Below are 71797 nucleotides of genomic sequence, written 5' to 3' on the forward strand. Positions count from 1 at the left end.
TTCATTTTCCATGTTGTAATTGTTCTTTGGTCTGTGGTTTGCCTTATTTAGACTACTAAAGTGACATTTTACTAGCTTCTCAATATAAGAATGTAATTTTGTACAAGTTAAACTGTATATTTTCCTTTACTTCTCTTTCTCGGCACAACAGACAGGCAGATACTCTCACAGTCTGATTCTCAAATCAAACTTGTATAAGGAACAACAAACTTTAGCCGACTTTTTCCAAAAAGGGTTGGATCAATAATTTAACAGAGCAGAAAGTAATTTTGAGACTTTCAAACTCTCTTTGAGAGACAAAGCAGGACAACTATTTAACTATTTGACTTGAGAAGGAATCCAAAAGAGAGGCAAAGAGTATAAGTTACAGTGACCACAAAAACAAGACTTATAGCTAAATCAGTCTCTCATATCAGGGTGAGTTTCTTCGAGTCGGTCTATACTCCATGAGGTAAACTGATAAACCGGTAATGAGTGGAGAGATGGTCAGAGTAGACTGAGTCACAGGTGTGCGAAGTAATGAACTGCAGCAGCAGGACAGCTGGCCACATCAAGATGCAGACACACACTGACAGTAGAGAGAGAGACAGACAAGAAAAAACACACACACAGAGGAAGGAGAAGGTAAGCAAGAGGAATGAAAGGAAAACTGCCAGACCATGACAATACCCCCCTCCTCCTCATTGGGTCAGGGTCACCAGGATGGGCTTGGTGTCACTCTCTAATCAGTCCTTCAGGGTGATTGCATGAGGATTCACACACAGTGAAGGCAGAACCAAGATCAATGAGTCGAGAGGGAGGATAAGTTTCCAAAGGTACACTCAGGTCACCTAAAACCACTGGTGTAAACAGGGAAAATGAAGAAAATGTGGGGTGTGTCCCCATAATCCTGTAGTTTTAATTGAACAGCTGTGAGCTTTATGATGCAATTATTCTTAAATGATCCAAATTACTGCGGCAAGAGTTTCTTGGAGTCTGTCTTGATGGATTTTTTTTTCTGCACAGAGAAGAAAGATGGGAAGTTATTTCAGTGTGAAGAAATTTAATGCAATTTCCTGATAATTAAATTACATCATTGCCCTGTAGTTGTGTGGGCAGCACTTAAAATACAACCAGCAAAAATAAAAACAGAACACAATGATTTGCAAGTCTTATAACACATTTTATCCACAACATTTGATGTTTGCTATGTTCCACTCTGAATATAATATGGGGCTGGGAGACTTGCAAATCATTGCTTTCAGTTTTTATTTACATTTTACACAACGTTCCAACGTTTCACAATTGTGATTGTGGAACAAGACAGAATGTAATTTGGTGGTGCTGAATCACAACAGGCAGGCAACCGGAGTGTGATTTTTGTTGATCGTCAAAGAGTTTACTGAAGCATAAGGACTGACTACTGCATTGTTTTTTCTGTCAAATAAAAGCAATTCAAAATCTTACAGATTATAAAATGACAGTGCAGTTAAAGTAAATGATCGCTAAAATTATTGAAATTTGTGTTTTGATTGGTTTTTTGTGAAAACTGCAGTCAAATCTGACAGCAAACTATTGCTTTTGATCTAGAGCTCACACTAAAATAGCATAAATTCAGAAGTTATAGTACCTTGCAGCAAGATCTACAGTAGGAGTTAATGGTGATGTATTAATGCCTCAGAAATGGTGTGTCATTCTGTGCTGAGCAGTTTGAGCCTGAGAGAGACAGAGTGACCTTGAGACTACAGACAGCTTCTTATTAATATTATTTTAAAAAGAAACTTAAGTTCTTTCTTGCAAGAGTGAATGTGCTGACATCAACAGCATTTAAACTATTCTTCTTCAGCTAGACATTTTTGCTCACCCATAACCTGCTTGCAGGACTACATAAATGTCTGATGCAGGGCTGCTAGTATTCTGAGTGAGCTCAAACTTGCTGTGGCTCTCCCTCGGTCTCTCTGAGCATGTGCAGAGAAGCACTGCAGTGCTGCACTGCCAAAGGAGAGAAAGACAGAGCGAGGAGAGTTCTCATTGTCATCCCGTGTGGGCAAAAAGCATTTAGGGACTAGGAGCATATATTTCTTTTACATGACCACTGCTGCAGCCCTGCCTGGTGAGGAATCCATTAGGCATGGAAAGGTTTGTGTCAATGTCAACAGCCCACAAGACACTGGATCACTTTCCATGGCTCATTTTCTAATTGCACAGCTCACTAATGCGCAAGAACATTTGTCATCTGAAGTTTTCTCTTGGCAAATACTGACTCAATTTGGTCCTGATATAATTGCATCAAGTGGAATCATTTACACCTTTCTCCTGACCAACTAAGCACTTATGCAGAGATCTCAACGAGCCCCTTAATCAAGAGAAACAGCCAACGTAAGCTCACAGACGGTTTACTCTTTCCACCAGCTTTTGTTTATTGCCACACAAAACGTCGGCCCGCTTGCATCCTTTCTGCTTTAATTGTTGTTTCTGCCTGATTTCATTTAGGAACATTTGCTGTCTTAATCGTGTAGATTATTTCTGTGCCTGTCTTGTTGAGAACGAGAACAATGAATTAGGGCCAGGAAAGCCCTAACTGTTTTAGTCACAGAGTGACAAATAGGTTGTAGGGCAACTCCATGACTTTGTCCAGATAACCACAGATAAGAATGAAACTAGCAGTTCTTTAAGGAATGCATGTTGCCCGCTGCCTTTCATGGCAGAGTTTCAAATGAAGGTCATCTAATGATGAAAAACAACTAAGTTATAACCATTTTGGTTAAACCTTGAAAACAACAATATGTACAATTGCATGTAATATTGCAATAATTTGCATGATCTGTTACCCCTTGATATATGTATTGTGAATGACTCTTAGCTACTACCACACCAAATTGTAGCTCAGTATATGTAAAGTTCTCTGAGGTATAGCCATTTTTTGTAGACTAAAGTCTATTAGCTGTGGCAGCCATTGAATTGGTTGGAATCTAAAAGTTAATCATTCGCAGATGTACAGTTAATATTTACTTTCTGAGAGTTTCATTGGTTCACAAGGTATTTTGCTAACAGACAAACTGGGTTGACACCAACAGTTAAGGTTTTAAGCAAAGATGTTGTTCAATCAGTTGTGCTCAAAATATGTGTTGGGGATGATGCTCAGCTACTTCCACACACAATTTCAGCTCATTATCTCTAAAACTGGCTAAGTTATTGTCATTTCTGTGGCAGCCATATTGAATGTGGTTAAGGCCAAAAGTTAATCAGTTGTAGATGTCAACCCAAGGATTACATGATCTTTCATGACATTGTGTGCAAAAAGTACTGATGAACATGCTTTTGATGTCACATATATAAATATAAATTTGAACACAGCTGTAAGGAACAACTTAGACTAACCTAAACGCTAGCTATTTTTGTGAAATAAGTGACAACTCTAGAGGTAAACCTTTAAAATCCTAAATATAAAAGTCTGGTGGTGCTTTTGTCCTGCAGTATGAGGGTCCAGCACTAACTGAGTACTTGTGCCAATGCAGGCACAATCTTTCTCTGCCTCTCAGGCTGCTGAGGTATCAAAACAGGTGGAACGTAAATGGCACAGCATGTGCACCTCACAGTCGTGACGCACGCTGGTATTTCTAAAAGCTGTCATCCATTTTGTGGGCAATGATGACGATAGTGGCAAGAAAAAAAGAAAAAAAAGAAAGAAAGGGTGAGGGGTGGGGGTTTAAATCTCTTGGCTGAAAGGGCCATCAAGTGGCCAGGAACTGAACTGCACCCTCTGACCTGAGCAGGAGCGTGCAGTACAGGACAGGTTTTGTTGTAATGAAGCCAGCAGAGCGATGAAACACTGCTTTCCCTTCCAACTGAAAGGGTCACGCCTGAGCACATCCCTTTGAAGCAGACTCAAGGTGTCATTTTCTGCTAAGCGATACTAGAAAGGGTACAATTCCCAGTGTTGAACAAAGACATATGAGGTAATTGGAAATATTTTATCACCTTTCTCCTGAATACACTCTGACTGATGTTGTGTCACTAATGTCCTGATTTAGGTTTAATCATACTTGACTGACCCCATAAGGGGAGAAAAGAGGGCCTCTGTAGATGTAAGGGACACCCTGGTCCTCCTGTTTCATGGGGTGGTATCTTTTACAGACTCTTATACGCTGCTCTGCAGTCCAACGTGCTGTAAAGTCACACTGCATTTCTGAGAAACTGAAGACCTCCTCACTTCTGCAGAAGCAGACTAACAGTGCAGGTGCTCGAGGTCGATGGGAATTCAAATCTAATGCAAGGCTTTTTAGATCACTTGACCCACTGAATGGGAGAGTAGGAAGGTGATTTGCCAGAGCAGGAAAACTAAAGTCTTCCTGAATCATAAAGAGAAAGAAGAAAAGTGGGTGTTGCTTTAATTCGTAAGATGAACCACATAATCAGTTGTTTGAACATGACATAATGAAACACATGGTGTGCTATCAAAGCCAAACTATAAATAGTTCATGTTTGTCCTGTAGGATTTTAATTTCTTCTTCTAGATGAATAGTTAAATCACAAACTTGGGTATTCTCTTTCAACTTGGTGTTTGGCTTTGTGATGACTGAGTTGATGTAAATCCCTGCTGTTCTGACACAGTAAGAAAGGCAGTCACTTGTTTCTGTACTTGTCAGGACATCTTCAGCTTTATTTCTCCTGGTTTATGCAGTTACTGTATATAAATGTGCTTTGAACTGTTTGAATTACGTTTATCCAGTCATCTGCTTGCTTCTTCAAATAGTCTACCACATTACTATTTTACCAACATGTGAAAACGTTAGTTTTTTTAGTAAACATAAAAACTTTTCAACTGAATCTTTTCAAATGTTTACAACAAATGGAGTATGTAAAACAATGCAGGAGTATGCAATGACTTTTAATATGCAAAAAATAGTTGGCAATTTTACTTTGAAACAAAATATGATTATTTCAGACAAAAATACACAGCATGTGAGTGAGTTGACCGTATTTCAATGACTGTGGCCTGCAAGTGTGAGCCAACTAAAATGCTGCAAAAAAGCCCCACTCCTCAACCCCCGACTAGAAAAGGCTCACGGGTCTCACAAAGTTATCAAAACTTTGACACTGAAGTTTCAGCTACAAGAGTTGAACTCATTATATTCTTTCCGATAAAGTATGAGAGAAAGTTTCCAACGTAGTGAGTGCACCTACTTAAAATTGATGAGGCTGAATGCAATAGTTGCAAGGATGGATTGCAGATCAATGGGCCCCTGTGAAAAGACAGCACTCATTTATCTCCTCAGCACAGAAATGCTCGGACTCAAAGAGACACAACAAGCAAACATAATTTATGCTTTCATGTGGGATTGTCATGAGATGCTTCTAACAGATGTGTAAAACTTTTGCACTTTTCACTTTGTAATACGTTTGTTCCTGAACCTTTGCTATTTGGCAAATATATGTGGTAATTTGTTGTCTTTTTAAGTTTGTGAGCTTGTTTTTGACCTATTTTCTGTAGTCATTTTGTTGTAATCTACTCATTTACCTGACTTTTGTGCCTCATTTTGTTAATTTTACACATCTGTGAGATAAAATTTGAAGCCTGGGACTTCTCCAAATCATCCATGAAAGCAACAAATCTCTCTTTAATATAGGTCTCAGTAAAACGTTTGACTGAGTACTATGCAAAAGTATTAAAGAACTCCCATGTATTTAAGTACAACTTATAAATTCAATAACCCACACTGAAATAATAGCTACTTTAAATACAAACAGAGAAATTGAAGGTTAAATCTCTCATTTGGTTTTACATTTCCAATTTTTAATAATAGTTGTATTTTGGTTTTATTACATGATGAAATTTTACAAAAAACATCAGTACATGCTGTGGGTTACTGACAACTTTTAAAAATGCTCTAAAATATTAAAGTTACAATGTTATTCTTAACTATATTAGTTCTTAAAGCACATGTTTTAATTTTTGCCCTGTTCCATCGCAGCATAAAGACACTTCTGTTGTCCTCCACATTTTTAAGCATCCACAATGTGTTGTCATGGTCATGTACAGAGACTGGACAAAAAAGCAAAAACAAAAAAATAACATCCATCCATCCATCTATCTATCCATCCATTTATCCATCCATGTTCTTCCACTTATCCGGAGTCAGGTCGCAGGGGCAGCAGCCTTAGCAGAGAGGCCCAGACTTCCCTCTCCCCAGCCACTTGGGCCAGCTCCTCTGAGGGAATCCTAAGGCGTTCCCAGGCCAGCCAAGAAACATAGTCCTTCCAGCGTGTCCTGGGTCTTCCCCTGGGTCTCCTCCTGGTGGGACATGCCTGGAACACCTCACCAGGAAGGCGTCCAGGAGGCATCCTCACCAGATGCCCGAGCCACCTCAATTGGCTCCTCTCGATGTGGAGGAGCAGCGGCTCTACTCTGAGTCCCTCCCGGATGACCGAGCTTCTCACCATATCTCTAAGGGAGAGCCCAGACACCCTGCGGAGAAAACTCATTTCAGCCGCTTGTATTCGCGATCTCGTTCTTTCAGAATAAGGGCCCCCAGTCACCTGGTGAAAAAAACAAAACTAAAATCAGCGGAACAGTAAGTAAAAGTTCAAATTATCTGAACAGTAGCTAAAACTTCAGATGAGCAAAACAGAAGCTTAAAGCTAAAGCCACAGAACCATACATAGCTACAGTTAAAATGAGCAAAACTGTAGCTAAAAGCTAAAAATGAATCACATATGCACAATGTTTTTCAAGGATTTGAAAAGGTCTTAATGTGTTTCTATGAAGGGAAAAATATGAAAATAAAATTAAATATATCAAAAAGCAAAATTCATAGTGCTAATGTGCCAAACAAGCTGAATGTTTTGCTGAAGTAGTTACAAAAAAGCGTTTTTTTTTTAGAAAACAATCTTTCTTGTATATTTGATCTCAAACTGCATTCCAGCGTTTGGAAGGTGTTGTTTCATTTTCCGCCGTACGGGGGCAGCAAAGCTCAAAAGGCGCTGAAAACACCCAGTGCGCATGCGTGCGTCAATATGGGAGCTCGCTTTATTAATGTTTAACGTCTCACCGGTAACTGACCGATAAGCTAAAAAGGTTTATTTGTTTCTGGAGAAATTTATCGCGTCAATAAAATAATTGAATGCATGTGGGAGTAAAATGTTATTATGTTTTTCTGACATAAGTGCTGAACGCATGAAAGCAGTAGAAGTTGAGTTGACAAGACAAGTGACAGCGTTTTTCTTCTTCTTCTTCTTCTTCTTCTTTGTCGGTGGATACTCAGCAGCTCTTAGAGAATGGGAGGGTCTGTTTGCCTGCTTCCTAACTTTTTTTTTTTTTATGCTGAAGTTGAAGCAGTGTGAAGTCGTCGCTCCAAGTGTGGACGGACTGTCGACTGGGGAGGAGGACCGACGTGATGCTGCTGAAAGCCAACAGGAGTCCCCTGCTGCTCACCGTCACCTGCATGTGCTTCTCCGGAGCTCTGCTTTGGTCCTACCAGCAAGAGGACGTCAGTGAAGGGTAATTTACCTCAAACATGTGGGAACGAAATGACGGCGAGAGATTTAAACTCCGAACGCGCCTCAGAATATCTTCCTTTTTTTTTTTTTTTTTTTGCAGAGAGAAGTGCTCTGAAAATAACATTTCCACCACAAAGTACCCCTGCGTTAAGTCGACTGGAGAAATTACAACATGTTACAGGTACAGCAGAGGGATTTATTCCTCCTTAATGTAGATCACATATAATATTAAAAGGGTTATAATTTTGTGAAACTGTAAAGCTGTTGTCTGAGTCCAGTACAATAGCTCCCAAATGATGCAAGAAATCAATAATTTGACAGAAATGGAAAGATAGTTCAAACTTACTTTTTACCGCAGCCTTAAAAAGCACATATATTGTATATGATTAGTAGCCTACTTCTAAATCTCTACCATAAAACACATATTTCTGTTTACTTTGCTTTCCAGGAATGATCACGTTCAGGGTGTTTAAATGAAGTCACAGCTCTACAGTGAGCTATTATCAACTAATGTGGGGATTTCTAACAACAAATAAGGATTTTTCATGATCCTTTGTGGCTTAAAGGTATTCTCACCATCTAGATATCTGTAAGCCCCCATGCTGGCCTGTTATTCTCTGACACCATCTGAAACGTTGACAGGTTTCAGATACAGTGGACACAGTGTTGCCTCGCCGCAGAGATCCTGTCAGACGCTTTGGATTAAGTTGTTAAAAGTTAATCCGTCCTCTGTACACGAGGCTGCCTCGCAAGCATATTGAAAAATGCCGTTAGAGACTTGACAATCCTCTGTGGAAAAAGGTAACGAGTTAGAAATTATCCCTGTGGGACAAAACAGTAAGGATTTTGTTTAATGCAGCAAAGTCAAACAAATGTTTTAGCTATTCATGACCGGAAATGAACTTTTCAGAACTTTGAATGATTTGACTAAAACCAGAGTGCTACTGAATCATTCCCATGCAGCTCTTTACTTTGATCATATACTCTTGGGGATGCTTTTATCCTTGTCTGGGACAGCTGATAAATGTTCAGATGCCACTTAAACGGACTGTGATGCTGTGTTTGCTGGCACATTGTGATTTATGTTGATGGGATGTGCGCTGTCGCTTGGGAAACAAAATCGCACGACTCATTCAGGGAGCTAATTTCAAACATGTGTCAAAGAATATAATTTATAGCCAGTCTGTTTCTGTTTCTTCTATTTGAGAGAAGGTATTGAAAACTAAACAGCATCTGTTTGCTGACCTCATCAAAGAATTCCTCCAAGTGTAGACCTTGAACGTTTTCTTTTTTTTGTTGTTTTTGCAAAAGCTTAGCAAACTTTTGGCCATGGTTCAGTGGCATCCTGTTTGATCTTCAAATCTCAGACACACTCTTAACATAATGATGTTGGTTTACGGTTATTGGCTGCAGCCACAATCGTTTCCCCACACTGTTTATTTAAAGAAAGAAAAACTGCTTCAGCTAAGAGCCGATGCGATGTCCCCTGGGTGCATTTCGGTTCATGGTGTGAGCAGATCAACCCCTCTATGGCCACTAAAGAGGTTTCATTAAAAGCACTCGAACTATAAAGGATGACTTTGATTGGATAAATGTGGAATTTGAATTCCTTTAAAAGCAGTTATATGCCTGGGCTAATATCCCCTGGCTGGAGTGAGAAGTTGTTCACAGGGAACCAAGCGAGATTTAAGCTGGCAAAGTTGTGTTGCTGAAATATAGAAACTTATGGCATCCATTAGCCTGTGAGAGTATCAGTGCACATCTTGAATTGTTACTGTAAAAACTGTTTTTCTTCACCATACTGAAAGAACAATTTGAGATGACGTTACTTCCCTATGGGTTTTAGTTTTTAAAGCTACTAAAGCATACCACTAACATGAAAAAAGGAGATATTTGGTATTAGTTTTTAACCATCTAGTGATTTATTCTATGTAATTATCCCAAATAATTAATTATGGCCCGCCACCAAACGCAAGAGTTGTGTGCGGGTTTGTTTGTTGGCAAAATAGCTCACGAACCATTTATTTAAAGTCTAAGAAACTAATCACTGGATGCACATCTACAACTGATTAACTTTTGGCGTCACCCTCGTTCAAGATGGCAGCCAGCAAAAATGTTTATGACCCAGCCCATTTCACAGATACTGACCAAAATTTAGTGTTGTAGTAGCTGAGAGTCTGAACACATTGTCTGAGCACGCTCACATCCCACAATATCACACAAGACATAGCATCAATTAAAAGGTTTAACTAAAAGAGTATGACTCCATCCTTCTCGTCATAAGATTATCTTTGTTTCAAACAATCGTAAAAGGCAGCAGGTGACATGCAATCCTTCGAGGAATTCTAGGCCTTTAATTTAAAAAAATTGTATTTGGGGCCTTAGTAAATTTGTCCAAGGATTTTTGAAACAGACAGTGTGTTCTGTGTTATGCAATTGTGTGAACAGCTTAGCGTTCGTTCTGGAGGCATTTATCATGTTGTGAAAGGCAGCAGAGGAGACATCAGAGACCAGTGCCAACTCAGGCATTAGCCTTCTCTCTCATCCCCTTTTTTTTTTTTTTAATCTAAATGTAGAAATGTTGTGTGTGTTTTCTCCTGTTTTTAATGCCAGGGTGTTCAGCATTTTCAGGCTTCAGAGTCTGTGCTGACATTGGCAGCTCCGCAGGTTGTAGAGTTTAATGTGCTTGGCTCAGAGGAAGAAGAAGGAAAAAAAAAATACATTGCAGGTTTTCCATTCCAAACGTACTTCAATCACAAATGCCTGTGATTGCAACATAATACTTTGCTTAAAACCAGTGACTGGTTTGATTAAAATGATAAGCTGTGAGCTGTTTGTCCCACTTTGGCAACGCTTTCTGCGCTGAGGCCCGTTGTGTTTTTTGCAGTGAATCACCCAGACATCAGTTTATGATCAGTAGTATGGCTTATCTACGTAAAGAGTTTGGTTTCTGTTCGCTTCGTCGGTCTGCTGATAATTGCTGGCTATGTTGACAGTGATATTTTTTTACTTTTTAATGTAGTTTTCCAAAACCACAACCCCTGTTCCATAAACTCATTATCTTTAATGTTCAGACACGTTTCTCATCGTGGTTTATGATATAAAGCAGGATTACTGAATAAGCTAGGTGGCTGCAGACAGAACACCACAGCAGAACCTATTTTTAACCTATGATTTAGATTTTTGGGTCTCCAAATTTAGCTTAGCATTCATTTATTTGACTTGATAACCCGGTTTTGTAGAAAGGACCCCCTGAGGAACATGTTTCATAGCAGCTGTTAGAGAAGTAAATTTTGTCTTTTTTAGGCTAAATCCACTGATGAATACCCATTAAACATTCTTTGTTTGTAACTTTTGTTAGATGTCAAAAAGAACATGAAACAGTGGCCTGATTTATTATCTATACTGTGTCAGCTTTACCTAACCTGTGAAGGAAAAGCTTCTCCGGAGAACAAGCAGAACATAGACAAAGTTCGTTTTTCCACTTCACAGCTGTAACAGTTACACATAGTTGATGGATGGTGTGTGTAATTGTTGCTTTGTTATTTTTCCAAACACTTCTGGTGGTACTAAGCATTTTGTTCTCCCCCATCTCTCTCTACTTTGCACGCAGCAACGTTGAAACCTGTGTGAACTAGAAAAACAATGAGCAGAGCATTTTTTCATCTTTCTGGAGAATCATAGTCATGACCCATCCTGTTGACTAATCCAGCCAGCATTGTTTGTGCCCTATGAATTCCTACAATTTCACTAATATTAACTACACAGATTTTTTTCCCCTCTTTGTGCCTCTTTGAGAATTACTTTAGAAAATTGTAAAATAAACTAAGTAGATTTCATTTAGTGCAAAAGCAGTCATTGATTTCTATAGTTAGTTTGGCATTAATTCAAAGTTGCTGCAGCGTTTCAGTGAGGCGATCACTTCTGCCTGATTATTCAACTTGGCTACAAGGGCCGACGTGTCACTTTGTTGTCAACACTGTTCCCCACATTACAATAAAACTGATTCCATACTTTGGAAAAAGTGTCTCAGTTGGACTTCTGCTCCCTGTCTCAATTCAACTATCTTTCAGCACAAGAAATACACATGGAGGTTCTTTGTTGCCATCATCGTCATACTTCCAGTAATCGTCTCCATGAAGATATACTGTGGCACATCTAAAGGAGTTCAGCAGAACCACGGTTAGATCATGTTTCTGTCTTTTGGTCTGCTACATGTCTCATGAAAATCTTTTGGGATTAAAAGCTAGAATTCGTCCAGATTTATGGACAAAATATGTCTTGCCTATCGGGAGATCTTCTTGTTGAAAAGATTCAGACAAGTTCACCTATTGCGCTCTTAATGAAACAAAACTAACATGTCAACAAAACAAACAAAACTCTATGTCACAGTTAAACATGTTAATCTAAACATTGTTTTACACTGTTCAATGTAAATTACCTCATGAATTATGCTTTTACGCTCATGCTCTTGTGTACTTTGAATTACTTAGAAATCCAGTTCAATTCAATTCAGTTTATTTATACAGTGCCAAGTCACAACAAAAGTCGCCTCAGGGCTCTGTACAAAAACATTTACATACATTATAAAGAGCCAATTAGTAAAAGTTATCTATCTAAGGAAGTGAATCTTCACTTCGTCGCAGTTCCCAATCCTGAGCAGCACGTTGGCAGCAGTGGAAAGAAAACACTCCCTTTTAACAGGAAGAAACCTCCAGCAGAACCAGAACCAGGCTCAGGACGAGCGGCCATCTGCTTTGACCGGCTGGGGTTAAAATCCAGCGAGTAACGAGTCTGTCGTCTTTATCCATGTCCTTTTTATCCACTGCTTCTACTTATGGTTCCTGAAAAATGCAAGCGCCATTCCAAACAAACTTTATTGTTCTATATCAGGGTTGGGCAATTATTTTTTCCATGGGACCACATGAGAAACAGAAAATATTGTGGAGGGCCGGCCAAAAGGCTGATCTCAATTCTGCATAATATTAACTGTACTTCTTTGTAAAAAGCAGCAAATAGCATTGTTTTGACAAGCTGGTAAGAGTATATGTTATAATTAAGCAATGAAAACATGAGGTTGCCTTCCAAAAAATGTAATTTATTCAAGCGAATTTCACAAAACAATGGGAAAGGCAATAAATCACTAAAACGGCATCATAAAAACACACTAAACATGCAAATAAAAATAACCACAATACAATTAAATTCATGCACAACTCAACCATTTAAAACTTTTTACATTTTTAAGTTATTTTTTCTTGTTCAGTGAGAGAAATCTAGTCTCTGCTGGGCTTTAACGAGTGCATCAAAATCAGGTTGAATGTCTGAGGTGGAGATGCGAAGCACAGCTGACAGATGATCGTCAGTGAGAGATGATCTGTACCTGGATTTCGTGAACTTCATCATTGAAAATGTTTGTTCACATATGTAGGTAGAGCCAAAGAGAACCAACATCTTCTGAGCATGTCTCTTCATGTTTGGAAAGTTCTCCTCCTTGAGAGAAGAGTAGAAATCCAGCAGAGATCCTGATTTAAAGAGCTCTGCCAGTACTGCATCAGACTGCAGGTCAATGAGTTCCAGCTGAACATCACTGGGTGCATTATCCACACCGCAGGTAAAGGGAGAGGAAATCATGTGCATTTCATCCTCGATTGTTCTGAGATCTTCAAATCTCCTTGAAAACTCACAATGCAATGCTCCTAACATGGATGAGTACCTGCGGAGGTGATCGGCTGATGGTGTGACTTCTTTCAGGGTTTGCATGTGAGTGAGATTGTTGCTCTCCAGTTGGCTTGAAAGAAACAGCATCTTTTTCATGAAAGCCTTCACCAGGGTGTGCATTTCATGAACAAAAAGGCCCCTGCCTTGCAGTTTGGTATTCAGGTCATTCATCAGTGCGGTCACATCAACAGCAAATGCAAAATCTGCCATCCAGTCCTCATCTGAGAGCTCTGGGATGTCTTTGCCTTTCATCTCACAAAACTCTCGAATCTCTGTTTTCAGGTCCCAAACTCTTTTTAGCACTTTGCCCAGGCTGAGCCATCTGACAGGTGTGTGGTAGCTGATGTCACTATGCTCAGACTCATGGTCCTCCAAAAGTGTGACAAACTGTCTGTGATTCAATGTCCGTGCCCTGATGAAGTTTACTATGTTAGTAACAACATTAATAACATGGTTCATTTTTAGCACTGACTTGCACAACACATGTTGGTGTATAATACAATGCAAAAAAATTAATTCCTGATCTGTGTCGATTTCAGCCACTTTATCTTGCATACGTTTTAAAAGTCCCACATTTTTCCCTGTAAGATTTGGACAACCGTCCGTTGTGACACCTGCCAGTCTGTCCCATTTCAGTCCCAGTGTGTCCATGCACGCATTCACCTCCATGAAGAGATCGCTCCCTGTAGTTGTCCCTTTCATCGACCGCATTGCTGCCAGCTCCTCCGTAATCTTGAAGTCCGGCGTTATCCCGCGGACAAATACAAGTAACTGGGCTGTGTCACGGACATCACAGCTTTCATCCAAAGCCAAGGAGAAAAAGTCAAAACTTGCCACTTCACGTTGCAGCTGAAGCTCCAGATTGCACGATATGTCCTCGACCCTTCTCGTCACGGTTCGCCTGGAGAGCGGGACTTTCTCAAATTCTTCTTTTTTTTCAGGGCATATTAAAACTGCAGAGTCCACCAAGCACTCTTTGATAAACTCCCCCTCCGAGAATGGCTTACTGGTTTTAGCGATTTTGTGAGCTATCACAAAGCTGGTCTTGGTTGCTGCATCCCTGGATGTGTGAAGCTTGGTAAAAAAGCCTTGCTGCTTTTGCAGTTTAGCTAGCAAAGCTTCCGATGTCCGCGCCCTTTCAGCATCAGTCACGTTCTTGAATTTCTCCCCGTGTTTCGTCTCGTAGTGCCGACTCAAATTGTAGTCCTTAAACACGGCGATCTGCTCCCCGCAAACTAAACACGGCTTTACCTCTCACTTCAGTAAATAAATACTTAGCAGTCCAATTTTTGTTGAAAACCCTGCATTCGGCATCTACCTTTCTTTTTTTAGCATGAGCAGACATTTCTGAGGGCTAAAGTCGTCTTGTGACTTGCTAGTGACAACGATCAAATCACGCCCATGCCTCAATATACGTTTTGCGTCATCATGTACGTAAATAAAAAACAACTTCAAAATAAAAGCAATGCAGCTTCAGTCCATGCATCAGGTAAAATAAGAAAATATATTTATTTTGTAATTTCCAATTAACATTACACGGGCCGGTCAGAGTCAATCAAAGGGCCGTATGCGGCCCTGGGGCCGTACAATGCCCAGGTTTGTTCTATATCAAAATCACATTTTAGATGAGGTTCAGATCTGTCAGGAACCGTGGAGACAGAGGCGAACCCAGAACGCAGACTCATAATTTAGACGAACAAAAAAACTAATTTATTAAACTAAAGAAACAAAATGAAAACAAACAGCTGACGAGGCAGCAACTGAAAAGAACAAAAACCAAACAACGGTGGGCAGAACAACAAGGAGACAAGGTACGGAGCATGGCAGCTAACGGCAAACAAAAACAATGAACCAGCGACTAGTGGAAGAAATGACCGGGTATTTAAAGTGCTGAGGATAATTAGGTAAGTGGAGACAGGTGACAAGATTAACAGGCTTTGACAGGTGTGAGTGGGCGTGACAGGAACGCAGAGGGAGAAATAGACTGAGGAGGAATGAGGAAGTGAAAACACACGAAAACAGAAACTAAACACAAACCAATAAACTAAAACAGAAGTAAAACAAAACACAGGAAAAAAAACAAATCGAAAACACTAAATAAAACCCCCAGAGAAACCATAAAGAAAACAAAACAGAAACAAAAAATCCAATTCCTCACAAGATCCAAAATGACCTTTAGGAACGACAGCAGTCTAAGCTTTTGTGGAATTGCATTTGAAAATCAAGAATGCATACTGATAAAGTCAATAAGCTGTTTGCAGAAAGAGCATAAAATTAGTCCAAGATGTTTCTTAACAATGCTTTGAATAAAACAGAGTTTACCAGAATTAACCTTGATAAATGCGCATTGCGATAACTGCTGCAAATCTTGCCAATCAAAAATACTTTAAATGATTTAAAGCATCTGGTGGAGTTTCACTGTGCGGTGCTACTATGGAGCAATCAGAGGAACAGAAGTGGACTGCAGGTTGTTGTTAAGATGCAATAAATCTTCACCTTTACAAGGAGTTGAATGTGTAAAATCACTTACCATGTCCATAAAATAATGCCTTATGTCCTGTCAACAAAAAAATATCAACATCTGGATTCTGTCAATGGTCAGAAAGTGGATATGAAGCCTGTTAAGTGGAGCAGACTGCTGCTGTGGAGATTGCAGTGTGAATTTTCAGAGTTGACATGAACATTTGGTTTCGCTCGTCAGTGACAGCTCCCACACGGTTAAACATTTTAAGGATGTAAAGTCACAAAGGAGGAGGTCAACTGCCACGTTAAGTGATCCTCGTCTGTGTGATTTAAATCCTGCTGTGCGTCAAGTGTGAAGATAAATATATTAAATTCCCCTCTTCAATAAAAATCATGTTGTCAGCCTTGTTCACTTGTCTATAAAATGTAGTTTATGTATTACAAGACCTTTTATCAGCAAAATCCGCCATCAACACTAAGGTAGCGGATTTCTGCTTTGAATCTCCAGAGCACCCTTCTAGTCTCAGGAAGGTGAAGTCAGAAAACTCGTTCGAAGGAGAGTGAAACCGGTTTTGACTACTCGCATGGTGGAGATTTGCAGCTGATTTGCATGCGCTGTGAGAAACCTGTAAACCGAGAAGCAAATAAAAGTAACAGTCAGCAGAGGTTGCAAGGCTGGTTAGTATCAAATGCTGGTGGATGGAGGTGATGGGGATGTGAGCTGACCGAGATGAGTGTATTTTAAATCACTGAATGACAAAAAATATGTTAAGTCATCCATTCATCCTTTCATCGAACTCTCTTCTACTGCTTATCCATGGTCAGGTCAAGTAGGCAACAAGTCCAAGAGAGAAACCCAGACATCCCTTTCTGTAGCCACACTCTTCAGCTCCTCCTGGGGGATCCCAAGGTGTTCCCAGGCCAGCGAGTCCTCGGTCTGTCTCTTCCCAGTGGGATGTGCCCAGAAGACCTCCAGTGTGAGGCTTCCTAATCAGATGCCCAAACCACCTCAAAAGATTCCTTTTGATGTGAAGTAGGAGAGGCTCCAGTCTGAGCTCCTTCTGATAGCCAAGTTCCTCACCCCGTCTCTTAGGCTGAGCCCGACCGTCCAGTGAAGGACGCTCATTTCAGCTGCTTATATCCGGTATCTCAAGTCAAGTCAAACAGCAAAATGAAAGCTAAGATAAGAAGAAAATCTAATCTTTGATTTTGGTTTTGGTTGCCAAAATTTATTGCAGTTTTATGCATGATATTGATCAAACAAGTTTACCCACTTTTGTCATTATTACTTTGAGATGGAAATGTTTTTATCAGACTTTAGGAAGTAAACAGAGGTATAGATTGGATTACTGATATGTGTGTTAACAGGTATGTTGGTGTGGGTTGACCTTTGTCATCAGAAAACCACTTGTTAAAAGTCTGGGATTAATCTTAGTTGTGGCTAAAATAAATCACTGCTGCCTGTGTGTGGAAAATGATGGTTGAACAGAGGTTTTTGTTTGGAAGAATCACTAATTTTGTTAACCTAGTATACAAGATTTATTGCTCCTACAGTTGCTAAAACAACTGTGACTGTACTATTTGTTTAAAGGACTGACTCCTGTCTTCTTTTTTCATGTTAACAACTGCACCACTGTGCAGCCCCGGCTTATTATCTTTCCTATAATCTCCTCTGAGGTCGTCTCTGAGCTGTGAAAAAGGCAACAGACTACACACATTATCACTGATTTTCAGTGGCTTCATCCACAAAACCAGAATGCAGTTTCAATTTTTATAGTTGGTCGTTTCAAAACCATTATCTCTCGTTTATGTATTTGATTGTAGAATAAAGCTTGATCCGTTGTTGCAAATATATAGCCTTTCTAGTGAGACATTATAGTTTGTGGTAGTTTTCACATGTGCTTAAAAACCACAAGTTTCTTTTTCAAGTATTTTACTGATATTATCACTCATCTTTTATGAAAAAACAAATAAATGTGGCAGTTATTGTCTTAGGAGCAAATGGTAACAACCAGGCTATTATGTGCTTTGGTTTCATGTCTGGTTGCTTTAGCTCATTGACAGTTATGATGAATTATCTCCTTGCCTGGCCTTGTGCATGTCCTATTTTTATAAATATTTTTGCACAAGTGGGGTTATTTGCACCTGCATGTGTAGTATTTGGCTTGTAGACTTTGTTGTAAGTACCCCATTTCTTTAAAAAAAAAAGGCCATGCACATTAAAACTGTAATAACATGATTTTTTTGTTGTTCTTTTTAAATTCTGATTGTTGTTATTTCACTATAAAATTGTTAAAGTAATCTAAATATACTCATTGGTGTATCAGCTGTGATTTAAAACAGGAGCTTCCAACTCTACACAAGAGCCAAGAACCAGTCAGTTGCATGCCCCTTAATTGTTCATATTTTCATATTTTAAATGATGTTTAGCTAAATTCTTGACAACAGTTCAGCTGATAGACTCTAATAGTGAAGGGATGAATCTTCAGTGCTGAGTTGGGGTTTAAATTAGCGTGTTCAGTGCAGGGGAGGACATGTTGGTGTTAAAATGCATTCTTTAGTGGCAGATGCAAAGCACTCATGAACATCCTGCCTCATTAGCCTTATTTCTTTGATTTATTACACCTGATGAATTTAAGTGAGTCAGAAATACAGGCTTTACAAACTTCCTCTTGTCTTATTTTTCACTCTTAATGTCCGGCACCTAGAGCATTAGTTAATTATGAGTCTTTTTTTCTATTCTTGCTGTAACTTTTCTTGCTTTGAATAATCATGAGCATGTTTTTTATTTGCAAATTTTGTGATTCTGACGAGACTCCTTTTGGCAACACTATGCAGAGGGAAATTTGATTTTGTTCCAATCTGTTTCCAATCTGTTTCCTGATTAAAAAAAGGTGAGGAAAACAAAATATGATGAGTTTAAAGGCTTTACATTATGTCTTTAAGCCTAGTATTATTTTATTTTATTTGTTTGCCAAGTCATTTTAAAATGCCTGCTGCTCAAAGTGCACAGACATTAACAATAAAGCTTCAAAAATTAGGTGTAAAGTTACGAGGGACCTATTTGAAATGCTAAAGATGGCATGAACATCTTCATGGTTAAGAATATGTTGCAGTACCAGCTGAATATCTACTCCCCCCAAACCTCTTGTCACCTATATGCTGTAAATAAGATCGTGGATTAAATTATTTTCTGTTTTTACTGCTGAATGTTAATTTTCACTGTTAAATGTTTCCTTTATAGGATTTTACAACATCCAGTGGTAGTACATCTTAGACTAAACGGTTATTTTAAGAGCTTGTGTGTTTTGTTCCACATTCTGTATAATCTTTTAACGTCACAAGCACTTCCACGTTCTCTAAATCATGGCTCATTGATTTTTTTTTTTTTGTGTGAGTATTTTGATTTCTTAAAAACTACGTTTGGCCACTGATCTTTAAACCATCTGTTTCTGTCCATGGAGAGCTATTGTGTGGCCACGTTTTGGTCACACTGTGGTTTTGCAGTGGTTAAGTGACGCAGCGATAATTACTCTACAGGCTGTGGCTTTTCTGCCTCTGTGCCTCTGCTCTGTGTATCCAAGGCTTGTTTCTAACGTGTTATTTCATATCGACCCAGAAATAAAACAAGTTGTAAAATTATAATTAAATTGCAGCAGAAATTGGTATGAAGTAATATCTTTATGCCCATTTCTAGGATATAAAAGCTTCTCAACAAGCTCATCTCCTAACTGTTCTTTTCATTTTGAATTTCTAATAGCTATTTAACACTGGGACATTTGAAACCCAAACTTCTTTTCCTATAATGATAATAATTAACAGTTACTTTATCGGTCCTGAAGGACAGCAGTTGTAGCCACAGGATATGTTTTGCTTTCACCAGTTAATGCACATTCATATATCAGCCATTTAAATTGTTAACAGATGTAACATTCACTTTTTATAGCAGATATTGGAAGAAGGGGGTTCAGGGTTTAGTCGTTTTAAGCAGCACAGATGTTTCTCCCTCCCTTGAGTATTTTGTTCATTCATAGCTGAATTTTAATATGTGAGTCAGATACAATTCATCTTAATGATATTCACCTCCACCAACGCCATCAGTGTTAGTCCACCTGTCAAGGCTGTATTATACTTTAATTTTAGAGCTGCATTATTCCAGTCTGCCTAAATTAGTCTGTCGTTTATCTTCCTCCTCCCCCACAAACTCTTTTCTGCATTAAAGATGTCTGTGTTTTGTTTGTAAAGAAACATGTACAGTAAAAGCTTTTTTTTTCCTTTTTTATTTTTGAATACCATGTGAGTTAATTATTGTTGTCATGTTTGTGTGGAGCTCCTGGAAGCAATATAAAATTTTCCTCTGGTACTAAAATAACAAGAAAACCACAAAACCCCAAGTGGGCTAATTTACCACACATCTCGGTTACCTCATTCACTGCATGTAATATGAACATATGAAACATATGGAAGCAGAAATTCAACATGTAATGGTCAATTACACAACTTGAGGTAAAAGGCCGTGTTATACACATCCAATTTTTTAGTGCAGGATATTGGCTCACTTGCTTAACATTTTGTAACCACTTCACCAAATAGCTGTAAACAACTCGACATTTCTTAAACCAAAACATACTATGTTTGTATTTTATTTGAAACTGGTATTAAATTGAAATGTAGGCTACCATGAGAATGCTCATATTCTCTAAGATAATCCCAACAGGCTCATGTGAACCATAATGTTTACAATATTGACAAACTAGTTAAAATGCAACTTACTGTACAGATATTTATTCAGAATACTCTGTTGAGTTTCTCAACATGTATGTTTATGTTTAATGTAATGTACTGTAAAAGAAGTATTAGTCATCCCTCACTTTTACTGACATTTAATTAGATTCTTAAAAGTGAGGTTGATAATAAGGGCTTGCAAGTCATTAAGTAGATGATCTGTGTTGCTTTTTGGTTTAAAACTGAAAAGGCTGAATGGTTAAACACTATTATTTCCATTTCAGCTGACTTTTTATATTTATTTTTCCAAGTTTCTTGTAAAATCATATGGGAAAATGGCAACAATTTGAACTAACTCTGACAGCTAAAAAGCTAAGCACTTTTCCTTTTTACATCAGAATGTTTATACAAGCATTGTCAACCTTGGAGAAGAGATTTTCCACTGCCAAAGCAATTAACTTCACAAGAAATTATGTTGATGTTAGTTCACTTTTCAGGAGGCCGATTATTCATTGACCAGTTTTCTTGAAATGCAGTATTTTCACACTAACCCTTAGCATTGTTTATGTAACATGGGTTGTTGTATTTATTTTTCTTGTAGATTTTTCTGCACTGATAACATGATGAGCTATTAAATATGTGACTTATAGCAAGGAATTTTAATTACTAATAATCCCTTCAAGATCTCTGTAGCTTTTCTTTGAAGTAGTAGTTCGGTGCCTTCACAGTAACCTCAGTTTTTTGACATGGATTGGTAATATTTGGCCCTCGTCCAGAAGAATGGTTTGCATTAGAATCACATGGAAGTGCTCATGATGGTTTACAGTAATAGCCCACAGACAGCCGTGCTCTGAATAATTTCCTGGGTCATCAGTTTCAGAGCCATCACACACAGCTTGCACTTGTCCTTAGCTTTGGAAATACAAGTTTTTTAGAAATTACAATGAGAGCTTCCTAGCTTAAACTGTGACATGAAGAAAGAAGGATTTCATTTTGAGGAGATTTAGGATATTTAATATTCTAGTGCAGGGGATCATAGTCAAATCTGATTTGTTTGAGATGGAAGCACCGACTGAAAAAGTAGCTGAGTCAGAAGGTTGGACTGATTCTGTTAGAGCGGGCTAGTGTTGGCTCAAGAGTCAGACTAAAATAATGGTTTTGTTGGATTTTTGCTGCAGGGGTTGATTATTTGCCACATAATGTATTTTTAATGACTAAATATTGTTAAGGTAAACAAAAAAATTTAACCGCTTTTGATTTGGTCTGTTAATGTCAGCTCGCTGTTGTAAATTTGTAGATGTGTGTAAGAAAATCTTAAAGGGCACATAATCTGTCAAAAAGGGATTCTTTTATATTTTTTTGCAGGACTTTAAGTTTCTTTAAAAGAGTTGATCAGCATATTAGAATATTTGTTAGATAAAAGTGAAAATGGGAGTAAACAACATGGCTTTGTTCATATTATAATTTTAACTTCCTTCTGTGGTCTGATTACAAATGCTAGACAGGTTGTTTACATATTTTTTGTAAACTAAACAATGGATGCCATTTTCTTAGTGCTTGTCTAGCTAGTAACCAAAATAGCAAACTTTTTTTGTTTTCATGAATGAATAATTTCATTGACTGGGTTTTTAAAGAACTCACAGCAATGAATTGTGTTGCTTCACATTCACACAGTAAAAAATCTCCCCCCATTTCCCCCCTTTTTTCTCAATTGCCAAGTCTTTCTGTTGTCATTGCGTCAGGGGAGAGGAAATGAAAACAAGAGGGCAAGAATAAATCGCTTTTAAATTAGTGACAATAAATTGAGCGACAAGTTTAAACAACTTCAAGCAAGACGTGAGTTATTTTATCAGGTCCGTGTGTGTGTCTTTAATAGGCAGAGTTCCCATCGCCATTAACCAGTAAGTTATGGTGATGTGCCATGTTAGTGATCAAACAGGACACACTTATTTCCCTGAACACAAAGATATGAACTCAGATAGAAACAGCACCACAAAGATCGGTTAATCTTGAATAAAAGGGAAAAGATTTTATTCAGGTCGCTGTTTGTCTGTTTTTGACTGATGTCCCGGTTCGGCCAAACTTTGAGACTTGCTCCTCTGTCATTTATCACACTTTCATCCAAATATGGATTAATTCTCCTGAGAAAGTCTGTGAAAATTAAACGTTGTTAAAGTTACAGTAAATTCGGTGTTGGTCTCTTGTGACTAGTTAGGAAAAATCCATCTCTTCCCAACAAATGCTTCCAATCGGAAATGAAGCAAGGTCAGACTGAAGCTAAAGACAGATGTAACATGTTGACATTTTTGTGTGTGGAGTTTTTAGCAAGATTCAGTCAAATGATTCATCCATTGGGAAAGAGACTATCACATTTTTATTAGTCTTTTAGTTTTACAGGCTCATAGTTTCTGTGGTATGGATTCCAGTTGGTCTGCAGCGTGTTAGACAGACCTGTTTTAGGAAGCTAAAAGTTCTTCTGCCCCTTGGTGGCCAAGATTGAACATTTAATTTAGAAGTTATTTGCTTTTTACAATAATTCCACAATTAATTACAGAATCGCCAAGCACATGTTAAAACACCATCTCTCTGTCAACTCCCTGTAAATCTAACTGCAGTGTTTTTTTTCTCTATTTTAAAAGGCAAATGTCTATTAAAACAGAGAAAAAGAGGTTTTGTCTAATAAACTGCTTTTGGTCTTTACAGCGTTTTGAGGTTAAAATATTACGTTAAGACACTACAAAGAGCTGTCCCTGCCAGAAAAATATTAAACTTTTATGGCATCTCATAGCAGTTATTTTGTGTTTGCTTTACATGATAATGAAGAGACCTGAAGTAACAATGTTAAAGTTACATCAACACGGGAGGTGGAGGAATGTTGTTGTGTAAGTGTGATAGTGCGGAAATCCGTACCAAAAATCTGACACTTCAGTAAATTATCTAGTATGTAGCAATATTTTTGTTATTCCTGTATTCTTAGTAAATAACCTATTGAGCCTGAAAGTTTTGGCCTTCAGAAGATGCACTCACAGCCCTTTTTGTTTTAAATCGGTAGATGTTTTTTTTTTCTAGATGCAGATTGATAGATGTTAGCTGAGTCTCTGAATGTACGGTAGTTGTGTAAATTTAGCAATATGGTTTGTCTTGACAACTAATTTGTTCAGAAATAATACCTTTTTAATATTGCAAAAGATTAATTCTAATTGTATGTTTTGTGTGTGTGTGTGTTTTTGTTGTTTTTTGGGGGGGTTATCGTTTGCATTTGTTTGTAATAAGAAATCAATGACAACTCAACTCAAATTATCAGTTATTCTGCTTCCCATTTAGTTATGTTACGTATTACTTGTTTGGATGTTATTTTCAAAGTCCTTAATGTCTTATTTAGTTTGAATACTTGTTCATGAACCAACCTTTTCTTTAGGATCAGGAAATCTTTCTTGTTTTAGATTCAGGATCACCGTTTGCAGATTAATTCGTGTCTCAGTTGTTTCTGTGCATTATAATACAACTCCCAGATGGTACCGGCACTGCGGAGCCCAGACAGCAGCTAAACTGTCACTTGAAATTTTAGCTGAAGAGAAAAGTTCAAGCACAAACTGTGAATGTCTTTGGCTCCGAGAAAATGTTTCCTGCTGCTTACCTTCCTCAAAGGACAAGATATTTATTCAGCTGAACAATAAATAACCTCTAAACATTTTCTAAAGGCCACACAGGACATCTTGTTGCTGATTAGACAAACCTACTATCACCTATCAATCATTTCCTGCTTTTCTGACCCTGAAGCATTCATCAGGACCACAGTCAGCAAGCGTTTGCTTCAGCAGCATTAATATTCTACATGTCGGCCATCTTTCATGTCGTTTTGCCTGACTGCTAACTTGCCAGATATATTTCTCCCTTCCTGACATAGTAGGCAAAATTTATCTGGCTCTGGTTTTTGTCAAGATAAGTGGTGCCCTTATGATGTCATATCAGTCCCAGCTGCACAATTTCTGCACAATATGTAGAATTGCGGCACTAATTACTGAGATGAGCTTATTAGGTAAAGATTTGAAGAGCGGTGCTTTTCAGCTGCAGAATCAGCTGAAATGCGTCTACTGCAATTTTCTGAAGACTGTGTTTGGAAATTTTAGTTCAAAGAGTTGGGGGTTAGAGTGACTTAAGCGTCGTGGGTTGTGTCGTGGCTTTAGGTTTGAAAATGGAGGAAGCCGCAGAGCTTTACCTCTGGATGTGCTGAAGAGATTAGAGGCTGGTGAGAGGAAACTGACGAAAACTGATAATTGATTTGGGCAGAGTTAATAATGTTGATAGAGCATCCAATTTGTGCAAACAGAATTAGTAAAGCATGCCCTGCAGGTTTTGCCGAACATTTAAATGAAGCTCATGTCAGACTCTTGGCAGTGAAAAGAGACGACGATGTCTCGGGGACATCCTGGACATGAATGGAAAACATGACACCTCTTCACGGTCATTTTGATGTGGTTCGAATGTTTGGTTCCGACAATGCAGATGGTGTTTATGAGTGGAAAAGAAATGTTTAATATTTTTGAAAGTAAGCCGTGGAATGTGATGAATACGGGTAACAAAGAGAAGAAATGAGATCACAGTTTAAACTCTGGAGGGTTTTGGTTCAGTCAGCCAATATTCGCAGGCCTTTGACACTGTTTAGTCAAATCTCTGGAGAAATTATATTCACATTAAGGAAAATATCACTTTTTCTTTGGCAGTAACTTATTTTGTCAGCGTCAAGTTATTAGTTATTTATTACCAGTCAAATATAGAAAGAGAGGCACGCAGTTAAAAAGAAAGAATGAGTGTATTTAAAGTTTCAAACTGTAAATTATCACTGATCCGTTCATCTTTTGTTACTCAAAAACTTTTTTACTTTTTTCCCCTCAGAAGATTGTTTAGAAGAAAGGAAGAGAACAAAAAAAGCAACAAACCTTCAAAGCTTTTAATATACTCTCTTTTTTTTCTAAGGTTTTTATTTGTTAGCTCTTTTCATTCAACAAACCATCACTACAAGCCTGTCAAGCTTTTCAACAAAAACATTAATGTTAGGTGTTACAGACTGCCTTTTGGGTTTATACTATTAGAACTATTTACTTTTGTTTACAAGTTTATTAATTCACTGCTAAGCTTCATTTTAATTTTAATATAGAGATCAAAGTTTTAAAAGTACTTTTGAAAGTGTTTTATTACAGTGAAAGGAGAAGCAATGCAAGCACCTACTGATTTACTTAGCTGTCATTCATGTTGAAGCCTGCCAACCCTACTGATCTATAGAGTTTCCAGTTATTTAGTGCAGCCAAAATAATAAAATGTAGCTGTAATTAACTGATGACTTTTATGTCTCTTTCTTTTCTGTCAAGCCGAGTAAATCTTAGCATCAAAGTCTTGTCCTCGCTGCTGCAAAATAACATCTTCTCAAGTGTGGAATGCAGACATGTTATTGTATATCGATGGCAGCAATGCTAGACAAATAAGCCTCCATGCAGGCTGCTTGTGTTGTCTCTCACAGCTGTGTGTGTGTGTGTATGTGTGTGTGTGTGATCCTTTAGCATTAGGATGCTTAGACAGAATAACATGCTTGGTCCTAATAAAAAAGAATGGCTACTATGAGGATGTTGGCATTCAGGTCCTTTCTGATTTTTTTTTATTTGTTTGTTTGTTTTAAATGAATTGTGCCAGCAGGATTTAGTGTGTTCTGTTTGAAGACAAAGCCAGACAAGGCTGGTTCACCATGTTGGTTTGGAGGAGGGCCTGTGTTTATAAGGTGATTAGAGTGCTTATGCTTCACCCCGGGTGACTGAGGTCAGACTAGTTTAGGTCTAGATTTCAAGGGGCCCTTGTAAAATGATACGGGTTACTGGCAAAATGAAATAACTTTTGTTCGGGGGAAGAAAAAAAAAAAAGGCACAGGTGGCAAAACAAGCCAATTTTCTGTGATGTTGTGATGACTGAACAAGTGCGGAGCGGCCTTTGTCTGACAGCAAATGTCAATCACAACATGCCGGTCTTGAATGTGCAGATCTGTGACCCTGCAAACTCCGCTCATTGATATTCTTGTGGAAAAGTGTCATGAACGCTTTTGGGAAATCTTTCCCCCTTTGTTCTTTCACTTGTGAATATAAATGAAATCCACATGTGTTTTGAATTTGTTCGAAGCTGACAACAAGCTTACAGATGATTGTACTTTTAGCTATTGTTAGTAAAGGTCCTGGGGGCTCTGTGTGACACTGGTTAGTGGGATTACGTGTTGTGTACTGACAGTCATGAAATGCTTCGTCTGTAATTGCTCAGGCACAATATTTGCCTTCTCAAAGTTGGTCACTGTGAAGAGAGATTTAGATTTGAGCAGTTTCTGCTGAACAGATTGTGTGAGAGCGTTGAACCCAGTAAACATTTGTCAAGTCTCTCTGACCTTCAACAATAGATACATTTTTTAACTCTAGCATAAATCTTGAAGGTGTTTGGGTGTTTTTATAGATTTAGTGCAATGAACTTCGTCTAGTTATAAATCAGCCCTTGTCTTTAACGGGCATGTTGTTTTAAGCATTAAATAGATCACCTTTTCCCATCTCATTACTTTTCAGGTTATCCCATCCACATATATATTTCTTTATTATAAAAGATAAACAAAAAATAATAGGAAATCAACCAGATAGTACTGTAAATGTACTTAAATAGTGCTTTAAAAAGGAACCAAGTATATTTAGGGTTCTTTGTGTAATACCATAATGAGAGACAGAACAATAGGAGTTTTATAGATTTAATAAGTATTTCCCTGACTGCTATTTTATTAAAGACACAGTCCAACAAAAACTAACTTTAACACAGATTTGGATCCAGTTTCCATGAGATGCTGTTGCCTCTTTCCTGATCTTTTCGAAACAGACAGACATGTTTGTTTTCCTCTGATTTTTCAGCTCGCTCTGTTTATCTTTGCTAAGTTGGTTATTTGCTGAGAGCGCTGTTCGTTCCTCGTGAAAGTATTACCGTGACAAATATTGGATCACACATCAAACCATGTGCAGATCAACTTTAGGTGGTCCACGTATACTGTAACATTCAAACATTAATCTTCGTCTTATCAAATTAGTCCAGCCACATATTCATGTCCATTCCTTTGAGTCTCAGCTTTCACTTTTAATGTTTGCACGCAGTTTTATATCATCTGTTGTTATCATTTGATATTTGTTACTTTCACTCAGAACAGATGTGTAAGTTTTCAAAAATGTAGCATACTTTTCTGACTACGATATTGCCTTATTTTAAAAAAAAATCTAATTTTGATATATTTTCTGAAAATACCAATGACTCATTCGCAGATCTTTCTTCTTGACATCCAAGTAATTTGTGTAATTCACAGTGTTAAAAAAATATATATATTTCTTTTTTGGCTGCTTATGAAACTTTTGTACAGCCAGCAGCAGATCTGTAAAGGTGGTGTACAAGTTTGAAATGTAAATTCTAAATTAATTAGGTGACATGTTAATTTTTTTCTTTAATTAACATGAAAGTTATAAACATTGTTTACAAGTAAAAGCAATGCAGAAGTTCTTTATTAAAACTTTAAGAATTGTAAAGTGTTGGCCCGAGACAATAAATCTGCATAACTAATAATCCAACTGTTTAAATTTACACAAGCGTAAGCAGTTTATAAGAACTCAGTGTCTGAAGCTCTCCTGAGAGGCGATCGCCCCTCTTTGATAGCCTCTCCAGTTGTGGTATCAAGTGACACTAAAATGGGATTGTTTGAGGGTGATTTTCTTTGGCAGGACACTTGAGCAATGAAGACGGTCCTTGTTGCTCCTCTTGGGATTGTCAGTTTTCTGTCAAGTGAGTGAATAAGTGCTTGATTTCAGAATATTTTGTAGTCATAAAAATGCATATAATACAGACTATGGAACTGCAGAGGTGCAGAGTCTTTGATCTACTTTGTTTTACTGGAAATATTGTTCTATGACAGTGACATTTCCAATTTTTTAGGTGATAATTTAGCTGGTAATTTCATGTAAGTGGAAGGAGCAAAGAAGAGAAATGTAATTGTAATAAAATGAAAAGATAAAGTCGGCATTAATCTCTTTGAAAAGTACTCTAATGTATGATCAATTAGGTCTTTTATGTGAGATCTTTTAAACGTCTATCCAAAGTTTGCCAGCTTAACTGCCTAGAAATAACATGTTCTGCTTCACTTATATTTCATTTAATTACTCCTATTATCCACTTATTGCCTTGTGTATCTTCTCTTTTACAAAGGTATAATAAATGCCTTAGACTTTTTCTGTAGAGCCACCATGTGGTTAACATGTGTTGCTGTGAGTGAAATATAGATTTTATTCCCCCTTAAGGTAAAAAAGTTACACCAAGTTTTTTTTTTAAGCACCAATGTCAGGTCAGCATTTTAAGTACAGCAGTCAAACGCTAACACAACTCCATGTGCTCAGCTAATACATTAAACTTACATGGTCTCCAAAGTGACAACCGAGAGTCATGTTTTCCGAAATTGTGGAAATAAAGCGTTTGAGTGCCGCTGAGCGTAGCAGGAAAAGACATAATGTGGAATGGACCTATCATCATAACCGCTGCAGAGTAAAAGCTGTGAAGCATTACAGTGTAATCAAACAGTGTGACTGCTTTATATTTTTATGACTTCACGGTGCGAGTGGACAGTTCCTGTGTGAAATCAACACCTGGTAGCACTTTTCTCCAAAGTGTGAGCACATAATTATTGATAATCTTAAAAAAGGCGTGATTCGTGATTATAAAATATTGCACAAATTGTTTTTATGAACATAGTGTACAGAAAACTAAATATATGGGTTAAATTAGAAAATAAGAAAATTGAAAAATATTACACCACACATTCAGAAAAAAGCATTTTACGTGTGATTACAGTTCACTTTTTGAAACTCTTCGGTGGATTCAAAGTCGACAACCAACATTAAAGAATAAAACTGTTTAAATGATAGAAAAATGCAACAAAAACAAAGTCGGCTTGGCGGAGGATTTGAACTGTAATTCAACAAGAATCATCAGACGTGATTCAGAAACAAGAACTCAGGCAACAAGTTGCGTCAGGACATGGTGTTAGGTCATGTTTGTTTTTATAATGTTTCCCAACGAAGGAAATTATGACTCAGTGTTTTTGTCAATTTGATGATTTACAGAAAGCAATGCTGCAGGGGCTTCAAGTTTGTGATGGGCCACTGCATTCCTGAAGGTAGGAGAAACGTTTGGATGTGACGCGTGTGTGTTTGGGAATATTTTGTGAGGCTCGCACTAAATGTCTCAGAGGTTTTTGGGGTTTAGCAACATGTGCTCATACTTAACTTCACTGAGATACTGTAGATATGACATTGTTTCCTGTTTTTCTTATTTTATAGACTACGACGTGTGTGCCGCCGCCCCCTGTGAGCAGCAGTGTACTGACCATTTTGGTCGAGTGGTGTGCACCTGTTACCCTGGTTACCGTTTTGACCGTGAGCGCCATAGAAACCGCGAGAAGCCTTACTGTCTGGGTGAGACCTGGTAGAAACATCAGCAAAATGAAACAACTATATATAATTTGTTTTATATCTGACTACTGCATACAATGTTTACATTAGTCTTTTTTCTTACAAAACAGAGAATGACATAAAGCCTTTGAAATTTCCAGTAAAACTGGACAGGTTTATTTTTTTGTTTGTTTATAAAACTGATGAGTCTTGACATAGATACTGTAAACGAAGGAGATTACACATGTTCTGGTTTCAATATAACATTTATTGCTGCTTCAGAATCAATATGGTTAATGTGTTGCTTGAATACTTGAGTGTTTACCCCTGTACTTGATGAGTAAACTCAACATTTATATATGAACAATTTTTAGACATCACATGTGTTTGAAATGTGAATTTCATAGGATGTTTTATGTCAAACATGTGCTCCAATAAGTGTTTTTTTTAGTTTATGCAGCAAAGTAAAAGTGGCCAAAATTGTAATAATTTAAGTTCTCCGAACACATAGTTTGTATGTATGTCTGAAAAAGCACCAGATTTCAAACTTGTAGAAAGGCTATATGTCAAGTATTTTTCATGTTTAGATTTTTTTTTATTTAAAAACATGAAGATCATAATTTCTTCCCTACATTCATCTATAAAAATCTACTTTAAAATCATTTTTGTCATGTTTTCTCTCTTCATCTTGTGTTTTTTTATTATTACATGCATGTTAAAGTGGACCTAATGTGCTGCAATAAAAGTAAGTTGTTTTATTTTTTTTCTGGTTGTCTTTCTATTTTTTTCTCTCCAACACTTAGACATTGACGAATGTGCAGATAAAAACGCGAGTGCGTGCTCTCAGATCTGCATCAACACTGCAGGGAGCTTTAGGTGTGAGTGTGAGAAAGGCTATTTCCTGGAAGAAGATGGAAAAACGTGCACCAAGGGGGAGAGAGGTGAGCTTAGACGTTTTCTTTTAAGGGGCGCATGGAAAAGTGACGTGGTGATGACTATACTGTGTGAATGGTGTGTTAGAAAGAACAAATAAAAATGATTGGAGCGGCACTACGAACAGAGTCACCTGGTTATCATTAGACAGTCCTGTCTCTTGTGCATGTCAGAACAGTTCAAACATAGTGCTGCCACTGCGACTCCTCGTCTTCTCTGGTTTGCTGGACTCATGTGAAGAAAACACAAATGGGCCGGCCGATAAAAACATCTTTCTGACCCAGATTGAGTTGCTAGTGAAGCAGTGAGGGGTTGCAGATTTGTTACTTCCTCCCATGAGAGCATCTTCCGTTGCTATAAGATTTCATATGGAGACTGGAGAGTGAGAAACTGCTGTGTTTTTTGTGATTTTCCGTTTGAATGACAAATTTGAGATTCTTGAGTTCAGGTCTGATTAGTAAGCCTGATTGGAAGACAGCTGCCTCTCCGATTTTTTCTTTGATTTCAGGAAAATCAGAATTCAAATAGCTACAAGGATTAGAGTCAGTAATACTCACATGAACATGCTGCTGCAATCAAGTTTATTTATACCAAATCACTTATTAACAGATACTTGGATGAGAGAACTCTTAATATTCAGTGACACACATTTATTGGTCTGATTGTTTTGTTCTGTTTGAGATGTCTTTTATTTTTATGATTGTCCTCCTTTTGCTTTCTCTTTTGCTGTATTTAATTTGAGTGGTTTGACGTTTTTGCAGAGTTGCAGCAATGAAGAAGCTGCAGGCATTAGTGCAAAACTGAAACTCTGCCTCTTATTCTTAACCCAGGATTGTCACAGTTTAGATGACTATTAAATTTGTCCATAGATATAAGAGCAGCTCCATCCAAAGTGGGACGGATGCCATCGCTTCTATTCAGACCACATTTTCTCAGATCGGTTTCCCATTATCTAAGTTAACCTCATGTCAATTTTCTGAACATTTTCCAGTAATTTGTGTGACATAAGCATTTTTCCATTTCCCAGCAGTCCATCTCCACGAGAAGTGTGATAATTTAATGAATGCTGGAACTTGCTCAGCCACATGCGAAGATTTCCTCCAGATCAAGAAGACAGTCCTGCAGCTAAAGCAGAAGGTATGACAATTCAGAAAAGCCAAACTTTCTTTTTGCCCTATAAAAAGAAATTGAAACCTCTGTCTTCTCTGAACCGCTTTCATATGAAACCTGTACTTTTTCTTATATGATTTGTTACATAAGAACCAAGCCAAAAAGCCCTTTTAAGTACAAGACTTGCCTTTTTGATTTAGTTGAATCCACAAAACTATTACTTTTCTTTATCACTTCCTATTGCTCAAGCTTTATGTTCAGGAGCCCATGCCTGACAGTATTTCAGAAACAAGAGCAGGTACATTTTTACAACTATCAAGGGGTATATTAATGTAGTTTAAAACCTAATAAAAAAGAAGACGAAAAAAATTCCCCCCATCTCACAGGCAGATTGTTTTATTCCTCATACATGTGAATTGGAGGGAAGTTAATGTAACGTTCAGCATTAGAGTTTCATGTCCACCTGTGGAATCACCACCTATCTGTCAGTATTGCCACTCAGCACCCTCCACTGCAACATTTGATCTATTGCTTCCAGCTGTGTGGCATCAGGGCTCCCAGACGCCACACGATGTGTATACATAGTTCAGCATATATGAAGAAAACAACATGAAAATGTCATGTTTGCTAATTATTACACAATTTTACAGTATTACTGAAAGTATTTGTTCATGTATTAACTATCAGTGGGAAGTTAAAATGAATTTTAGAACATTTAGTTCAATCACTGATTCAAAGGTCACAGTGTTGCCTTTTTTTTTTACTAATCAGCAGGTGAACCAGAACTTTACTCAGACTGTATGAAGTGAGTGAATAAAATGTCTTAATCAGGAAAGCTGTACAAGTATGTGTGAATTTAAGTGTCTGTCCATGTCCTAATCATAAACACATCTAAGCATTTTACATATTTCCCACTTGGACTGCAAAATCTACAAGGTGTTACACAGATCGGAGATAACTAAATCCATTTGGCACACAGAGTAGAAGCTCTCCAGGTCACACTCAATATTGCACATGGGTTTCCTGGCTTCCATCTGGTGTGGTTATGGTTTGTTATGTGGTGCAGCAATGAGGTCAGCTTTCATCTTTGGCAGGGTATATAATTTTAGCATAATTTTACATGATGTTAGCTCTCTGGTGTGTAATTTTCCTGTCATGTTTGACAGTGCAGACTTTTATGAATCATTTTATGTAAAACATTTTAAGAACCAATTGATAAAATTCCACAGTTACATATTTTTTGTTTTACATCAGTTCAAAGGGACAAAAAAATAAAGCACCTTATTCAGTTCTTTTTGGGTGGGCTATTATACATCCATTTATTCAACCATTGCTGTTTTTCATAGTCTTCTTTATTGTTCTGTGTTTTTTTGAAGATGGCCTTACTGTCAAATAGTGCTGACGTCCCTGTGCAAATGACCAGTGAGAAAACCTTGACATCATCTGTATTTTTACCAGGGCCTCCAGGTTCCCCTGGACTTCCAGGTAAGACGTGTAAACTAAGAAATAATAGAGTTATACCGTATTCTTTATGAGGAACCTTCATGCAGGATTTCGGTATGAAGCAACACTGATCAACAACCATGAAGGGATGTGTTAAGATTTAGCTGTATTGTGAATGTCAAGCATTAAAATGCATCATGTTCCTACTGCAGGGCATCTGAAGTAGCCAGATCATAAAGGTTATCGCAGTTTATTATAAAAGGAACATTGATATCTGAACCAAATGATAGATATCGAGACATATTTCTAAAATCACAAATTCCCCACTTTTAGGAACACTGCTGGAAATCAAGAAGTCTACCTTACCAGTCAAATTTATGTAGTCATGACTCTTTATAAATGTTAAAATGTTACCATTTACACTATGCTTCTAAAAAGCACTGTTCTGCTAAATGTGTTTTATTTCTGTCCTTTCTGTAAAGTTGTTACTTATATTAGACTGTCTTTGTTTTAGGAGAAACAGGACCTGTGGGCCCTCAAGGAGTAATAGGACCCCCTGGTACGCCTGGTCCCAGGGGTTTGATGGGACCCATTGGACCCACACCAGACCTGCACCACATCAAGCGAGGCCCCCGAGGACCTGTGGTCAGTAATATATGCTTTCTTTTACACAGAGTTAATCACTGAGCTTAATCAAAACTGCTATTTTGACAGTAAAAGCCCTGGTTGCTTGTTCATGCTAAATGTAATAGATATTTCTTCTTAGTATTTACAGTACATATGGTTTCATTTGTTATATTTATTGTCTATTAACACAGGCTTGCAGTTGGAAAATTGCATACATTTATCATGGACATGATTGTTATGTTAGGTTCAATGTTAGGTTTTTATTAGGTTGTTTTTTTTCAAAGACTTGTTTAACTTTAGAACCAGTTCTGGACTGGATTGTTTTTGCACAGTCAGAGAGCCACCACAGAAATATGTCAATACTTCACTTTAAACATCTTTGATGTATTTTGAAGTTTTGTAGAGGACAGCAACACAGGGACATAGTTTATCTTCAAAGACTGCAGCATCTATGGGATTTTTCCTGCAACCCACTGTCCTACTATCACTATTCTTACTATCCCTTGCTTTGTCTAGTAGCATTGTCGTGGGTCTCTTCACTTCATCTTCCATGTTTGTTGTGGGAAAATTGTCTTTTTATTTTCTTCTTCAAATTTTATTTATACCTTTATAAATGCTTCAAAAGTAAACAAGACATCTAAAAAGCATTTAATCTGATTGTAGGGGTGGTACTATAAAGCAGAATTTGGTCCTGGTGAGATGTCTCTGGGCTGGAAACAAGTGCAGTTCATAATGTCATTGTTGCATCAAGACAAGTCAAATTTCCAGTTTTAAAGTCACACTATCGGTCTTTTGAAACATTACGTTGTTGGAAAGTAAGAGGAAAACAAGCACATGTTCTTCCATTTTTGCTTTGACATTAGTTTTAAAAAAATGTTTTAATTGTTTTCTTTTGGGTTAAGCAGACTAAAAGAAGGACTGGCTTTAGCATATCCTCCTTAACCATCTCCTGATAAAAACAGCTCATTGTTCAGCAGATGAGTAGCTGCTGCTGTAGCACAAGTTGTCCTCCCCCAAAGTGAGTGTGGTGGTCAAATTAAAAGTATTTCTAATTGAGGCTTCCGACCACAGGAACCACGTTGGTGGAAAAGGCCTCTCTTTGACGGAGTTGTCCATTCAATTACATTTACGGGTTTCCTGGCACAAGCCAAACTTCTGAGCACAGTTCACTTATTTTAGATGCAGTTAAAGTCAAAAACATCATGTTTAGTCTGTTTAGTCCATTCAACAACTGGTTCTCTTGTGTGTTTGAGGTCATTGTCCTGTTGGGACCTTCTGGTTGTGTTTTATCTGTCTAGCTTGTGGTTTGAGGTTATACTGGAAAGTTTTGAGGTGGTCTTCACTGGGCAATATGACTCCAGAACATGATGCTACCTCTGCTACATTTAGGTATTCAGTGCAATGTTCTTGGTGTTAAATGGTTCAGTTGTACCTCTCCATACACACTTCTAATCATTGTGGCTAGACAGCTACATTTTTGGCTCATCTAGCCATAAAACATTCCCCCGTTGGTCGGCTGGAGACTGTAGTTGAGGTTAAAGGTGTTGATTTTGGAGCAGAGGCTTCTCTGTTTTATAGCATATGGTAATATAAAACTTATTGGTCTATAGACGACACCAGTGTTCCAGCAGCTTCCAGTTCACACCATGATGTTTATAGGTTGTTCCTGATCATTCAAGCCTATTTCCTCTCAGCTGAGGGTGCACTTTTGGTCTTCTTCTAGACTGTGACAAAGCGGTTACACATCTTTAATAACTGTAAAATCAATACAGCCCTGCTGCCCTTTAAAAAGACCAGTTCTCAGAAAACATTTAAAGCCCAGTATTGTCATAACCTTAATTTCCATGCATAAAATGTTCCATTTGTAAGTATAAATTATCAATATAAATTATTAGCCTATGAATAATGGAATCTTCAGCACTCAGTTCTCCTACACAAATATCTTGGCATTTGTTTTCAGCTCAGTTTCAGCTCAGTCTCAAAGCAGAACAGGTAAATTATTCAAAGGAGTGATCTGGAATTTTTTTTCTTCACTTTATTTTACTTTCATTGCAGATTGTAAAGGCTTCTTGGTTTTTACCAAAAGCATTCAAATAATTTAGTAATCCTGCTTCGTGAGACAGGCCCGGGGAGGGAAAGAAAACACACCATCATTTTTGACTCTCATTTTTATAAGGTCGGAAAGGATGACACATGGTGATGGTAATAACAACAGAGGGAACTAAATCCATTTACAGCTTTAGTTGTTTTCTTTGGCTCGCAGCATTTTTATGTAGCACTCAGTCTTGCTTGTGAGTGTGAACCCTCTGTGTTGAGGTGTGGGACCTGAATCAAGAATGTGCAAGATATTGCCATTGGGATATGGTTGTACTTTTTAAAGCTCCTGTGTTTATGCAATCTCATCTTTGGTAAATCGGACTATCAACACCTGCAATCAGTCATATCACGAGCTGCAAAAAGCCAAACATGAAGTCAGGAACTGTGTTTTCACAGGAGAAAGTAATCTATTGTTTTCTAAGTACAACTGAAAGTATGCATGTGTGTGTTTATGAACTGTGGATGTATGTTTCAATTCACAGCTCCTTACATCTATACAGTTGTTCAGTTTATGTGCTGCTGTAGTGAGACTAAGATGACATTGCTCACTTGTGAAGTTTGACCATCAGGTCACATGTGTTTGTCTTTATGCGAGGACTTTAGAAATGATTAGTGTGACTCAAAGGTGCTGTAGTTATCTGATTATTGGAAATGCTCCCTTTACAATGTGTTCACCAGGCTTTGAAGATGATTAGCCCAAAACATGTCATTAAAGCTGTGTCTGAAATTGATCTGAAGTCCCCCAGGAAAACCCTGGAGTCCACCACATCTTAGTTATTCTGTTTTGGTGGAGCATGAAGAAGATTCAAATTCTGTAGTTAGAGAAAAAGATGTTTTTTTTTGTTGAAATGATGAAATAATCAATAACACATTAGGTCATTTTTTTGCATGTGAGGTTAGGAAGTGTCACACCTTTAGACTAGAGTCACCTCCAGAAACCAAAAATGTGAGCATATATGAATTACAGTTTTCATTTAGTTTTTATTATTAATTTTTTTACACTACAGGGACCTCCAGGAGCACCAGGGAGGAATGGTTTGAAGGTAAGGTCAGATGCTCTGTTTCTGTCCAGTACTGTCCTTTTTGTGCATTTTCTCATATCTTTTTTTGTCAGTAGGCATCCTGATCTGCATGAGTTAATCCTTCTTGCTAACTAACCCTTTTAAGCAGCATAAACACTATTTGCCAATACACGTTTACTTCTGCCCTCTTCTGTAACATCATTATACGTCAATCAAGAAAATAAACCTTAACAAGTTTAGACTTTGTAAAGAAATTCCCAGCAGTTTATTGGGAATTTCAGATTTTTAGATTTATACGTGGTGAAAATCATAAAACAGGTGACGGCATGCTTGAAAATTCTCACCTAAAGGCTGTACAGGCAAACTTTTCCTGCCAATGACTTGTTATATTACTTATTTGCAAGTTTCTACAAGAAGATCAACAAAAACCGGTGTATCTTAAACAACTTGGGTCAAGAAAATTAGCTCAAAAGTGCAGGGTCCAATTTTTGACTAGCCTTGTTTGTGGTATGTCTGTTTTATTTTTATTTTTTAAATTTCTGTTGTCATAAATAAATGGCATCTACAATGGTATTTTATTTTTCTGTAACGTTAAACAATTTTTCACTAATTTTCTTCTGAATTTGTTGCGTCTTGTCAGTCACAGAACATAAATATTAAATATCAACAAAAAGACAAGTGCTAAATAAGAGACTAAACTATAAATAACTAAAATGAGACTTTTGAGCTTGCAAGAAAGAGAACACCCAAAATAAAAATATTGTTAAGACAAAATTTATTTTACTTTCATTTGAGAGTGAATACAGACCTGCAGCTTTGTCCTGCTTTTATTGCAAAATGACTTGACAGAAAACTGACTTTACGACAGTGGTAGATACTGCTAATCTCACTGAAGCCAAGATTTAGGCAGACACATGTGAACCTTTCATGAAACGGTGCAGCATTTTAACATTTTCTTACAGTGAATCACTACATTGACCTTTTGAGCTAGGCAACAACGGATTCTTGTATCAGATGATGTACAAAGTATCAAACCATTTAATACTCTGATGGATGAGCTTGCTGACTGGTTGTGGCCCAAGTACCACCAGCTGATGATCACTTCTTCCTACCACTGTGTGTTTTAAATGAGGCCTTCTCCACTGATCATTCTGCTTTTCTCCTGCAATAAACTTTCTTTCTCATCCTAAGATAAAAATAAACTAGTTTTCAGCTACCTGTCAGTAGTTGAAACAATCTACTCACGTTTTCCTGATCACTGGTATGTAGAGTCTGAACACCTTGAGGTAGTGATGGCAGTCTGGAGTATCACAGACTTTGTGACAAGTTTTTTTTAGATTGGCTAGAGGAAGGTGTTGACCATTTTTCAAATAGTTGTGAAAAATTTATTGTTTTTCCTCCCTGTTTAGTAACTATTAAAAATGAAGCTCCAGCAGATGGTTAAATCTTAAATAAATGAGGTACAATGCAGATTACATTCTTGTTTTTTTATAGTCTCACCCTTACCTACTCTCTGAAATGTGTGATATCTATTAACTGAAAAATATGGCAGCTGATGTCAAGAAAAATGAAAGAGACATCGTTCTGGATATCACATATATGCATTTTGGTCTTTTCAGTTTTCTGCAGTGTGTTTAAATTAGCTGCAGCTGAGTCTGATAATGGTCTGCTCTTATTCACATGAGCAACACGGATTACACACTTTACCCAAACTAAGAAACTGAAAAGTGTCGAGCTGACACTTTTTTCCAAGTGAAAAAAAAAGTACAAACAATACTTGTATCTATACAAACTACAAACCAACAATCTTTATAAACTAAAATGTAGCTTTCTGTTTGTTTTTGATTCGACCTGTTGGAATGATTGTTGTGTTAGTGTTGCAGTGAGTAAAGGTTGGTTTCTTTACTTTTAATTTTAAAATAAAACTGAAGTCTCCTCCTTTTGTAGGATGACAGACTGAATTTAGTCTGAGAGGCAGTTCAGGCAACTAATAGAAACATAATCAGGCCTTAAAGTGACAAGAAAACTGTAAGACTTTAAGATGATCCAGAAACTCTGAATATAAAAGCCCAGGAGATTCTCCTCATGTCTACGCTGTTAGATCTCCTAACACTGTTTGCTTGTCTTTTTGAAAAGAGCGTATGGAAAGACTTATAGGTGCATCTGCCTTATTGACACAGTACCTTGGTTTTCTTTCAGTGCAACTGGGATGTTTGTGTGGATAGATTGGAGGATGATGGTAATCTGCCTCACTGAGTAACAAATCCAAGCCATCTGCCAAAACACTGGCAGCCTCGGTGTGACCCTGAGCCTGACTCGCAGTTTCAACACCCAGAAACTTGTGCACCACTTCAAATTAACAAGTTACATCCATACCTAAACAGGTTACAGCACCGAGTTAGGGATGTTTATTAGGGGACTCTTTTACACGGGAGAATGTAAAGTTGTTTTAGTGTCTTGCTGGAATTAAAAGGAAAAACAGATTAGTACAAACTTCCTGTAACTACTGTTCTGGTTGGAGGTTTTCTTACACTCATCTCAGGCATGAATGTGATGCCAATATTTGGCTTTGAATAGTTTTTGTTTGTTTGTTAAATGGTCTATTTCTCAAATGGAACATTTTATTTGCGATTTTCCCCAGTTTAAATCCTTTCTCGAGATTATTTTTGAAATTTCTGGGACGTGCTTTGGCTGAAATGCTGCAAAATTACTGTAGCGTCACCCTTTTCAACCAGATCTTCACAGCTCTGTTCATAGCAGCTGCTTTAAGGAGATAAAGTAAGCCGTTTGACTCCAGGTTCCTCCACTTCAGCATGTGCCTCTTTTCAGTTTAGTTGTACAACTTGCACATGGAAATGCAAATGTAAACTTTGACACAAATCACACTCCGTAACTCTTGAAGCACATCGTCACAGTGTTAGTGAGCTCACAGGATTTATTCTGAGAGCTCATACTAGTAGCTCACACAGCAAATCATGCACATAATACAATAAAGTACTGAAAGAAAATATCTTGATTAGCTTTTTTTTTCCTCAAGTACTTATTTTCTTTATCTGCAGTAGTAGCCATGAAGTCACGGGCAATTAATCTGGTCCCTCAAAGAAAACCAGGAAGAAATGGAGTTCACTAATCTGTTTTACACATTATTCTGAACTAATATTTCAACATCTACATCATATCATCTGCTCTAGAGTCAACTTCAAAATCTTATTGCAGGTCATGCATTGCACTGTTGTTGAAACACTCAGCAAGTACAAACACTGAAGAGACCTAGTGAAAAATAACCCCACTAAGCCATAAATCTGTCATAAACTGCTGGAAGCCTAATGTGACCGTCTACAGCTGAAGGCTTTTTATTTTTACTCATCATGAACTAATTCAATAAAGACCCTGCTCCAGAAGAAGTTCACATCTGACCATCTGGAGGAACATTTATGATCAGATGAGATAAATAATTGAGTTGTTTAGCCCCACTGGTATGTTTAAGGAGTAAAAGTAAGTCTTTAAGTGCCAGTAGTATAACCCCATACAAACCTTTAAGCATGGTAGTGGAAGTATCATGCTCTTGAGGTGATTTTATGCATACAGAACAGGTAGATTGCTCAAAGTGGGTGGTGTAAAAACACAGTAAAAGACTGTAGCACTAAGAATAAATTCAGACCATAAAAAAAAAAAAAAAAATACATGTAATTTGTACGCAATTCTGTGTCCAACAGAAGAAAACCCCTTAAAGGTAATTAAAACCTGCTTGTGTGATGGATAAGGCAGGCTAACATTAGGCTTTTGGACTTGTTACTAATTTGTGGATTATGCCTGAACGTCAGATATCTGTTAAAAATCATAAAGCAAAGTTAAATATTGCCATTTGTACAACCAGAGAGATCATGTATCCAACTAGAAGTGTGTTGATGGCAAATAGTCAACATGCAGTTTGCTGAGTGACATGTAAACTTGATATTAAAAACACTGACTTCAGAAAACCTATCATAAATTAAAATGTTCTCTACAATGTTGGGTTTTTGTTCTTTTTTTATACAGTAGATATAAAAAGAAATGTCTATTATGAGTGCTTTAAGTGTAAACTTTGTTTTAGAGCTGTATGCAGAGGAAGCAATCAACCCACTTAGCTTTTGATTGATACGAAGGCAACAACTTGTTTGGTTCTCCTAAAGTTTAAGGTTTGTATTTGTTTCAAATATAAACTGGAGTTTCTCACAGCCTTGTCCTCAAACTGTTTCTCTGCAGTAGAACTGGTTAATAGAAGTATTCACAGCATTTAAACACTGTCACACAACTTGTTTTCTTAACAAATTAACTGGTTTTACTCTGTCACTAATACAGAAATTAACATTATCTAATACCAAGTTTCTTTAAAACCATGCTTGTTTTTTTGTCTTGTTATTAGTTTTGCAGTGTTTGTGGTTACTTTCATTTAGAGATTTGCTCTCTCTCACACATCCTCCAGCTCCCTGAAAAGCTTCCTAAATTAAAGATTATCACTTTTTCTCATGCCTCCTCCCCTCCTCTACTGTAATTCATCTTAACTAAATATTTGTTTTCTTTCCTCAGGGGGACAGAGGAGCTCCAGGCGCTGTTGGACCACCAGTAAGAATAAAGCTATCTGTGCCATGCTGTTGTAACATGTTGCTTTACCTAAACCATTATAGTCAAACGAAAGCAGGCTGTAAATCAGCCAGCTGAAGACTTTAACAAGACATTTGACAGTGAGACAGTGACTGAAAAGCTTTTATTTTTTGTATTTAACCTATAGGGTCCCCCGGGCTCCTTCGACTTCCTGCTTCTGCTGATGGCAGACATCCGCAACGACATAGCTGAACTGCAGAGCAAGGTGTACGGCCGGCCAGTGCACTCTCCAGAGGACTTCCCCGCCGCCCCCGACAGCTGGAGGGACACTCAGGACAACGGGGACACGGGCTCGGGAGACGAATATAAAGAACCTCCGCCTCAAATGGGCAGAGCGTCCAGGAGGAGCAGGAAGAGAAAACCAGCCCGGAACAGAACAAACTGAACAGACTCGATTGGGCGAAAGCTCGCTTTAAACACGCTCTTAGGTGTAAATATTCAAGTTGTTTTTTATTTAACTGAACTTTAATTGTATGCGTTTTTATCACAGATGCTTTATTTTTATATGGGACACAAGATTTTGCCTGTTTTTGACCAAATGTGATCAGACCGTGCCAGTACGTGTATTTTTAATCAATTTTAAAAACCCTTAGTTTTCCAGAGTACATTAAACAAGTTTCTCATCAGTTAATATTGACTCATTTTTTATGACATTGTTATTATTTATTTCACATAAACTGTATAAGAAACTGAACTCCTTCAAATCAAAGCATTTTATTCACACACTAATAAACCTAAAATATTTTAATTTTATTTGATAAAGCAGCACTTCCGCTGCGCTGGAACTTGTTGCTGTGACTCATTTCTCTGCCAACTCATTTGTTCTCGTGGGGCGTCACCACCCTGATGAATAATTACTCACGTTGAACACAGTGTCAGATGACTTTTGAAGATTTGGCCACTTATTTTTTTAATAAAATGCTTACTGTGAGACTGGCAACTAACGGTCCAGACTAACTTTTTAGGCCTTCCAGTTTTGCTGCATTTATGATCTGTTTAAGGCTGCTATTTTGAAAGTTGTTTTGCCTCGATTCTCCACCAGAGGGAGACATCGCATCGCTTCACTATAAAAGCAGGAGTTTTATCAGTCTGCTGCTCTGGAGCTTACAGGTGTGTGTTAACACAATGCCAAGAAGGAAATACATCAGAAATGACCCTAAAAAAGCATTTGTTGTTGGCCATCAACCTAGAAAGGCTTATATGTGGTCTCTACATATTAAATTATGGGGTCTTTTACTGGTTTTTGAGCACTTGAGGTTGGGCTTGAATGACATTAGAACCTGATAAAACAAGATAATTTTTATTTTGCCCTGAACTAAGTGAAGGTGTACTTTCTTTTTTTCCATGACTGTATTAATATTCACTGTCAAAAGCATAAATACAACACAACCTATAGTTTAACAATGGAAATATCTAACTAACCTTTTAAATTGAAAACAAAATCTGAAACAAATCTCAAACTATTGCAGAATAAAAGAAACTCTTGTAGGTCTGCTCCTGTGAAACCTAATATATCTTTACGTCCACTAGGTGGCAGTAACCTCTCAGCCTTTTTAGTGACAAACAGCACAAGTGAACTCATTAAACTCTGTAGTTTAATTCACAGAGTGGAACAAGGCAGCAACCAAAACACAAATGTGAATGTTTTGAAGGAATGTTCATTCGGGATAATGGGTGTTTCTTGGTTATTTTAGGACTCTGATTTCTTGGATATGTTTGCAGAGCTGCAGTTATTAGATATATTTTTATTCAGAAACTAACTGTAGAGTCCCTGAAGTACAGTTGGGATATTTGTTTTCTATCACCTATCAAAAACAGATTTGTGATATTTTCTCAAAATGGTATTATTTATAACACATTTTATCAAAATGGTTGAATGTCACTTATTTTAAACACTACATGACTGTTTTTTCCAAATAAGCCCATTTGTCAGTTTGCATCAAGGTTTGCCATAATAACTTTTACTAAAGATCTTGTGCACATCCTTTCAACTGTCTGCGCTTATCTGGACCAGAAGAAAAACGTGCACAGTGTAATTCTCCAAAATCCTTTCTGGAAGTAATTAATCACCATCAAACAAAGACAAGCCTTAAAAGATTCCAAATATTTACTGAAGTGCCCCCTTGTCCCTAATTATATCTCCCTGCTCGTTACCGTCGTTATTTAGACCTACCCACAAAAAGATGCGACACCGAGCGAGAACACACACACACACACTTCCACTTCCAAATGTTTGATAGCAACTGAATGAGTGAGTTACTGTGCTGCGATAAAGGCCTTAATGAGGTAATTTTATTAAAAGCGGCCTACCAAGAACTGTTGGAAACAAGCAGGGAGAGGCAGGATAGAGAAAATTAGTGCTACCCAGTTCATTAATTAATGCATTAGTGTGGGCGGCAAATTAACTGCTCCAAAAAATCCTCTATTCAGTAAAGATTTTAATGGAAAAGAAAAAAAAAATACATTGTTGCCCTTCAGCGTAATTACAAGACAGTGCAAATTCAATTCTAATGAGGCGAAAGGCACCCCCTTAACATACATCCCCTATTTCCCCCTCTGAAAGGGCCCGCTCTCGTTGAGGCCTAAGTTTAAGGAAGTATTGAGTGAAAAAGACAATACTGAGAGATCGGCCTGAGCCTGAGTGCTTTGCATGCCGCAAACAGGTAGAGGGGACTGAATGGTTCTCTTTCTGGGACTCCTGGGGGGCCTGTCTTCCCAGCACAACAACACTTGGCCCTGAGAAAAGGGTTCGCTGAGGAGCATGGGGAGTGAATGGACCTGTGCCGCTGAATGGCCACAAGTTCTTCAATGATTAAAAACTATGTTGTGCCGGCCCCTGGGGGCTCCACGCATCCACACAAACACACACACCTATCCACGAACTCCCACAGAAACTCACACACACAGACAGCCCTCACCCTTGCATCTCTCCCTCTCATTGAGTTATCTTTACTCAGGCTTTGTCTCCTCTAATTGGAGCTGATGAGTGACTAATTGGTAGCTTTTTTACAACACCCCGCACTTAAGCGATGGCAAACCGAGGGAGGCAGCATGAGCAGAGTTAATGAGAGGCTTTGCGCAAATAAAAGCTTTAAAATGGGCCTGTCTCTCAGAGTAGAGGTAAAAGGAAAGTTGAGGATATCTTTTGTTTGCTCCACATCTTTCACTTATGTGCAGGTATCTAAAAAGGAGAAGGAGTGGTGGAGGGCACACAGTGGCCGCTGAAACGTTGAGCACTTGTGCGCATAAAGGGATCTGTTCTGCATTGTTGGGAGCCCATCGTTTAGTGTGTCTGCTAATAATGAGAAAGGGGGCTGCTCCTCAAATGAATGTGGCAAAGTCCTCGAGGGACAATAGGTGCCCTCTCTTGCTTGGACCACACTGGACTGCGCTGAAGCAAAATGAAATAAAGGTTACGTCCTTTCTGTATTGTTCGGGGTGAGTATGTGGCCCGTGTGCACAGAACTGAGACAAAAAAACATAATACGGCACAAAACTCTGTGCAACTCTGAGGTGAAATGATTATTATTGTTAGACTGATGAGCTGAATTATTATAAATCAGATAAAATGTCTTTGAAAAAGAAATAAATTATTTGAAACAGTCAGTTTCATGCAATTAAACAGGCATTAAGTTGAGAAAAAAATAGCAGACTGGAGGGTCATTTTATGAAAAAAGTTTTTTTTTTTGTAAATGTAAGAGTAAAGTGGGCTTTGCTGTGATGTGATGATCCTGAAAGTCTAATGCATGCAGATACATATATACATATGGAAAAGATGCTGAGCAAGTTGCTGTCAACAAAGTTTCTGTTTGGTTTAAAACTCCAAGCCTCGCACTGACTGTTGAGAAGACTGTCAAATTTACTTATTTTACAAGAAAATAGGCAACAGATTTTGACAAAAATGTCAATACTTAAGTGTGATTCTGGGTGATTAATACACTGAACTAATATTTAGCTACTTTTAGACACATTAATATACTGAGGAAGCATGAAATTATGTATCTCAATGCAGTGATAGTGTCTCGGGTTTATTAGTGCATGACCTGTTAGTTAAGAAAGAGGGAAAACTTTAAAGAGGGACAGCCACATCACTTTATAATAAAACTTAAAAAATACTGGATCAAAAATCACATCAGTAGCATCACTGGAAAATACTAAACAAACAGAAAATGTTTAGTTTTAAAAATCCAATGAAATGTCTATAAGATAGTTTTAAACTTTTTTTTTAAGCAGGAGTTAAGTTTAAAAAGCTGCGTCTGAATGAACCACGACACTTTGTGAGTTATGTTCCTTGGACCGATGAGACCAAATCAGAGTTTTTGGTCATAATGCACATTGCCATGTTTAAAAAACCCAGCTAGAGTGTTTTAACACAAACACTTCATACCAGCTGTCAAGCACAGTAGTGGAGGATTTATTTGGGCTTGTTTTGCAGCCACAGGTCCTGGGCACCTTGTTGACACTGAGTCATGTGAGGCCATCTGAAATTTGCCTCATGCAACAGGACAGCGATCCCAAGCACAGCAGCTAATCTACAACAGAATGGCTAAAAAAACAGAAAGCAGTCGATGTGTTGCTCTGGTTCTGTCAAAGTGCAGACCTCAAACCATCTGAAATGCTGTGGAAGGACTTTCAGAGCGCTGTGCAAAATGGACGTCTGCAAACCTCAACGAACTGAAACAATGCTGTGAAGAAGAGTGGGCCAAATTTCCTTCTACATGAGAGACTGATGAAGTCATACAAAAAAAGAGACTAGATCAAGTTATTGCTGCTGATGGTTGCTCTAATAGCTATAGAATCATAAGGTGGACTTAATTTTTCCACACAGCTTTTCCATTTTGGCTTGTTTTTGGTTGACAAATAATGACTCAGTGGAATCTGTTGTGTTTTTATGCTTCAGGTTAGATTTGAACCGTTTTAGAACCTGGTAAGGACCAGATCCATTATGTCCTGATATCCTAGAAGTGAAAGACATTTGGTTTTGTTTTTCTCATGACTGTATAGTGTTCGTTTTTTGACAAACAAGCGGAAACAAACAAACCGCAGGACGTTTCCTTCACATGCTGTCATCTTAGCAGACAGGCATTTCTTGTGATAACGCTTTGCTTTGTGCTTTTCAGGTCTAAACAAACTCCACGATGCAACAGGCTTCTTTTGACTTCACATCAGGAGGTGACAAGGCACTCTCCCTTTCACCCTGACGTGACACGGGCAATACAAACGTCTATAGATCCCTTGTGAACAAAAAGCCCCATCTGCAGCACAACAGGTATTTGTTTTATCGGTTCAGGCCAGCTTGGGATCTCTAATGTCAGGGAATTTAAGAGAAGCCTTACAAGACACAGCCAAAGAGGGAGAAGCAGGAAATAATAACCAGAAGTGTCCGTTATTGATACAAATCAACTGTAACAATAAGCCCGTGTCAACTTATCACTTCCAGAATTACATTTACTTAATGACTGTACAATTCCCTGGCCAAATATTTGTGCTGACTCATGTGGTAGGCTATTCACAGTTCCACTGACCCATTAACACCCTGCAGCTTACCATTGTTAGTGTGTAAATAGATCTATTAGCATTGTTATTTATTCAAATCCTTCATTTCCCCACAAAGAGTGAGGTTTAACTCTCTAATGAGGGCTCGATCAGACAAAGGACGAGGCCTCGATTCTCTGTGCTCCCTACTGGAAACTGGTGAGATGGTCCGAGCGTGACTCAGTGGAATTCCTTCTGAACTTTACCTTTTTACTCCTCATTCTCTCACAGAAAATATAATATATGTTGTTGACTGGATATTTACATAGTCTTATCAGATGTGCAGCTCGGTCTCTTGAATGTAGAGATCATTTGTCAGATGAGTTAGTGTCACCTCAGCAGTTTGTTTTGTTTCACACAGGCTGTCCCTGAACTGGTGCTCCGCCAGGAGCAACGGGAGGAAGCTGGTCGGAGTAAATAGAAAACAAACGGCTCGTAATTGTGTCAGCTCTCGTCTCCCACTGAGCCTTTCAGGCGGCAGTGAAAGCTCTTGGAGTCGGCCAGCACCACTTTCACCTTTAACCGAGCTTCCTGGTGAAACAGCAACTGAGATAAATAGCAACAACATTACTGACTGTCTGCTTGATGTTTTGTTGGTCTGCATTTTGACAGTGATATAATTTTTTTCTATCTGAATTACACTATTTGTTGGCACCAGATGCTCAGCCTTTCATAGATGCTGTCTTAGTATGTTTACAATAACCTGTTGATGCCAGCTATTTTTAAGTTGGATCCTATCAACTTTTTCAAAACTATTTTAACTATCTAGAACTCGAGTCTGACTTATGGGAAATTAATAATTATTCTGTTGTGTCAGATACTTTCTTAATTTGTTTTTTAATATTACTATAGTACAGAAACAGCACCCATTAAAGCTATAAGTGGCCTCAATATGAGCACTGATTCTTTAATATAAACCTAAAAAAAGCTACTTTTTGCTCCTAGGTCTCAGTGTTGCTTCTGACAAAGTTCACTATGATATTTTATCCAATGAGTTAAAAGAAAATGCGTTGGTTCATCTGGTTCTGTTCGGACCAGATCAGTGATTTGATGAACACTGGGTTCTGGACCCCAGTGTGGGTCGTGCAACACAACGTGGAGGGTTGTGAGATAATAAAGCCATTTGTGTTGTCACTGTGCCCTGTTTAATAAATTTATCAACCAGCAGCAGGCAGTGTTGCATGTTTCTGACAGTTATTTTGTCGATCAGAAGCTAAAAAGCCTTAGAGTCACTGGTTTAGAGCATAAATACGAAGTAGATCACACTTTGTGCCAATCGGTTGGTTTGTTTCTCGCAAAGTGAGTTTTAATGTGCGCAACACCCCAAGGCTTGGTCCAATGTGATCCAAGCTATGGTTCTCCTTATGTCATACAATAAAATTAATATTTTATTTCATTTATGTTGATTTGTTAAAATTGTACATTTGCTTGTCTTCTGATGACACACTCCATTAAATAATTTGTGAATGATGATAAAACTGCAGAGACAAAATTGTTGTACTAATGCTAACATTATATAGGCTTTTTATCCTCTAGTCAGTCCCATGGTCTTGTAATCATGAGGTTGCAGATTCGAGCCCAGGTTGCGGCAGGTAGGGCATCTGGCGTAAAATGTTTGCCAAATCGATTGTGCAAGTTTGCTCGCTGAAGCAACCCCGGCACAAGGGAGCAGCCGAAAGAACTGTAGACACTCACCCAGGTAAATAAGCTTCCCTAGGTGGCTAGATGGAGGAATAATATACTGAAGTACATAAATGCTGAATCCATATTTCCTTTAATTTAGATATTTGTGCAATAGTTTACCCAATATAATGCAACATGCATTATTTTTCATTGCAAACATGTTATTAGATGTATGGTCACGCTATAAATTTATCCTGAACTACTGATATAATTGACACAGTGTTCATACTAATGTCAGCTGTTTTATTATCAAATGTTGAACCTTTAACTTATCTCAAAAACCAGCAGTAACAGTATAGAAGAAAAATCTTTGCAACCTAAAAAGCCAGGCTACATAGCATACTGACAGTTGTCATGGTAAAATTCATGCAGAAAAGCACATTGAGATTTCTGAGCAACATCAACTTTTGGTCCCTCTCGGACTTTCACATACTTTTCATAATTCTGCAAATAATATAAAGACATGGCTGTTAACAAAAAAATGTAAGGATTCTGGACCGGCTTGTCTACAGTCCTGACCTGTTTAAATTAGAAAAGATGTAAAAACAGATGCAGCAGCAAAGATGTGTTTCAATCAATCAATTGATATTTGTATAGCACTATTACACACAATAAAGTGACCAAAGGGCTTTACAGGTAAAAATAGACAAAAATAGTGAAATAAAGAAATAAGGAAGTTTTAAGGAAGAATGTATAAAATAACTCAACTTTGTCTTCTGAGGCAACCACTCTAACCACTGCACCATGGTGCTGCCTCAATAATTCATCATAAAAATCATTTTAAAATATCATGAAAGATTTAGACCTAATTTGTTTGTTTTGTATACTTTGCTATGTTTAATCTATTTATAAAAAAACATTGTTTTTCATCATTTTTAACATGCTAATTTTTTTTCACAAAATTAATAGGCAGTTCACTGAGAAATAACTATCTGTAATATAGGAGACATAGTTGCACAATAGGCAGGACATTGCTGTGTGTTTATGTGTGTGTGTGTTTGTGTGTGTGTGTGTGTGTGTGCTAAGTGTATATACAGTCTGGATCATCCATCCATTTTCTTTCCCCCCTTTTTCCTTTTCGAGTCACAGGGAAGCTGGGGCCTATCATTAGCGGTCGTTGTGCAAGAGGCAGGGGACACCCTGGACAGGTCAAACGTCCATTACAGGAATACAGAGAGACAACTATTCACACTCTCGCTCACACCTGGGGATAGTTTCAAGTTATCAATCAACCTGTGTGCTTTTGGTCAGTGGGAGGAAACCGGAGTACTTGGAGAGAAACCCCACGAGTACACAGGGAGAACACGTAAACCTGCCACCTTCATGCCACTAACCACGCCACCAGTCTGGATATGCAAAACGTTTATACAAAACAGAAAGTTGTTGGCATGTTTTGCTTGTTGGTTGTTAACGGTCAACGGTCATGGAAGAGGAAGAAAAGAAAATCACACTTTAAGAGCCTCAAATGCAAAGTTGACCTGGAAAACGACAGCTGTGATTAATCTGAACACCCCACTCACACCTTTGCAGACCGGAAATGGCCCGTGGGCCGCCAGTTGGTGATCACTGATGTGTAGGATTTCGGTCAATGCAAATTCTTTTTGATTTGGATATTTTATATGGTGCCACATTACATTTGGAAACAGAATTGTTGCATCAGCCCACCCCCTCTTTTAAAAGTCGTGCACTTTGTGAGACTTTTTGTTTTTATTATTAATCGTTATTAAAGAATAAACTGTTACAATGTATTGCTGATGACGTGGTTTCACAAAGTAGGCCTTTTGTGGCCCAAATCAGCTGTGCAGAGATGAAGAGGAGGGGGCGTGACCAAAAGGTAGGAGCCAAAAACCGACCAATGAGAAAACGCCCTGTTGGCCCTACAGACATCCCGTCATGCGCGCGGACTGAGCGCTACGTCAGCACTGAGACAGAAACATGGCGGTGTCCATAGCACGGCTCCCGGCGGTGAACCTCCAAGGTTTGGCTTTAACTTTCCTCACGGCGGTGATTTTCCACCGCGGCGTCGCCGACGTGTCCCCGCTGGCCCTGGAGGAGCCTCCGCACCGCCGCTTCGAGTACAAATACAGCTTCAAGGGCCCGCACCTGTCTCAGTCCGACGGCGGGATCCCGTTCTGGATCCACAGTGGAAGTAAGTTTTTTTTTTTTTTGGATCCAGCTGTCAGCATCATCACAAGAACCGCTGCGCGTGAGAAAAAAAGACGCTTTTAGTCCGGAGGTGGGTCGAGGGAAGCCGGGGGACGGTTCGTGTGTTCGCGGCTCGTAACGGTTTCCGCTCGCGACGTTAGACAGCAACACACCTGAGTGTTTGGGTCATTCAGAACTCCAGCAGAACCTGCTCAGGTGTTAGCACCTTTAGCTTCAGGGGCTCCAGACGCCCCCTAAACCTGGACCCGTCCAGTATGTGAAGCTTGAAGGACTGCTTCCTTATCAAACTGATAAGGAACTCACTTTGTTCCTTATTTTAGGAGCCAGTCATCAATTAAACAGGTGAAGCAGTGATTTCTGTCCAAGAAACATGTTCTGTTTCTGTGCTGAACACAGAAATGTACCATGATTAACCGAAGCTGCTAAAGTTTGTTATTTAGGCTGCTTTTTGTCTTAATTTGGACAGAAACGTTTTATTTAAAAATACCACTTTTTTCCAAACACAAACTGGATGCAGTGTGAGCGCTGAGTGAGTGCTGAAATTAAGGCTAAAAGCAGCAAAATGTTAGCTAAAAGTAGCAACAAGGTAGCTAAAATGAACTAAACACTAGGTTAAAATGGAGACTAAAAGGAGCAGCACTAGCTAAAAGCAGCAAAAGTTAGCTAATAGTAAAAGCAATCAAAGGCTAGCTAAAAGCAACAAATCACTGGCTTAAAGTAGCAACAGGTTAGCTAAAATTAGCTAAACACTAGCTTAAGATAGAAGCTAAATGTTAGCGAAAAAGCCAAATATAGCAATATGCTAAAAGCAGGAAAAGGTTGGTTAAAAGTGAACATAATCAAAGTCTTGCTAATAGGAAAGTGGCTTGAATACTTTATTTTTTGAACTTTTCTATCACATCTTCCTACATCTGTTTGTCTGGTAAAGGTTCAGCTGTTTCATCATCCTCGATGACATTACTCTTAGCTGAAACGGCATCTCGTAAGTGGTTATAAATATTTAGACAGAAACATGCCCCCTCTTTCTGCGCCCCCTGACTGATGCAGATACGTACAGCTGCATTACCAAACTGTGTTCTTGTAAAAACTGGTGTTTTTGTTTTGTTTTTATCACATTTGGCTGCTGACATGAGACTTCAGGGTCAAAACAAACTCTCCTGTTAAAGAATTCAAGGTAACTTCAGTCACTAAGAACTGAGAGGATAAAGTTGGTGCAAGATCCGGTAAAGAAAAACATGTTTTTAAGACAGGACAAGCAGCAGTTCCTCACTGAGTCACCATCTTAGTCTTATAAACTCTGATTAGTTTGTAAAAGAAGTAAAAATCGACCGTGAGCATTTTTACAGAACACATCTTTGAAAAGATTGTTTAGTTCAAACAGGGTCAAGTTACGGTGAGCACTCCGGCCACTTTGCAAATAAACGTGAAGCCAAATCTGTTTTATTTTTTTTACCATGTACTAAACAGTGATGACGTTATACAGACCAGATGACACCTCAGTTATGCTGAGATAAAAATAAAAAATAGCAGAAATTCTCAGTCAAGAAAGACTGAGACAAAGTTATGCACATCTTATTTTTCTACGGTATTAATTTCTTAAAAGTACAATATTTCCTGGTCCATTTATTTTTGTAACAAAATATAACAAAAATAGCTCAACTTAGATAAACATATTTATATATAGCAGAGCATTCTTGCTTAAAAGTATTAAATTGTGACAGAAAGGTGGTTGTAGCAGCTGCTACTGCTTCATCTTTGTTTTCCTGCTTGTTAATGTGTTAAATGTGCGCCAGCGTTGCTAGTATCTTGAAAGCGGCCAGTGTCGGTCGGATAGTGGTCCACGTCTGATAATTACACACCGACACTCGCCGTCTTTGTTCCAGATGCCATCCCGAGCGCGGACCAGGTGCGCATCACGCCGTCGCTCAGGAGTCAGAGGGGGGCTGTGTGGACGAAAAACAGAGTCAACTTTGAGAACTGGGAGGCCGAGGTGACCTTCAGAGTAACTGGACGAGGCAGGATGGGAGCCGACGGTCTGGTAAGGAGGAGCGACCTTTCCCCTGAAGCAGCCAAGAGAGTCCAGGATCCTCCATGAGGGCTTTTTTTTATTTCAGGCTTGGACGGTGGTGTAAGGGTCTGAGCTGCTGCTCAACAACAGGAGTGTCTGGGTTCAAACTCGCCTGCTGGCTGAGGCGTTTGTGTGTGTAGTTTGTGCAAAGCCAAGACAGCTTTCCTGTTTTTGGCTGTTACCACATCATGAATAATGTGAAATCTTCTTTAATCGGTGTACATACTGATGTTAGCGTTTCATCTAAACCACTGTCCACAAGGGTTGTTCTTTGATCCAAGGGGTTGTCACATCGAAGTGGGTGTCCCACTATGTAGAAGCTTCATCTTTTGCTCATTAACTCCCTGCTTTTAGATTTCAAGCCTAAATATTGTAGATTTGCTTCAGAACAAATAATAATAATTAACCAAAATGAATTTCCAAGGCACTAAAGTAGTCTAAAATTATTTTAAAAAGTATTCAAAAGTGGATTAATTGATTTGCATGAAGTTCAAGTTTCTCTAAATGAGTTGCATCAAATGTGTTGCTGGGTTTTTTTTTGCGTATTTATTTTTACAATCTGACACAACACTTCACTGCGCTGCACGCCTTCGGTTGCAGTATGAGCTTTAGACTCGCGCCGCTGGTTTCACAAGGTGTGTGCCGCTCAAAGAAAATTTACGGATCAGTTTGTTTTGTTGCTGCACAACGAGATTGGACAGTAAAATTACTCCCATCATCGCTCAGCCGTGCCACTCACAGTGAAACGCACGCGTAAATGAGCACCGAAGGCCTAGCCACTTGAACATTGTCAGCATAATTTTTTTTTTTCTTTTATCAGCTGAGAGTCGGTTGAAAGGGCGAGCAAAGTCGCACAGTCTGATAAACCAAAATAAATGCGTGGGAGGAACTCTCAGGGTAATTCTTCTGATCAGGGCGTGAACCTGGGAGGTGCAGTTCAGCAAGAAGTTTGAGCTGTCTGATTTAAATCACAATATATAATAAAACAGCTTCCAATTGGCTGGTCACTGCTGCTGTTAAACAGTTTATCTGGAGCACCTAAAACATAATAAACCTAACGACAAAACAATTCTGCTGACAATCCAACTTTAAACACATCATCCAGCAAATATCCACCTGGGCAGCATCACTGAACAAGTACCCCATCACATTTCACTGCTGTGTTAGCACAAAGCACTGACTGCAACATAAGCAGGAGTCTGATTTTTCTGTTCCTGCAGCCCAGCTTCGCAGTGATCCCCTCTGTTCTCCTGCGATCAGACATCAGCCAGAAAAGCTCTGCGAACAGGAGGAGCTTTAAGTCCAGAAGCTGAATAACTCATCAAAATCTTCTTGCCTCCTTTTTTCTGGGACCGTCGCTCCACTTGCAGGAACATTTTTGGCTGTCTGATCGGAGAACAGGAAGGAAAGAGAACAGTACTTCATTTATTTATTGATCTGCTCGTCCTTAGAGAAAACTCTAAGGAAATAGGGTAATTATTATTTAGTGGAGGTGCACAGATTACAGTTTTCTAGTCCGAAACTAATTTCTGTACAGCTCAAACCTGCCAGTTCCATTTTTTTTCTGTAAAATTTAACCTCCTGACTCCTGAAATAAATATTGTCCATCACAATTTGTTTTTAATATTCCCCAATCTTTGTAAGATAATTGGCCTTCACCCTTCACATTTGGTATAATTGAAAGCCCTAAATATCCAAATGTCCTCTGTAGATGGCAAAAGGAGTTAATTCAGTTGTATGCAGTGGGTGGAAGATATTCAGGTTTACAAACATCCTAAACAGAGGACAGATTTGAACTACTGGTAGTCAGGAGGATATAACTGAAAACATACAAAATATCTTTCTTTTTTTAGTTTTGTTTGAGAAACTGGCTGAGTGTTCATAACAAAAACAAAAGCTCAGTTGTCAAAATTTCCTTTATGTTAATGGAAATCTAAAAATCTAATGCTCCAGTTTAGTAGGAATATTTGTGCAAAACTGTACAAAGTTGATGAAAAAATAATTACGATATATTATTTTAAAACTGCTTATAACTTCTCATCTTTTGCAGCAAACCTTTAAAACTTAAAAGTTCATTATATAACAAAACAAGCACTTTTTTTATAAACCCTAATTTTCAAATTACTAGAAGCATCATTGAACATATTTGAGGAAAACAGGAAAAACACCTGATTTACTGATAGGTCCATAAGCTTTTAAATCAATAATTTACTGTAAAAGTAAATGACCAAAAATGACATGACAAATTGCAACTGTCTGGATTTTTACCTCATCCTATAAGTTGGGCAGTAAAGCAGCAGACATCTGTGGAAAATTACATTTTCTACACCTCTTGTGCATCATCTGACTTTATTTTGAAACACCTGACAGGTATTATAAATAGCTAAGTTTGAGATGTCCTAATTGGAAAAAAAAAAACTTTAACATCAAACAGGTTTTCTGACTGCCGCAATGTTGCTAGTTATGTATTAGATGTTATATATTCACATTTTGTTGGACTCTTTTTAGAGATCATTATTTTCCATTTCTTTTTTATTTTCCCTGTTTTTCTTTGTGTATTATCGAGGGGTTTTCAGTTCAAAAACTTAAATTCTGTAACATCACAGCCACATCCTTTTATTTTAATTACAAACGCATAAGACATCAGGACAATATGACAACATGGACACAATAAATATTATAAAACTACAAACAAGACTGTTAGCTTAACTGTGCAACCTGTTTACACTGAATCAGTAATTGGTGTGCAGTATAATAAAGCTAGTGGCCATGTACCTAATAAATTAAAAGGAAAAACAAAGTGTGTGTGGTGGGGGTATAACTGACCAATACAGTATGGTAATTATGTAAACTAATAATGTTGATCATTTTAAGCAATTGTGCAGCTTCATAGTTTACAAACTAATCCATTAAATAACATAAATAAAATCAGACACGAGGGGGAAACTGTTTGTTGTTGAACTTCCTGTCCTAAAATCCGTGCAGCCTTTTGTTTATGAACCACAAAGGAATAAAAAATAATGTCTGTCACGTTTCCTCTTCCAACAGGCTGTGTGGTTCACCACTGAACAAGGCCTCGATGGTCCAGTTTACGGTGCCGCTGATCAGTGGAATGGAGTCGGAATCTTTTTTGACTCCTTTGACAACGATGGGAAGGTTTGTGTCAACGTCACATTTTCATATTTCTGTTCTCTAAGTTAGTGAGGGGCGCTGGTACCGTCCTCTAAAAGCTTCATCGACATAAATAGTTTTTTTTTGTCTAGCTGATGTGGTTATCTTTTTGTTAATGCATTGAATATAAAATAAACTGCTTTAGTAAAAGATATTTTTCCCTTTTTTAGTTTATCTGACGCTTAAATATCATTTATTTGCAGACAGGTATTGGATAGATATTTTCAATAAGATTACCAAACAGCAAAGCCACTTCAGTTGTCTGAAAACAAAAGGATTAACGTGTTATCTTTTTATTTTTTATATAATATTATTATTTCAGAAAAATAACCCAAGTATACTTGTTGTCGGGAACAACGGCCAGCTTGTTTATGACCACCAAAAGTAAGTAAACATTTCTTTTGCTTTCCTCTGACGACATCGCCAACTTAAATTTCAGCAACTTAAAGAAGATTAGAAAATATGATTATATTTGCTTGGAAAGTAAATAATCCTCTATCTTTGCTAATCTCCCCCTGGGCAAGTGAAAGCTTTAAATCACTTTTTCGGTGCCACTCTGGTTTGTCTTGGAGTTTATAGCCTTTACATTAACCACTGAGGAGGTGTTTATGAAAACATTTGAATAATGTTTGCTTATCTTACACTTTGTTTTGCCCTTGTCGTGAATATTATTAATGTTGGAGCCCTGTCGTGTAACGTTCCAGTTCTCTTAAAAAAACAACAACCTTGTTTTCACGCAGCGACGGCACCACGCAGGCCCTCGGAACGTGTTTACGAGATTTCCGCAACAAGCCCTATCCCATCAGAGCCAAAATAACGTATTACAAGAAGACCCTGACGGTGAGTGAAAGCACTATTATATTTATATCTACTACAGCTGCTTAGGAGCAGAAATAAATCTACTTGACAGCCAAGTTACTGGATCTTAATGTGTCATAATGAAGCAGTTATTGTGTTTAATCTCCATCAGGTCTTGATCAACAATGGTTTCACTCCAGACAAGGAGGACTACGAGTTCTGCACGAAGGTTGAAAACATGGTCATTCCTTCTGAGGGCTTCTTCGGTATTTCAGCTGCCACTGGTGGTTTAGCAGGTATTATTCTATTACCAGCTCTGGATACCTTTACAAAATGACCTTTTAATAGGATTTAGTATTTTCTCTTGTCAACTAAATCCAATTTTATGCTCTTTTTAGTCCATCCCCAAATTAGTGGCTTTGTTTTATTTTACAGCGAGTGATGTTTTTATTTTGTTTTGATCTTGTAATTATAATGATGGTTGTTTTTCTGAATTTCTTTCTATAATGTTGCAACCTGTGACCTTCGTTTTCTATTATTAATAAGTGTTACACCATAACGTGAGCTGTTGCCATTAAATACATGTATTACTGTTGCAATTGTTTTCTAATTGAGAATTTCTTGCCTCCATCAGATGACCACGATGTTTTGTCCTTCTTGTTATTCAGACTCACAGAACCGGGCCAGCAACTGGTAAATATATTTACCTATATGCCTTTTCAGTCTTGTGTGTGTGTGTGTGTGTGTCTACTGCTGCTTTATTCTTATTTTGTGTTTGTGATTCTCATCGAAGCCTCCAGCGGAATCTGAGATCCCTAAAGAAGAGAAGGACAAATACCAGGAGGAATTTCAGAACTTCCAGCAAGAGCTCGATAAAAAGAAGGAGGCGTTTCAAAAAGAGCACCCGAACGTCCAAGGAGAGCCAAGTTAGTTCTCTGTCATGTTTGTTCCCAAAAAAGCTTGGGTAGAAACATACTTAAAATACATTTAGAAAGTGTAGTTGTCTATTTTCAGTTTTTAAATTCCAAGTTTAACAAGTTAGAACTTTTTTTTCCATATAATTTCATATAATTTAAATAAAAGGCCTGCCAACTTTGACCAAAGTCTAGGAGGATCCCGTTCAATTTCAGTAGCGCCAAGTCACAACAGGAGTCATACAGAGTCTGCACAAAAACATTTACATACAGAATATAATATAAATTAGAGGAAGTTATCTAGCTGAGAGAGCCAGCAGACTGCATCAAATCTTCACTTCGACAGTCTCCCATCCTGAGCAGCACGTTGGTGACGACTCCCCTTTAACAGCAGAACCAGAACCCAGATTTCTCACTTCTTCTGGTCACAAATTGGTCTTGATCTCTGCTGCAGAAAGCAACAGCAGAGATTTCCTTAAAAGATAACCAAAAAAAGCTCATATTTAGGTTTACTTAGGGCCACAGCATGACATTTTCACAATTTCCATACTTTTTAATAAAATACCAGCTAGGGCTTCATGCCATCATTGTTTTATTTTGGTGTTTTCCATCTTATTTAAATCTGGTTTCAAGTTTGAGTTAAACTGAGTTGGACCATCCGAACAGGGCCAGTGCCCTAAGTGTTATCCTCTTCATAGATGTGCACCCTCAGCATCCTTTACTCTACAAATTGATTTTATAATCTATTTCTCATTCACACAAACACAAGTGTGACCACCTCTACCTTTATCAGCAGCAGAGATTATTTATTAATCAATTATCAATATTTTAAATACTGTAATATTCTACATTTAAAGTAAGTTAGCTAAATATTTTATAACCACTTAATTCCAGTTTTTGTTAAAATGTGGGCCTGCTTATCAATATGTGTACAGGCTGGGAGGTCTGGGGTCAAAATATATTCCAAAATAAACGGATAATAAACACAAATGAACGTTTCAGTATATCCACGGAAGGTTTAACGGTTTTGGTTTTATTAGTTGTGTATTTGTGCCTCTTCCAGTCGAGGATCCGTATGAGAGCGTAAGCGACCGGGAGATCCGGCAGGTGTTCGAGGGCCAGAACCGGATCCACCTGGAAATCAAGCAGGTCAACCGGCAGCTCGCTATGCTCCTGGACGAGCAGCGCAGATACGTCTCCATCGCCACGGAGGAGATTGCCAAGAAAGGGGGACATGTTGGGTCAGGACAGGTGGGCTAAAAAAAGTGATGTGTGTTTACAAAATGTATATGTTGTGGCTTGCCTTGGTATTGAGAAGCAAAGCAGGCATCAGACTGTCGTTCGTGTGTGTGTTTTACTATAATTGATTCTTTTGGATTAAAACCCAGCATCGTTCGTTTACTGACCAGTAGGACGTGTTTCTCTCTCAGCTGGATTCTGCCAGTCAGCAGCTGGGCTCCATCGTAGCGACGCAGCAGGAGGTTCTCAGGAACCTGAATGAGATGAGGTGAGTAACAGCGGCGCTCTGCACACGCCTGCGTGGTCTTAAAAGCCAGTTGTTGTTTTTGCAGCAAACATAAAGAGACAGCCGTTATACTCTAGAAAAACAAGGGAAATCCTGCAGGATAAATCTCTTAAATCATATTTAATCTCAGGATGTCATGGCTGTAACATCGCAGGTGCCTGATAATCCGGCTGCTCTGACAGCTTCCTCCAGACTCAGTCCTCTTGTCTTATGACTCCCAGCTGCTCTTGCAGGCAGGCGGAAACGAGCACTGCCTTTCTTTTACCATAAACTCATTTTACTCAGTTATCCAGGCTTGTTCTTCAGACCCAGAGTTCTCTGTGACCTCTGTAACATCATACGTAAGAGATAGGTCACAATTCCAAATCAAATACATTTTTAACAAATTTTGTTTAAAAATAATAATGTAATATAAAAAAGGTTTCACCTCTTCCAAAGTGGAAAACCTCTTTATTTTGAAACCTAAAATTGACATGAAACATTTTCAGTCATGTTAATAAAAATGAAATGGTTAATGGTTAACAACGTTGAAGAGGCTCATTATGCAGTGCTCTTTTGTTTCTCATCTGGTAAATGTATAATCTAATTGCCTAACTTAAACAAACATTTATCTAACACTTAGGAGTGAGCTAAACTGTAGCAGCAGTAGATGAAAAGGATGCAGCAAGCAGGTGTAGAAAATGTGGTAACGTTTCAGGTGAGTTCACGTTTGTGGGATTTACTTGTACTTTTTTGTTAGTGGTTTATAGTTTGCACAGATGCATCTGTTTGGTAACTGGCTACAAATACACAGGCATGACTGATGGCTGATTAATTTAAAAAATGGCAAATATCAGCTGATTATTTGGCGTAAACATGAATAACCCATACCTGCTTTAAGCCGTAAAGAAATCGCTGCGCATTGCTTGATGCGTACTGTAGTAAGAAGTAAAGAAAGCTGCTGAGTGGTGTGTTTGCAATGAGTCACGGCATCAACCTGAACTTTTCATGGTCTGGAAACGCACATTTCCTCCCTGCAGCCCGACACACACGCGTTTTCAGACACCTGAAATCAGCAGACGAATGGTTTTCACCGTTAAAGCCAAACAGAGAAAAATAAAAGTGGCATTTTAAATGTGTCTCTGTGAACAGGAATGACAATTACTGTAGGATATTATACTAATATTCAACCTCAAATCCTCTTATTGCTTAAAATAAAAATCAGCTTTTATCCACTCTTAAATTTGAGAAAATAAACAAGATATTTTATTATAAAATAAAACCGCTTAAGAGGTTTTATAACGGAGCAAGCTCTCAAATGACTGATTTTACTTACAGTAAGCAAGACTCACTGATTTTACACAAAGTAATCTTAACAGTTAGGCGCTTGTGTGTTGACGTTTGGGCTTTTGTGTCGTTTGACTTGGGATTTATTTGCAACAGATTAAAAAAAAATATCTTCACTATCCCACTATCAGATTAGTGCATGGATTTTCTTAGCCACACCAAATAATTAAGATATGAATCTCTTAACTAGTCTGGTGGAAAATCCACTAATAATACAAGAGTTTAACATCGGTTGAGTAATTAATCTAGCTGTCCTTAATGGCCTTTTACATCTTGAAGTGTTTCAAAAATTTAATTTGTCCCAGCATATTCCATTAAATCCTCTGCTTAAATACCAATAATTTAATTTTTTTCCAGCAACGACATGTTTGAGCTCGAGTTGCTGTTTAATTGTGTGGTTTGTCACACCATCTGCATAAAAAGAATTAATCAAAATCCCAAGATTTTATTTTATGTAACATTAATCTCGTGTGTCATAAAAGAATCAAGCTGTTGATATGCCCTCAATCCAACAGAACATCTATTCTTAAATTATGCTGCACACACAATTTTTCTTTATCATTCCGTTGACACATAAATCACGCGGTACTTAACTCATCTTTACATTTATTTCCTGTCGTTGACCATGCGTGCTGACCTCTGTAAGGAAACGACGTCCCGTGGTGAGAAGGTGAAAAGCGAGCGTCTGTAAGCTGAGGGGCAATTTTAAGATAAGTTGGCGCTCAGAAGTAAGCTGATTGACGCGGTAAATAAGTTTAGACACTGGCAAAAGGCTGCAGCTTGCCCCTCTAATGTGCTAATATGAGCGACTGATCTGTCTTACTGCGTAGATTAAGTTCTCGGTTTATCCCGACCCGTTATTTAAACGGAGTTTATGACGGCACTTCATCTCAGGCTCTCGGCACATACAAAGGAGGCTTTCTGTTCAGAAATGGGTCACTTGTAGGAGATGAAGATTACATGTAGGGTTTAATAAATGCTCACTTACTTTCTTAAGGCCCCCCCCCGTCCGTCCGTCCTATTCACTGTGAAACAAATTAGATTTTGTTTATATGTCATCCCTGCCTCAGACCATGGCCATGTGGCCAGGCAAGAAAAGGCCACATCTTAGCACCGTTTTGTCCTTATCAGATTAGCGCTCCTTAAATACATCTGTCATACACAAGCAAAACATGGACTCCATCCAATTGATTTCTTGTCACAATCCTCCCCTCGGCCCTTCCTACTTACGCTGCTGGAAATTCTGTTCTTTTGTCGACTCACTTTTTTTTTTTTTCTTCCCCTTCGTAATCGCCTTAGATGTGTTTAAGATGATAAGGGGAACTTATTGCTTCCTCCGTGTAAGAAATCAACTTTAAGAAATTACAAATTGCCAAGAAATGTGATCCAGGCTTAGATGCCTTGGTTCTCCTCCGAGGATACTGTACTTTAAATAAAAACTTTAATATTTATTTATTTAAAATTTAATCTGAGTATATGAAGAATTTAAGAATTGTTTTTTTAAGAACTAAATTATTTTTTAAGGATTTTATTAGTGACGTAGCCATGACACAGATCTTTAAGACAAATCTGATGAAGTGGATACATTAGTCTGTTCTGACAAACACGACTTTTAACTTGGGTTAACGTTGGGTTCTAACATACTGAGCAGTGTTGAATGTCTTCCTAACTTGAGGTCGGACATCAAACGATGGTTTCAGTCTGGTTTGAGCAGTAGACGAGGCAGAGCAGGTTAAGATGTATGTGATAGTGGCGCCCCAGGCCCGTGGACGACCACGACCAGGAGACCCGGGAGTCCAAACATCCAGTCCGTAGAGGGGGGACGCCTGTGGAGCTTAAGACTATAATTGCAGCAGTTTATTTAGCAAACAGTTTTATTAGAGCTTCATGTAACCTTTAACCGTCCCATCAGCAGCAGCAAAAGCAAAAAAAGGAAGGACCTTTGATGATTTAGTTTATTGGTATCAGCAGATTTAAATATTAGACTTTTTTTTTCTGCCATGTTTATATTTCTGGAGCCAGATATAAAGGTTTTATAAGACAGTGACAGGTTTAGGAGGCAAACACCTTTTAGTGTAAAATCAAATTGTTTCATTTGTTACAGATCTGACAAAATTATGAGTATGATCATGTTTGTTAAACTTCTTTTAATTTGTGCAAGTCTGTCAGTAAACATCCACCATTAACAGCTTCTGGAAGTATTTTGGTAAAGACTTACTACAGGAAAAAAATGACACCGATGTCCATTTTAGCTGAGAAGTCAAACAGAATTATTATTTCTGTCGTCTCAACTTTATTTAGCACACTCAATATACTCATTGCAACTATTTAAATAAAAAAAATTGTAAGGGGGTGTTAAACTAAAACAGTTTACTTCCTGGAGCTTTTTCTTATATAGTTTAAATTAAATTATTTGTCATCATAATATAAACCAAATTCTACAATTCCCATTTTATGTTTTTGTTTTTATTGTCCTTTAATTTGAACAGCTAGTGAGTAAAATAAGTCGACCCATGTTGGTATGTGACGTTGTCTTAAAAGCATCATATAAAAGCATCAAATCAAAAGAACTTTGAAGCACAAAGAGTATATGTAAAGGAAAACAAAGTGTATGTTTTAGTATCATAGCTTCCCCCCTATGAATATGAGATAATCCAGATAGTTTCTGCTCTGTCTTAGCCTGCTGCACTTGTAATCTGTTGTAAGAACATGTTTTATAAGGGATTAATTTAGCAATCATGACCTCTTTTATCAGATGGTAATTTTCTGCTGTTTGAACTCTGCAGCGACGTTAGCCCACATTGAGTCGGGATTAAAGGATTAATTTCGGACAACTTCTTTAAACAATGGCACGCGGCATATTTACCGTTCACTGACATGATGATTTTTTTTTCAGTCCTCTGGGAGGCCTTCAGACACATTAATGCAACAATAAGGCATCTTTTATAAGGCCCGTGTCTTCTGTCGTCTCTGCAGAAGCTCCTTCGTCGAGTCCCTGAAACATATCGGCTCTGCCCAGTACCAGGGGAATGCAGCCGGCATGGGGACGTACGAGACCATTCAGCACTTCAACGACATCAAGGAACATCTGCACACAGTGAAAAGGGACATGGAGCACCTGGTCCAGCGCAACGTTCAGGTATTTTTTCGGTGAAAGGTCGCTGGTTCAAATTGTTGGCAACACTGAACCACATGTTGTCCTTGACGTGTAGAGTATGTGCATATTGTTGAAGAAGTGTTGTATTCGATTAAAACATGTAGTCAGTTTCTAATATTCTGCACTTCTTGTTGTTTTTCACCTGCAGAACCCTGGTGATAAGGTGGTGAAATGCCCCGAGATGCCTCCCGCGCCTTCCTGCCTGTCCACGGTCCATTTTGTGGTAATCGTAGTCGTCCAGACGGTTTTGTTCTTCTGCTACATCATGTACAAGTAAGAAAGTTCACCGTTTTTACTTGGTTAACACGCATTTGCTGCTTGAAAGAACTCTTTAATTGTGTCTCCTTCTTCCTTTTTTGTAGAAGCCAACAAGAAGCAGCAGCGAAGAAGTTCTTTTGATGACGTGGGTTTATACAACAAGAAAATGTCCGTTTTTCATAATTTTTTTTTTTCTTTTCAATTTATTTCAGATTGTAAGTTATTGTACATGGAGAAAATGGTTTTGTTGACTAAGAGTTTGTTTTAATTATCAGAAGCCTTTTAATTTGATCAGTAAATTGTGTGTGAATGCTAGTGTGAGACTTGTTGTTTCAGCAAAGGTATGTACCATGTTCCTTACAGTATTTCTGCCTGGTCAGAACTTTAGATTTTGTTTTTCTGAAACTGAAATCTGCCTCAGCCCTTACTTTGGAAAAAAAAAATCAGTTTTAAAAAAAAAAAAAGTGCAATGAGGGTATTTTTGTATGAAATAACACAAAATTTCCAGCGAACCCCCGACGTCGAGAATCTGCTTCGGTTTTTGTCTTGTGAGTTAAACATGTCTGAGTCTGACATGTTCTCCGCCTGAACAAATTACATAAACTGTTGACACAAGCCACTTTGTCTTGTTTCTTTTGTTTTTTTTAAATGTGAGAAATCATTGTAGCATGACACATCGGCTCTATTTTGGGGCATCTTTTAATCCCAAAATTTTTGAATAAAATAGTTACTGCTCTATCACATCACAAGAAGCCAGCTGAGGGGGTTTGGATATCTGCACAGGATGCTCTGGATGTCTCAGCCATGTCCCACTGGAAGAAGGCCCTTGAGGTAGACCCAGCAATTGTTGGGGTGGGATTCAATTATCCCCAAAGTCCTGTCAAGAGGCACCAAACACAGCCTTATAAACAAAACCCCAACTTTTGGGGGGCAGATGAGCTTATCTGAAATGAGCTCTCAGAAATGGTATCCAGGCTCGTCGGTGAGTTTAAAGATGGGGTGAAAGGCAACGTCTCCCACCCTTCGGTCAAACAATGGCGCCGCACGAAGGATGACTTCATGGGGATAAACAAGAAAATAATTCTGCTCCTCTCCCTCCGCTCTGCTTGATCTCAGCGGTGTAAGCTGCACGTGGGCTGGCCTGCACCTCACTAATAATATGGTTAAGATGCAATGTTGGTTAAAAAAAGTGTGGACGTGTAATCCCAAACCCCTTCTTTTTTTTTTTTTTTTGTTAATGATTATGAAGCAAGTGTTGCCTTTAGAAAGTTTCAAATGTCAAACAGGTCGTCAAATCCATACTCTGAAAGGTCTGTGGTTTAAAAATAGAGCGAAAACAGGCCATCTGCCTCTTAGTTCAGTGAAGCAGGGAGGATTTAATCCAGATTATGGCTGTGGTAAAACGTGTGTGTGTTGTATGCCATCAGTGTGTCCTTGACTTCGTAGACAAGCAGGAGGTTAGCTAGAGAGCTACCACTGGATCTGGAAGCCAAAGGAGGGTGATATTGTTCTGTTTTCTCCACACACACAAACAAAAACCACCCTCCTCGTCCTTCTGCAGAGTGAACGCTCGCACAAGTCAGGATGGCTTTTTTGATCAAGAGCATGATCGGGAACCCCCTGTCAGGAATGGGTTTTGGTGGTGGAGGTGACAAGGAGGAGGAGGCCACCCCCTCAGATCCAGCCAAAGCTGCGGGGATGACACGCGAGGAGTATGAGGAGTACCAGAAACAGCTGGTGGAGGAGAAGTAAGTGACAGCATGAGGAGGAGGAGGACATGTTGGCCTGTGGGAAACAAGATGGCTGCAGGGTTGTCAAATCTGACCTTGATGTGCTGTTTTATCAGACTTTCCCTTAATATGTTCCCACCCTTTAACAGATCCATTCTGTTATTACTCTTTAATACTTCACTAAATGCACTTGTGGTTACTTTGTGAACGTAAAAGAAAGAAGCAGGCTTGTTGACAGATGCATCTGTTGCTGAAGGTCACAACAGAGTGAAGGGATCTTTTATGTGAACGGAAAGCTTGACAGAAAATCAATAACTAACAAAATTCAACTCCACACAGAAGCTCCATCTGTTTCTGCACCAAAAAAAAAAAAAATCTACAGATACCCTGAGATTCTCTAGTTTCAAATCCAACTAATAACAATAATAAATGTTAGAAATGTTTAGTTAAAGGAAGTAATAGCTGCCAACTTTGTCCTGAAGTGTTTCATTATTTCATCAGAGCAATTCTTTTCTTCAAAGGGCTTCACATGATTATTGTTTTTACACTTATTTCAAATCAAATTGAGATTAGACCATTTCCTAAATCCACAGTAACAACCCACTTTGTTTATCTACAAATAGTGCTTAATTATTTCACCTGTGTCAAACTGGAATCATCCAGTCCAAAAATAATTGCTTTTAAATTTTTTTTCCTACAAAACAAACGGATTTTGAAGCAACGCAGATTTGTTCGGCCCGTGTTACATAACCGGATTACTGCCCGTCTACTCACATGTTGGTGTATTTGTTTGAAGACAACTAAAATTTTACTTTGAGCTGCAGATTTCCGTAACATGAAGGAAACTTAAATTTGATCACGGTTCAAGCTGTGGTGTTTTGGATTTAATTGAGATCTGCTTTTCTCAATCTGGGCCAATAATCTCTTCTTTAATTGGCTGAGGGGAAGTGCATGAGGATGGGGCTCAAAATACAGGACTTTACATTTATAACAAGTTGTCTTTAATAATGTGGAAACAATACAAAGATCTGAATTACTCGATTATGATTTTGGAGCAAAAAAATGGTAAAAATTATTTGTATCTTAATATTACACAGCAGAATACTGTCTCTTATTAATGGTACTTTTTAGTTTATGTTCAATTTCTGTCTTAAGTGAAATTAAACCACCTTTGGGCATCATAATTCCCCAATACTGAGCAGAACAGGCTGGAAATAAGTGGGAAAAAATTGGTAAAGACGCAGAAAATTTGCTGTATTTGAGACCTGAGCTGTGTTTACATGTGCATGAGAAACAGGCAAACGTGGAATGGAATCATTCGGTGACATTTAGATATACATCATCTTTTTTTCCACCCAGGATGCAGAGAGATGCAGATTTCTTACACAAGAAGGCGGAGAGGGCGACGCTGAGGGTGTGCCTCCGAGACAAATACCGACTGCCAAAGGTAAAAACACGTCCGAGCCCTCATCCCCTGCAGGGAAACCAGTTCCTGTAATTCACCACATCAGTTAGGCATCAGCAAAGTTTAATCAATGAAAAGTGTTCCACAAAAAAGGAGGTATCTAAATGAAGAAAACTAATACTTGAAGGAGATAAAAGGGATATAGTATAAAGTAAAAAAGAAGAAAAAGAAAAGATAAAAGAACGAATATGCTTTGAATCTCTTTTTTCTTTTTCTTATTTTCTTTGCTGTTTTTCTGTTTCGTTGCTGGCCTTGCTGTGCTTGTTGTTGCTCACTTACTTTTCCTATTTCCAATTTTTTTTTGTTATTTCCTAATTGCTTTTGCTGTTTTCCCACTACATTAACCTAAAGGAGAGGTTTATTGCCCTCATCTTGTGCGGGTTAAATTGTGAGTTTAAGCTCTGCACTTCCACGGTTGACCCAGGATGAATGTTTCATCCTTTTTGCACATGGATTCTTCCTTCCTCCTGAAAGAATCTGGACCTAAAAACAAGAAGTAACACAGATAGCAGATGAAGAGGAAGTACAGCTTTGTGCACCTGGTTGCAGCTGGTAGTTAGCGTCTGCGCTAAAAGCTGAGGGGTTGAAGCGAGGCCTGACCGTGTTGCATAATGTTTTACAGTGAGGTAAGGGGGAAACGTCCAAAGCACTTTGAACTGGGAAAACATGAGGACAAATGGGAAACATTGAAACAATCAGTCTTTGAGGGAATGCATATCACCCGCTGCCTTGCATGTCAAAGTTTCAGTCAAAGCGCTCACATGAGCCATTTGTGCTTGAAGGATGTGTTGGGAATGACTCTCAGCTACTACCACACTGAAATTTAGCTCAATATCTGTAAAACTGACTGAGTTATTGTCCCTTTGTGTTTGCTAAGGCTGATTAGCTGTGGCGGCCATCTTGAATCGAGTTGACTCCAGAAGTTAATCAGTTGTAGTCGCTCATCCGGTGATTGCTTTGTAAGAGTTTCATTAAAATCCGTCCACTGGTTCAAGAGATATTTTGCTAACAGAGTTTAATCTTCAGTCCTGATTAAGGGGGATTACATTCGTTGAAAAGATTAAAAAAACGTATGGCATATATCAGTTTACAGCTATATTTGAGTAAATTATAAGTATGTATTGGGTGTTTACAAACTAAACAAATATTCAGTTTTTACTTTTTATTTTTTATTAACACTCTTGTTGAACCTATAGGCAAACCAGAGGGTATAATTGAGCATTTTATCAAATAATGATGCCCATCAGTGACATGGAGGGGGGCATAATAATCTGACACTTCAGCTGATGGTCAGGAAAAGCTGCTTCTTTCTGGGGTGACAGCTGAACTTGGCAGCTGCAGTCAGACACCAGCAGGTGGACGCTCTGCTGCAGATTAGCGAGGAAGACATTCAGCCCAGATCCAGGAGATGTTGGCCCCGCGCGGCCCGCAGAGCACCTCCACTCTCAGAAAGCCAAATGCCACTGAGCAGGTGTGCCAAGCTTATTAGGACCAACAGGTCAGAGCGAACTGGCTGCAAGAAACAGAGACACTGACCCAAACTAAGCAGCTGCAGGACTTTTAAAGGACCATTGGCAGAAAAGTGAACTAGAATGGAAGGAGCAAAAACGGTATGTGGGAATTTTATTTAAGTCATTTGTATAAATAATGATCTCCTAATGATTTTTTTAAGGAGCCAACAAAGATTCTGATCTGACATTTGCTTCTCAGTGTATTTCTGTCAGTCTTATGTTAATGACACGCTATTCTATTTTTAAAAAGTACAATATGTGCATTTCAGTTTATGCTATTTTGCTTTAAAATGACACAAAAACTATAAGAAGTCAAGGGCAGTAAAATGATAGCATACTGTAGACAGTAAATGTAAATATTTCCCACAGATTGTGTTTACAAATCCATCTGAAATCAAACTAATGACTGTTAAATCCAAAATTTTACATTTTTTAGATGGATTTCCAGCAGAAACAAACTCTGTGTTGTGTTACATTTATACTTGAATTTGTAATTAGATGCTACGGCCCCATGCAGCACTGCAAAAAATATCTTTAGACCATGCTTAGGAGTGTAAAAGGAAACACTGAATGTGTCTGAGATAATCCCACAGATTAAAGTTTAAAGTAGTCACAAGGCAGTTCCCACTGGATGACCGTTTACCAGATTTGTTTGTTATGAAAAAATAATAGCTCCTAATGTAATAATAATGAGTTGAAACTTGTTTTGGCTTCACTAAAACAAAGAAAACTCTAAATATTATCAAGTTTCTTGAATGTAGATTATTAAAAATCCCAAAGTTTATCATGTTTTGTTTCCTTCTTTAGACTGGTACATTTTTCAAAATTTTAAATACACCTAGCACAGTTTGTTTTAATTAAATGGATGTAAAAAAATAAATAAATAAAATAAAAAAGAGAGCATAGTACATCAAAAATGCTGAAACAAAATGGTCTCTTATTCCCATCAACATGTTTGCTGATCTGTTCATGCCGAGTTTGTCTGATCAGACGTCAGAACCCGACTTGTTTCTTTCTGACTCTCCCACCTGAACCCCGTTTTATTGTCTCCAAATGTTGCAGAGCGAGCAGGACGAGAACATGATCGAGATGGCCGGGGACGATGTGGACGTGCCCGAGGAGCTGCTGAAGATGGTGGACGAGGACGCCACCGAAGAGGAGGGCAAGGACTCCCTAATGGGCCAAATTCAGAACTTGCAGAACATGGACATGGACCAGCTGAAGGAAAAGGCCTCGGCCACAGTCACTGAGCTGAAGAGCAAAGCAGAGGAGAAATGCTCCGTCATGTGAATTAGCCGAGGAGGGCGAGTGTGTGTGTTTGATTACTGAAAAGAGACGGTTTAAAAAATAATAACAATTTCACCACTGAGTCTGAATTCAGTCACACTGGAAGGCAAACCGAGTGTTCACATTTGAAATAAGCACTTCCTTGTTTCTTCTTATTTCATTAAAAAGTCACAATGTTACTTTAGAGCTTTATTAAGGGTTTGTTGTAAAGGTTTTTCCATTCAAATCGACCCCAAATTTGCAATACTTCAAATGATGTGATGGGTATCCGATCCTTCCCAACCTTCTGTGTGATTTAATGTTCGTCGCTGTCAGAAAAACGAGACAGGTTAGTCTCTAAAAGTGTGTTTTACAGTGAAGTGAGTAAAAATCTACCGAGCCGTGCTGATAGAAAACCAATCCTGTCTGAGTGTGTCAGCTTTCCCTTTTTTTTTTTTTTTGATTTTGTTGTTACTTTAGGTCATTTTGAAATCGATTAGTCTCTTATTTTCTGGTGTATCACAGATTTTAACGGAAAAATGGAAACTGGAATAAACATACTGAGCCTGAAACGTTGCAGAAACATTTGCAGATTTGCACAAATAAAAAATTTAAAATGCTTTTTTTTAAAACGAATGCAGCATACATAAACAAATGAGAAAACGAATATGTTGTTCAAATAAAAGATATATTATGAATATGAGCACTGTGTTGGTTTGTATTTTAGGGCCTGAAATGAATTTTACATGTTAGAAAGCAGTGGCAAATACCACTGAGCCTTTGTGGTTTTAGAAAAAGATGTTTAATGTTTAAACTTATTTGAATTTCAGCTCCTTAATGACCGTATAAATTGACTGTTTCCATGAAATTTAGCCATACAGGCATCACATTTTCCTACTATGCAGCTACATTAAATCCCATTTACACAAATCAGGGATAACGGAGTGAAATAGAAACGGGTCTTAATTTAATTGGGCATCAACCAAACAGTTACTGAAGATTAGGCACCGAACGGAAGGAGGGTGGGGAGGTTTGAGGAGCCACCGTGTTTGGAGTTTCACATGAAGCCAAGTTTGAACGGCTGTGGATTTGTAAAAGTCTGCAGATTAGATCTAATAGGATCAGCAGCTTGTGCCCTCTGTTTCGCCCTAAGTATCGGTCTCTCTCCTTGTCGACCTGAAATATTCAAAATACACTATAATCTCACCGTTTCAGGCTTTCTGCAAGCCTAACGTTAGTTTGACATTGTCACGCAATCTAGTGTTTTTACTTGGAGTTTAAACAAGTTTTTTTATTTAATATCAGGGTCATATAGTAACTGACAGACAGATAGAAAAGGCAAAAGTATTTTAAAGGTACTCATTATAAAAAATGAAATCAAAAATGTAATAAATATTATCTTGGACTGTACCAAATGGAGCAGTTTGAAAGCGTTTACTCCTGTAGTTTTCCTGGTATATTGA

At 38.2% G+C, this 71797-nt stretch overlaps 3 protein-coding genes across 5 annotated transcripts; all 3 read left to right on the forward strand.

The window, feature by feature from the left end:
- Positions 1 to 6998: 6998 nt before the first annotated feature.
- ccbe1 (collagen and calcium binding EGF domains 1) lies at positions 6999 to 42392 on the forward strand. Of its 3 annotated transcripts, none has more exons than XM_025004046.2 (11): positions 6999 to 7480; positions 7580 to 7660; positions 29559 to 29611; positions 29775 to 29909; positions 30689 to 30826; positions 31849 to 31955; positions 33305 to 33413; positions 33886 to 34016; positions 37103 to 37138; positions 41687 to 41722; positions 41889 to 42392. In XM_025004046.2, exons 1-11 carry the CDS (start codon positions 7377 to 7379, stop codon positions 42144 to 42146), a joined length of 1188 nt encoding a protein of 395 aa, XP_024859814.1. In that variant the 5' UTR covers positions 6999 to 7376; the 3' UTR covers positions 42147 to 42392. The 3 variants fall into 3 exon arrangements, with proteins under 3 accessions (XP_024859814.1, XP_017263049.1, XP_037835173.1); XM_017407560.3 differs by having other exon boundaries at positions 7002 to 7480; positions 31846 to 31955; XM_037979245.1 differs by lacking the exons at positions 6999 to 7480; positions 7580 to 7660 and adding an exon at positions 11551 to 11661 and having other exon boundaries at positions 31846 to 31955.
- Positions 42393 to 50870: 8478 nt separating this feature from the next.
- lman1 (lectin, mannose-binding, 1) lies at positions 50871 to 64977 on the forward strand. The gene is made up of 13 exons (XM_017407489.3): positions 50871 to 51128; positions 53029 to 53183; positions 56262 to 56369; positions 56707 to 56768; positions 57125 to 57224; positions 57355 to 57478; positions 57817 to 57875; positions 57976 to 58108; positions 59160 to 59347; positions 59527 to 59603; positions 63924 to 64086; positions 64253 to 64377; positions 64467 to 64977. The coding sequence occupies exons 1-13, from the start codon at positions 50915 to 50917 to the stop codon at positions 64501 to 64503; spliced, it is 1545 nt and encodes a 514-aa protein (XP_017262978.2). The 5' UTR covers positions 50871 to 50914; the 3' UTR covers positions 64504 to 64977.
- Positions 64978 to 65766: 789 nt separating this feature from the next.
- Positions 65767 to 71028, forward strand: cplx4a (complexin 4a). Its single transcript, XM_017407511.3, has 3 exons — positions 65767 to 66110; positions 67452 to 67539; positions 70131 to 71028. The coding sequence occupies exons 1-3, from the start codon at positions 65947 to 65949 to the stop codon at positions 70356 to 70358; spliced, it is 480 nt and encodes a 159-aa protein (XP_017263000.1). The 5' UTR covers positions 65767 to 65946; the 3' UTR covers positions 70359 to 71028.
- The last annotated feature ends 769 nt before the right edge of the window (positions 71029 to 71797 follow it).

This window comes from Kryptolebias marmoratus, linkage group LG14 (genome assembly GCF_001649575.2).
Source record: "Kryptolebias marmoratus isolate JLee-2015 linkage group LG14, ASM164957v2, whole genome shotgun sequence".
NCBI classification, from domain to species: domain Eukaryota; kingdom Metazoa; phylum Chordata; class Actinopteri; order Cyprinodontiformes; family Rivulidae; genus Kryptolebias; species Kryptolebias marmoratus.

Bases quoted from the DNA above. Each gene is read 5' to 3' on its own strand.
- cplx4a (XM_017407511.3), top strand. From the start codon at position 65,947: ATGGCTTTTTTGATCAAGAGCATGATCGGGAACCCCCTGTCAGGAATG. The intron at 66,111-67,451 runs GTAAGTGACAGC...TTTTCCACCCAG, and splicing joins AAACAGCTGGTGGAGGAGAA to GATGCAGAGAGATGCAGATT. The intron at 67,540-70,130 runs GTAAAAACACGT...CAAATGTTGCAG, and splicing joins ACAAATACCGACTGCCAAAG to AGCGAGCAGGACGAGAACAT.
- ccbe1 (XM_017407560.3), top strand. From the start codon at position 7,377: ATGCTGCTGAAAGCCAACAGGAGTCCCCTGCTGCTCACCGTCACCTGC. The intron at 33,414-33,885 runs GTAAGACGTGTA...TCTTTGTTTTAG, and splicing joins AGGTTCCCCTGGACTTCCAG to GAGAAACAGGACCTGTGGGC. The intron at 34,017-37,102 runs GTCAGTAATATA...TTTACACTACAG, and splicing joins GAGGCCCCCGAGGACCTGTG to GGACCTCCAGGAGCACCAGG.
- lman1 (XM_017407489.3), top strand. From the start codon at position 50,915: ATGGCGGTGTCCATAGCACGGCTCCCGGCGGTGAACCTCCAAGGTTTG. The intron at 51,129-53,028 runs GTAAGTTTTTTT...TCTTTGTTCCAG, and splicing joins GTTCTGGATCCACAGTGGAA to ATGCCATCCCGAGCGCGGAC. The intron at 53,184-56,261 runs GTAAGGAGGAGC...CTCTTCCAACAG, and splicing joins GGATGGGAGCCGACGGTCTG to GCTGTGTGGTTCACCACTGA.